General features: G+C 34.6%; 2 protein-coding genes and 1 long non-coding RNA gene across 7 annotated transcripts; 1 reads left to right on the forward strand and 2 right to left on the reverse strand.

Moving 5' to 3' along the window:
* Nucleotides 1-20,582: 20,582 nt before the first annotated feature.
* LOC149547077 (uncharacterized) lies at nt 20,583-46,788 on the forward strand. Of its 4 annotated transcripts, none has more exons than XR_016353826.1 (3): nt 20,583-20,952; nt 21,063-21,230; nt 46,401-46,788. It is a non-coding gene; the product is annotated as an uncharacterized LOC149547077 (long non-coding RNA). The 4 variants fall into 4 exon arrangements; XR_016353825.1 differs by having other exon boundaries at nt 20,583-20,903; XR_016353827.1 differs by lacking the exon at nt 46,401-46,788 and adding an exon at nt 43,793-44,380 and having other exon boundaries at nt 20,585-20,903.
* On the reverse strand, nt 23,350-25,586 carry LOC149547078 (uncharacterized). Of its 2 annotated transcripts, XR_016353824.1 has the most exons (4): nt 25,454-25,586; nt 25,085-25,357; nt 23,633-24,915; nt 23,350-23,465 (listed from the first exon to the last, which is right to left on the reverse strand). XR_016353824.1 is itself a non-coding variant. In XM_089791493.1 (3 exons), exons 2-3 carry the CDS (start codon nt 25,277-25,279, stop codon nt 24,379-24,381), a joined length of 732 nt encoding a protein of 243 aa, XP_089647619.1. In that variant the 5' UTR covers nt 25,280-25,357; nt 25,454-25,586; the 3' UTR covers nt 23,487-24,378. The 2 variants fall into 2 exon arrangements, 1 of the variants encoding a protein (XP_089647619.1); XM_089791493.1 differs by lacking the exon at nt 23,350-23,465 and having other exon boundaries at nt 23,487-24,915.
* Nucleotides 25,708-26,636, reverse strand: LOC149547079 (disease resistance protein L6-like). Its single transcript, XM_089791492.1, has 2 exons — nt 26,588-26,636; nt 25,708-26,486 (listed from the first exon to the last, which is right to left on the reverse strand). The coding sequence occupies exons 1-2, from the start codon at nt 26,628-26,630 to the stop codon at nt 25,708-25,710; spliced, it is 822 nt and encodes a 273-aa protein (XP_089647618.1). The 5' UTR covers nt 26,631-26,636.
* Nucleotides 46,789-72,089: the final 25,301 nt, after the last annotated feature.

Genomic DNA, 72,089 nt, shown 5'->3' on the forward strand with positions numbered 1-72,089 from the left:
GGGGATTAGCAAATTTTTGGAGCACTTTTAGCCCAAACGAACATCACCATTAGATCCGAAATGCCGTTTGCAGTCAAGATTCATATAAAGCTTGTTGTTTTTGGACATAGGGCAATTTTGGAGATTTTTTGAAGCCTCCAGGGTCTGCCGTACGGATCATACGAACGCAGGGTCAGAGAAATTTTTTTAAAAAATATATATATATTTCGGCGCTCCACTGGGCGGCCACCCAACGGCCACCGAAGCACCACCCAGCGGCCGCCGCCGCGCAGCTCGCCGGCCGTTGCCATCGGCAGCGCCACCGCAAAGCCGCTACGGCTCGGAGCCGCCTGCGGGCCACTCAGGCGCCGCTCCGGCAGCAACCTCCATCGGTGGTTTTTTCGGCGTCGCCTCTCCTCCCCGAGCAACTCTGCCTGTCTGCCACCCTCCGCTCGTTCGCCCTGTCAGCCGTCCAGTCTGCAGCAGTACCCAATCTGCGTGTGACACGTGGCATGGGCGCCATGTGGCACTTTGCCACGTGGCCCCTGCCACGTCATCTGTACTGCCACGTGGCATCCTTTTTTCTGCGATGGGCCAGGGGCTGTCAATTTTAATGTTGTGTTTTGCTGACGTCAGCATGACATCATCCTGCATCAACACCTTCTTGCACCTCTCCTAGGGTCATTTTGGACCTACCTTCAGTTTTTTTGCCATAACTTTTGCATACGGAGGTATTTTTCCGATCTGAAAGAAGCACCGAAAAGCTGGTTCTGAGATGGAGATACTATTATAGGTTTTTTTGAGTTTTGATGCAGTTTGGTTGCCTATTATGGTAGTCAAAATTGGATGTTCTATTTTGCACTCTGAGAGGCGTATCTTGAGCTTTCGATCTTCATTTTTGGACTTCTTTATATCGCTGGAAAGCTCTTTTTGTGCTCTTTCCAATGATGCTAGTTGTTGTTCTAGATTCTATTCTAGACACATCCTATTTAGTCTTTTGCATTTTAGCATTTTGGTGGATATTATGTTTGTTTCAGGTCCGAAGATCAATTTTGTTGCTTCAGTTGCTTCATTTTGGGCTTTACCTTCTGTTGTTTTAGCCTTATGTTTTTTCTGATCATTGTTGATATTCATTGTAAGCATCTTTATGCAACGCACTGAGATAAAGTGCCACTCTTGCGTTTCGGGATCCTTTTCATCATTGTGATTCGTTGTACTCACACTATTATATAAAGTGCCATGGGGGGGATAGTTGTTTGCCGCTTATAGGCCCTCTTTCTCTAATTCCTCATGCAGTGTTGATGACACATGCCTTTATTTGTGTTTGTACCTCACTCTCGATGTGTTTGGCTCCTGTGTTGTAGGAGATTTTTGGCCCATCTTTTCAGTTGCCTGTCACCTCACCTACCTTAAGGGGAGGTTATATTGTTGTTCTATGCTTCTTTGGTTGATGGTTCATGCCTTCTATTTCCATGGAGGTTCCTTTGGTTGATGGTTCGTGCCTTCTATTTCCATGGAGGTTCTACAGATCAGCATTTTGACAGAGTTTTGTGGTTCTTCATGCTTCAGTGATGCTGCTTCTTCATGATCATTCCTTGTTCCTGTTTTAGGGGACAATTTACCTAGAGGGAGACTTCTTCAGTTCTTCACTAGGTTCTTACCTCTTTTTGGGGGAGGGTTTTTCCCATGTGGTTTTCTCTCTTTCCCCACTTTCAGAGGTTGCATCTTCTTGCATTGTACTTGGGTACCTAACATGGCCTCGTTGCCGGGACCCATTTCTACATCCACCTAAGCTTCGCTTATGGGGGGGTGTTAGTGTAGTTTTTTATTTTTTCTATTTTTCTAGGTTTTTCCTACACTTTTAATAATCTCGCTTAGGTTAATAAAGCATGTCTTATTAGGTGAATGGTTGTGAGGTGTCACCTTCCTACATGTGAGCATCCATTAGCTATCTTGGGAAGATACTTTTCTATCTTTAGTCCAATAGATGGTTGCTCCTCATTGGTTGGTGTTGCCACCTCCTCCTTCTTCCTAGCCTATATAAGCATGCTACCTGGCTTGTATTTGTATCTCTTGTTTTTGCGTCCTCTTAATGCTATTTTGCTTCCAGCATTTGCATTACTCTCTTGGAGACTAACTCTATGATGCTATTTTGATTTTGTATCATTTGCATTCATAGTTTAGATATTTACTCTTTGCACTAGTTTTTTGGGTTATTAATCTTTTCAAATTCTAACAACTTCATATTGTGGACTGACTAATTATCTTAATACCTATTCATGCATTGACCTGCGACAACGACAAGAACTTTCTTGACTTCTTGTAGCAACATTTGTTTTCTGCACAAAATTAACATATCCCAACCAGATTCCTCCTTATTGAACTTGAAGCACATGGGAAACTTAATCACTTTCAAATGTAAAACTAAATCTCAAAGAAAATATAAATTGATTATCCATCAACAATAAATCATATTTAACTTCATACCATCATTTTGTATATGGGATTTAAAACATAAAAAAACCCTCCTTATCTCACATTTCAATTATGTGATTTCAATAGATCAGTGAATACATGAACATATTCACCCAATTCATAGATTGACTTTCATGTGGGTATAGAAAGGAATAAAAGAAACAAGGAGATAGAAGGAAAACAAAAATATATAATACACAACTCCTCTGCAATCCTAGAGAATGGATTACAAAGAGTCTAATAGACTCCCATCAATTTTTCTGACCCTCAAAACAACTTGTAATTCCATTCACATGTTTAGAAAATTGAACTTTATGTAATAGAGTACAAAAATCTGAAACCACAACTTAATTTCTCAATAAATCAATCAAATGTCATGTCATGTGATGATTATATTATTACTCTACCCTCAGAATGTGGGTTCTCAAATTTAGGAAAGAAAAGGGGAAAAATCGTAGCTCATAAAAAATCAAAAACTTTCTATTCCTCTTTGTATTCAATCCTTCATTACATTAAAAAATATGTCTTTTCAATACTTTCCTATCTCTGATATAGGAAGATGAAACATCATCAAAAAATCAAGAACAAAGAGACTTTTTTTTTCAAATCATGAGGAATCCAAAATTGTCGCCAACTTCCTGTAGCTATCCAATGCTTAGTTGGCTTAATTATTAAACACACAAAACTCTAACTTAAAGAAAACTAACTCAACTAAAGATCAAACACACATTGTCCTAAGAGGCTATACCTAGAGAGTTCATCAAATTACTACTCCATTTATGCCACCACACATAGGACTTTATTACAAACATTAAAATTGAAAGCACACATAAAACATTTCATTAACTTCCTATAGCATTTGTTGATATACCACTGTAGCAATATGTAGGGACTGTCAAAAACTAGGTGCCTTTACAATTTGGAATGGATCCAAAGATAGATTCCAAGATTTGATAAGATGGTTGAAGGATCATTGGCATAAATAGGTAAGTATTTCTATCTACTCAAATTTCATTTTGTATTTACATTGTCAAAGTTCTAAAATTAGAGATGAAATTATACCAATGCCACACTTATTGTTTAACCTAATTTCAACGAGCAAAATTTAGATAAACTCATAATGCCCATCATGGTTTGAATGCGAAAAATCCCCCTTGAACATTTTCAAAACCAAATATTACACAAAATTGGAATAACATTGGGTGATCTCATAGGTGTAGAATTCGAACCTACTTTATCTAGCCAAGTAGGCTTTCTCATCAACTCAAAATTAGGGACCTAGGAATCTATAACCAAAAAAACCATTACTAATAGATCAATATATACACTTTCTTTTATTAGACACAAACATAAAATTAGGAAGATTAACACTTTTCATTCTAATATAACCTTGGGACACATAAAAGGACAATAGATATAAAGATTGCATTTTAGAGTTCTCCTAGGTCATTTAATGACCCTACTCAAATCTTACCTCAAAATGTTGATTGGAGGCTGAAGGAATTTCATCAAACAACTCACATGCAAGGGTCATATGACTGATATAACATTTCAGTTTTCTACAATGACTATTTTCTTCAATTAGCATCAATGAGAATGCTTACAAATGACTCTAAATTGACTAAAAAATGTCCTAGCATGAATGTGCAACTTAATTTGACAATATTCAATGCATCTATAGGATCTAAGCATGAGAAATGAACACCTATAGCCAACTAGTATATTCACAAATAGTTTGTATGTATACTCAATCTGAGTGTGAATAATAATATGGAAATTCTTATTGACAACTTATCAACAACCAACAACCTATATCTCCAATTTGAAATACAAAGACTCAATACAATGCTCACTAAATGATTTCTACATGTGAAATATCCACCTACAACCAAGTGACTTTTTATCAAACACTTGGAATGCATCCATCTAGAATCTAGAAGACTATGAATAATGTTACTAATCCAAACTAAACTCCAGCACTTGTTTTATAAACCAAAATGCAAAACATTGCCAAGACGCAATTTACAACTTTTCTAAAGTTTGCTAATTTATGAGTACAAAATCAGACTTCAAACATATACAAATATGACATGTAAATGAGCTTCAAACAATGCAAAGAAACTTGGAATGAAGTTGCCTTGGATTGGGGATGAAGTAGCAAATGAGAACAAAGGAGAGTGCACCTTATGAGTGATGGAAGATTTCTCAGCCCTAGCCACCCTTGTTGGATATTTCAGACTTCAAAAATAATAGTAGTTGCAACCTCTAATTTTAATCACCAAACATCATTGTCCATCCTCTAGAAACTGATTGCTCCAATACCCATAAGCCAAAAAAAAAGTGTATGAATTTTAATGAATTCATTTGTGCTTCCCAGCCAAATTCACCCCTATTCTAGTAGACCTCAGAAAATAAATATAAAACAGCCTCTAAAGATCTCCTCCATCTCCAATAATAATCTCCATCTCTTTAAAAGTCAAGCACTACTAATCAAGACCAAGATCAATGGATGTTATGGCTGCAATAAGCTAAATTGTGGCTCCCTCAAGCTGATATATATGAATGTAATTTATTCTAGAATTGATAAAGATGCAGGTTCAACCTTGAATAAATTTTTTGATGAAGTCTCAATACACCAAAATGACTCCAGCTATGCACCAATTTATCTCTTCAAATTGATACCACCTAAAATTTGGCCAAAGGCCATAAAATTTGCTTTAAAGTACAAGTAGAAAGTCTAAAGAAACTTCCTCAACTTTGCAATAATTCAAGTGATATTTCACACCCTCAAAATTGCAAACCAATTGAGAGTTTTCATTCTCAAAGGCCAATTGTGACTATTGCAGAAACCCTAGGCTCCACAATGCACATCAACAACAAATTTGTATGATAGACAATGAGCCCTCAAGGCCTATTTATTGTTTTTCCTCAATAGGTCAGCCTCCTTCTAGAACTTTCTCAAGTCACCTTCTAGAAGGAATATTATAATATTATTTTATTATTTTAATATTGCACTTTATAATTATAAAATATAACCCAACTCCTAAAGTGTAATATAACATTATCACATAAAATAAGGTTTCCAAAATTAGAAACATCCGTGGTGATAATAGGAAAACCTTAATATGACCAAGAAATAAGCCAACCAAGCAATTGGGTAACTTCCTCATGATCCTCTTATCAAGTCCCATTAGCCTACAAGGATTAGGAATAGCCTAATTCCTTTGAACTCCATTGCTCATGAAAAAGGGGACATTATAGTCCGCCCTCCCTGAAATTGCTTGTCCCCAAGCAATCTCAACAACAAGTACTATTCTCCTCCACCTGGACCCCAAGTGAAGATTTGTGTAATGTTCCAATCATCACCAAATAGCTCTTGTAGCACAAGCACAACCTATTGAATCAACTCAACCTTAAAACTGCGATGATAAATCTGATGTGCCCATACTGTTGGAAAGCCACCTCCTATTTCTTCCTATTGTGCCACTTTGATACCTCCCATCTCCAAAATGTAGCAAGTCCCCAAGTCCTAAATCAAATGGTAATCATTATGAGAGAACAATGTAGAAGATCTACCAAACTTGGAATCACCATCTAAGATCAGAAGTAAGTCACCAACCAACAAGTAGATAGCTGCCCTATTGTATGAAATACGTAACCAATCCAAAGATGAGTTGGAGATGTCTTCATTACTCTCCAAGGACAACTCTTGGATGGTTGGCCCACTAAGAGTGTAATCACTAATATCAACATCCTCCTCAAAAGAATGATCAACCTCATCACAAAATGCATCCTTCCCTTGAGCAAAGAGTCTTCTAATGTTATCTACTCCTTTTTTTTTGGCCAAGTTGGAGAGATTGATTTTTTCTTTCATATCTTGAAGGTGTTGTCTTGCCTTAGCAGCCACTAACGTAGCTTGCTTGGCCTTCCTCATCCACTCATCATTCAACATTTCAGACCTTCTAATCTCTTCAATGCCAAAGTACACAAAATTAGTCCTCTTGATATCTTCATGTCCACTAATGAGTGTGGGGCTGCTATCAAAAGTTGATATCATATCACTTGCTTGTTCATGATCACAAGCTTCTTCTTCATAAGAATGATGATGCACCATGTTTCTATCCTCAAACAAATCTATGACGACATCATGCCATTGTAGAATGCCTTCTTCATCATGTTAATAAAAAATACTAGTGGCTACTCCACTAAGTAGAGGATCAAACTCCACATCCTCCTTAACATCTTGTGTCTCCAATAGACTTCCATATGAATGAACATTCATTGAACTACTATCATGAGAAGAAGAAGAAATGCTAAAGTCACCTATTGAAGCATCACAAGAAACAACTGATTTTCCTTCAAACACCATTTGTTCTTTTTCAACCTTGCAATCCTTGTGAAGTGTCTTGTGCCTAACATCTTCTTCCAAGCTGGTCTAATTTTTGTCCTCCCTAGATTTGGTTGTATGTTGGTCACCCACTACTACAAACTCCTCATAGAGGTTTCTAGATACATCACTTGTAGAGACCTCTTGTTCTGCCTTCCTTTCATTTTGTGTTGTAGACTTCTTAGGAATGGAAGTCATATAGCTTTCAATTTTGTCTATGGTTTCTAGTGAGAGAAATTCGACCATCTTTCTTTGACTTTGTATAAGCTTCTCCAATTCTCTCATCATGGCATTTAACTGCATCCTAGGAATAGCCATAATGTCTTTATTCTTCACCCAAAAAAATGGTAGGAGACTACTTTGATACCACTGTAATGACCCTACTCAAATTTGACCTCAAAATGCTAATTGGAGGCTGAAGGAATTTCATCAAACAACTCACATGCAAGGGTCATATGACTGATATAACATTTTAGTTTGCTACAATGACTCTTTTCTTCAATTAGCATCAATGAGAATGCTTACAAATGACTCTAAATTGACTAAACAATGTCCTAGCATGAATGTGCAACTTATTTTGACAATATCCAATGCATATATAGGATCTAAGCATGAGAAATGAACACCTATAGCCAACTGGTATATTCACAAATAGTTGGTATGCATACTCAATCAGAGTGTGAATAATAATATGAAAATGCTTATTGACAACTTATCAACAACCAGCAATCTATATCTCCAATTTACAATACAAAGACTTAACACAATGCTCATTAGATGATTTCTACATGTGAAATATCCACCTATAGCCAAGTGACTTTTTATCAAACACTTGGAATGCATCCATCTAGAATCTAGAAGACTATGAATAATGTTACTAATCCAAACTAAACTCCAACACTTGTTTTATGAACCAAAATGCAAAACATTGCCAATACTCTTGGTAATTTACAACTTTTCTGAAGTTTGCTAATTTCTAAGTACAAAATTAGTCTTCAAACATATACAAATATGACATGTAAATGAGCTCCAAACAATGCAAAGAAACCTGGAATGAAGTTGCCTTGGATTGGGGATGAAGTAGCAAACAAGAACAAAGGAGAGTGCACCTTATGAGTGATGGAAGATGTCTCAACCCTAGCCACCCCTACTAGATATTTCAAAATTCAAAAATAATAGCAGCTACAACCTCTAATTTTAATCACCAAACATCATTGTCCATCATCTAGAAATTGATTGCACCAATACCCATAAGCCAAAAACAAGTGTATGAATTTTAATGAATTTATTTGTGCTTCCCAACCAAATTTTCCCCTATTCTAGAAAACCTCAAAAAATAAATATAAATCAGCCTCTAAAGATCTCCTCCAGCTCCAATAATGATCTCCATCTCTTTAGAAGTCAAGCACTACTAATCAAGACCAAGATCAATGGATGTTATGGTTGCAATAAGCTAAATCGTGGCTCCCTCAAGCTGATATATATGACTGTAATTTATTCTAGAATTGATAAAGATGTAGGTTCAACCTTGAATAACAATTTTGACGAAGTCTCAATACACCAAAATGACTCTAGCAATGCACCAATTTATCTCTTCAAATCGATACCACCAAAAATTTGGCCAAAGGCCATAAAATTTGCTTTAAAATACAAGTAGAAAGTTTAAAGCAACTTCCTCAATTTTGCAATAATTCAAGTGATATTTAACACCCTCAAAATTGCATACCAATTGAGAGTTTTTGTTCTCAATGGCCAATTGTGACTACTGCAGAAACCCTAGGCTCGACAATGCACATCAACAACAAACAACATCATCAATAATAAATCTGGATGATAGACAATGAGCCCTTAATCCCTATTTATTCTTTTTCCTCAATAGGTCAGCCTCCTTCTAGAACTTTCTCAAGTCACCTTCTAGAAGGAATATTATAATATTATTTTATTATTTTAATATTGCACTTTATAATTATAAAATATAATCCAACTCCTAAAGTGAAATATAACATTATAACATAAAATAAGGTTTCCAAAATTAGAAACATCCATGGTGATAATAGGAAAACCTTCATATGACCAAGAAATGAGCCAACCAAGCAATTGGGTAACTACCTCACGATCCTCTTATCAAGTCCCATTAGCCTACAAGGATAAAAAATAGGCTATTTCCTTTGAACTCCATTGGTCACGAAAAAGGGGACATTACATAGACTAACAAGAATTTTACATTAGAGCTAGATTTCAGCTTTAAAAGCTATCATAGAACATCACATGAGCTTCTTTCCTTCAAAATGACATATAAGATCAACTTACTCTCAAATTTGAAGAACATTTGATATATGGGACACATTGGTCCAAAAAGATGATGAAAGATGCCCCTGAATAGCAAGTCCAGGAACTCATCCAACTATCAACAATTTAGCAAATCAATGATCCCTTTGTACCAAAAAGTGCATTACAGGACCACTCAGATACAATCATCACCAACACTAAAGAGCATAGTCCTCAAAAAGAAGAGTCTTCAATAGATAGCAGGAGAATAAATCTTGAAACCAGGATGAGTGAGACTGAAGTTCTAAATCAAATTAGTGAGAACAAGCAGTTAGCTGAACAAACCCAAACACCCAACTTCTTTTCTGATCATAAAAAATAATATCCTCCATTAAATATTCCACTAGCATCAGGAGAGCAATGGAGAAACATTACCATAAGGAAAAAAGACAAGAAAAGATCACTAAAGTTTTGATGAACTCTAGAGAATGGCAGAAATCCCTTTGAAGATATAGATATGGGCAAGTCACAAGGAAAGACCCACAAAGAGAATAAAGATAATATTCAAATTACAACAGAAGTAGAATCTCTACTGAACAAAATCAAGTCAATCGAATTAAAAAACCAAGGAAGTAAAGCTACAATATCATCAGAAGAACATAAACTAGACAATGAATTTAGCTGGGAAGAATTTGGAGCTCCAAATGATACATAGGAAGAACCAAAATGATGAATAAGATATGAACTAACAGCCTACAATCACTTCAATAGAGGACTTTGAAACCAAATTAGAAAACCATATCCTTCAAGAACTAGTAGAAGAAGAAGAAGAAGTAAGAGAAGAACTATCTCATTCAAAAAAGGAAAACATTAATGATAATATAAATAATCTAGGTCTCTTGATGGATCAACAGGGACTCAAAACATCAATTTGTGGTAAAAAGAAACTAAAGAGAGGGGTAGAAAGTTACTAATAGAACTAAGAAATGCAATAGGGCAAGATAAAACCCAAAAAGAGATAAAACAAAGTCTTGGACAATGGGAAGGGGAGTTGCCCTCCCACAGAGAAATTGGAATTACATCCTAGAATGCTAGAGGCCTCAATGCACCTAGCAAGAAGCACCTGATAAAGTGCAACCTCACCCTATTTGAATAAAAATTAGTCCTTATCCAGGAAATGAAACTTAATAAAGAAGAAGGCACAAAACTAGAAAAAAAAAACTAAGAAATTGGAAAGTAGAGTTTTCAGAATCAATTGGAGCATCAAGAGGTCCGGGGATAATATGGAATCCTAGGAAAATTAAATTTAGTAAAATCATCTCAAATAGAAATTGGATGGGAGGAAAAATCAACTGCTTCAAACATAATATCCAAGCAATAATCGTCAATGTCTATGGTCCAACAAACATAGCAGGCAAAAAAGAAGTATGGACAAATATCAACATATTCATGGATGATTTCCAAGAAGGGAACTTCATTTTAGGAGGAGACTTTAATGCTATCATCAACCCAAAAGAAAATTTTGGAGGCTCAAAATATATCTCCCAAGCAACATTAGAGTTCAGACAGTGGATGGAGAATAATAATCTTATGGATATCCAAACCAACAATGGAGTGTTTATATGGAACAATAGAAGAACAAGCTTTTGCAACATAGTTGAAAGACTAGATAGATTCTTATTTAAAGGGGACCTTGGTACATTATACTTGACCTTCCAAGCATGAATCCTTCCTTCTGTTGGATCATATCACTATCCGATTAGGCTTGAATTTTTGTACAATGAAGCCTTCTAAAAACCCCTTTAAATGTGAAAAATGTGGTTTTTAGATAATAATTTATGGAAAATGTAAAAACTTGGTGGAATGAATCTACATTCAAAGGATCCAAAATGTTCTTCTTCATATCAAAATTAAAAATATTAAAAGAAAATATATTGAAATGGAACAACAAACATTTCTGTAATATATTCGGAGAATAATAGATAATGAAAAAAGAACTTAAAAATCTCAACAAGAAAGTTATTAGAAATGGAATGGATAACAAAAAATATCTAAAAGAAAAGGAACTCTTAAGAATACAAGAGAATATACAAGCTAAGGAAGACATTTATTTAAATAAAAAATTGCGCAAAAATTGGCTATCAGAAGGAGATTGCAATACAATTTTTTTCAATATAGTACACTAAACAATCATAATATTAAAAAAATCTCTAAAAAAAAAATCCCCAAGGAAGCATTGAAGAGGACCCAAGAAAGTTGTATAAATCCTGGTCGACTTCTATAAAAATATCCTAAATAACTATGAAAGCTCCAAATAGAAAACACAAAATAATATGCTTAGCAACATACCCAAACTTATCACAAAAGAAGATAGAAAAATGTTAAACAAACCACTAACTAAAGAAGTAAAACTAGCCCTAGTTAAAATGTACTCAGACAATTCTCCAAGCCTAGGTAGATTCAAAGCATTCTTCCTTCAAAAGTGTTGGGACATAATAGGTGAAGACCTATGAAAGCATTAGAAGCCATGAGAAATGCAGGTACTTTATTAACCAAAATCAATCACACTTTTCTTACTCTTATCCCCAAAAAAGAAGATGCTATGGAGCCAAGTCAATTTAGACCCATAGCACTTTGCAATGATATATATATAAAATCTTATCCAAAGCCCTAGCCCTAAGGCTGAAACTAGTACTACCTAAACTTATATCAGAAAGAAAACAAGCTATGTTTCTCGTAGGTCAATCCTAGATGGTATCATTACCCTTAAAGAAACCATACACTCGACTACTGACAATAAAGAAGTCTGCATGCTCATGAAACTAGACATGCAAAAAACATATGACATGGTAGATTGGAGATTCTTATGTATAACCTTAGAAGCATTTTGATTTTCACATCAATGGGTTAACCTCATTTTAAACTGTATTTTGACTCCTAAGATTTCCGTTCTAATTAATGGCATTTTCAAAGGTTTTTTTTACCATATCTAGAGGTATAAGACAAGGAGATCCCATTTCCTCCTTTTTATTTATCATCATGGTAGAATTCTTTGTGAGAGTCATTAAAAAACCCCAAGAACAGGGTAGCATTATAGGCATGAAGGTAACATAAAATATCTCTAACATCACCCATCGACAATTCACAGACTAGCTCTACAACAAAAGCACAAAATTTCAAATGAATCATTTTAGAATATACCAAAGCCTCAAGCCAAAAAGTTAACGTTGCTAAATCAAAAATATTCTTTATCAACACTTCACCAATGATAGAAACCCATATTTGTGATATCATGGGATATAAGAAAGGTGACTTCCCATGTAAATACCTAGGTATTCATCTAGGAAAGAATACTAGGTACCCCATAGCACATGATCAGTTACTAGAAAAATGAGATCACCAAACTGCCAATTATAAAGGGAAATGGCTTACCAAGTGGGTAGAGCTACAAAGATTAAGGTTGCTCTCTCAGCTAAGACTCGAGAGTGAACTCAAAAAATTATTTTGGAGTAGCATAGATGAACACAAGAAACTAGCCCTAATTAAATGGGATAACCTTTGTAGACCTAAAAACCAGGGAGACCTTAGCTTCAAAAAACTTTATTGGAAAAATAAAGTATTTGGGGAAAACATAGTTTGGTGCATGTATTAGGAAAAATATAGCAAATGGGCTAGAATCTTGTATCGCAAATATTTTGGAGCATCAAATCCATACTTAATTTTCCAAGTCAAAGATCCCCCTTGTGGATCCAACACATGAAACTTCATGCTAAATTATCGACCACTAATCAACAAGAACTTAATTTGGGATATTAGACAAGGAGAAGAGGCTCTATTCTAGGAAGACTCATGGGATGGCCTTCCCTCCCCATATAGTTATAATCTATCACTTACAATTAAAAATAATCTTTCTCAACTTTGGGGGACAAAAGTAGCCAATTATAAAACTATTACAACCTCTAATGGAGAAACAATATTAGAATGGAGATCCTTAGCATACACTAGTTTACCTCCTTCTAAAATAGAAGAGTTCTCAAAATTTATAAATCATAGGTCAGCATGTTGTAAGGATAGACATAATAAATTGATTTGGGGTCCTTCCAAGGATGGGTGCTACAAATTTAAGCTAGGTTACGAGACTTCAATTCTTTCCTACATAGAAGAAGATACCTATATTCCTCTCAATCTATGTTGGGACCTAGCCTGTCTTCCAAAAGATTTTTTTTTTTTATGGGCAACCATATAAAATAGGATCTTCACTACTGATAGATTTACCAAATTAGGTTTCAAAGGGCCATCCAGATGTATCCTCTACAAATCCAACACAGAAGACTCTCCTCATTTACTCTATCAATGTTCATATTCTCTAAAATGTTGGGACTAGTTGAAACACAAACTTAACTAGTCTACTCCACTACACAACAACCTTGATCTCCATCTAAGAAGTTGGTCCACCTTCAATAAATGCAATGTTTATAGTAAATTGTGGGATATTACTTTGTCCCTCCTATTATGGGAAATATGGAAGGAAAGAAACAAAAGAATCTCCAACAACTTAGAATTGGATATACTCTCCTTCCTTAACAAAGTGGAAGCAAGTATACAAGAAATTATGAATAATTATCTGCATAAAGTAGCACAAGAAGATGAATCTTTTCCGGATTGGGATTAGGAAATGAAGAAAAAATGGACTAACTTAATCAACCCCCAATTCAATATTCTAAGAAAAAAACCAAGCACGCAAGGATTATAAATGGGAACCCCCACCAATAGGATGGACAAAACTAAATTTTGTCAAAGAATCAAAAGAAAATCCATGAATAGTAGGAATAGGATGCATCCTACATGTAGATAATGAAAACTAGATAATAAAAAGATCAAAACTCATCGGTAAATAAACTAATAATATAGTAGAGCTAGAAGCTCTCAAAAAAGGATTGAAGCTTAGCAAAGACCAAAAACATCAGAAAGCTCATTGTAGAAAGAGACTCACAAATCATTATCAATGCATTAAGGAAAAGACTACCCCAAACTGGTAGATCAATTCTAAACTAGAAAAAATACTCCCCTTATTGGACTTATTCAATGAAATCAGATTCCAACTCATTTTTTGAGAAGGCAACTTTGAAGTAGATTTATTAGCTAATAACATAGTGATGGGTTTAGACTCGACTATTATTCCCTAATAACTTCATCTTCCAATTTAGATTATATATTTTTCAACCCTCCACATTCTCCTATATTCTTCATTTATAATCTTTATTGTCACTTAGGCGTTAGTTTTCTCCTCTCTTGACTTTCCCTCTTAATTCTCCTATAGTTATCTATCTTTCTAATTCTTCCTAATCCCTTTATCCTGGTCATGTTAGGCTTTCCCTTAATGATTATTACCAATATGATTTAAAGGCTATTGATTCTTATTTTAACAAGGTATCATGTCCCTCACGACGATTAATGATGACATTCCTAATGGTGATGTCAACATTTTGGAGTATTCTAGAGCATTCTAGTTGCAATTTAAGAATGTGAGATCCACCCTCCCCCTCAACATCAAATAAATATTGTCAAAATGGAATCTGCAATCATTCTATTTCATACATGTGAAGTGTGAACTATAGTGTTCAGAGGCTCTATAAAACTAAAGTGATGGAGTCGGATACTCAACCCCGTCGATGACATGACTAGGATTTCCATCATTAGGGCCCTTGGTGAGAGTTTTTTTAACTTCAATTTTACCTGGCACACAAATAGTGACATTGTAGGCTCTTTTCTCTCTTGCCTAGCTCATGCCCATTTTGACCAATGGGATATTATTCGCCTTTGACATAACCTCTTTGATGCAACTTGGCTCGAAGGTTTAAAACAAGCTATTATGGACATTGACTCCCTTCCCAAAAGAATTTTTGTCATATCCCCTTGATAGTATGGTTTTTTCTATTGTCCCCATGCACCCTATTTTCCGCATTAGAGACCTAGGTCTTTTTAACAAGGTTTTGCCTAAGATGAAACCCAATATAGATGTCCTCCTCAAATGGAGAGGCATTATTGAGGAGTGCAATTTAGCTTGGCTACTAGCTATCTCTCCCTATTCGATTAATACATTGAGCTTGGTGTGAATTTTTTGACTTAGCAAGTTGGATTTTTCAATGCCAAATTTCAAAGGTCCAACTGAGAGAAAAGGGCCTTTTCTCTCTTCCCTAGTAGTTAGCATTTGGAATATGATAACTTGACAACCATATCATGGTGGTTCGAAAAACATAGGAGTTTTTTTCCTGAGGCAAGATTAGAACATCTATATTATGTTATTTTGTCCTTTTGGTCTATGATACATATGGAATTGTGAATAGTTGTCGAAGCCTCATTCGTTACTTCTTGATTTGTTATGCTATGGTTCTAGTATATTTTAGGAATCTAGCTTATGTTCTATGCAAGTTATAGTTCTTTATGGCTTTTTCTCCTTTCTTTGTTATAATATGTAGGGTTCAACCCATTTTGGTAGGATCTAGCCTGCTCATCAATTTTGTCCCTTTCAATGAACTTAGTACTCTGATTCTCCAATCCATACATATTTTACATTATTGAAATATTCTATGAAATAGAAATATCTCTAGTTCAATGGTATTTATTGTTTTTTGCTATGGTTTTTTCTAAATATTGGTAATCTTTAGTATCATAAATATACCCATTCTGAATTTACATCGAAATATTAATATTTTGGATTTAAGTTATAATTGTGCATCACTATCTATTAAGAGTTCACTCTAATTGATGCAATTCCATTGGCCAAGATTATTCACTTAATAAATTTTAGATCAATCTTGTCCTTTTATTCATTTTCTTAAAAGAGGACCATAACTACATTGACACATCTCAAATCCCTGAAAATTGACCTATCAACAATATTCCTTCTCCTCGTTTGTATCATTCTCTCCTTTCTTTCTTTTCTCATACTTGGTCATTATCTTGAACCTTTATCATTAATTATATTTTGCCTAAGTTTCATTAGACTACATCCACATAGCTTCTTACTACTTACGAATCAACATTAACCTTAAAATTATATTTAAAACATCCCCTATTTAGAAAATCCTTGTATCACTCATTGTCCCACTTGTTTCAGAACCCTATAAACAACCTAGGGTTCTCAATAGAATCACATTATAATAAACAATAATTGGTTAGGATAATAATCTATATCATATTATTAACTCAAATAACCCTTGACAAAAACATATTCATGTGGTAAAGAAACAACTATTTGACAAAAAGAAACCCACTACATAAACATATTAATGTTGCAAAGAAAGGTAATTTTTTAAGTATTTTTAACCTTGCTAACAATTTCAATGAGTTTGAAGTTTATGATAGAAAGTAGGAGGACACACAATATCCAACTCTATCAAATGATGACGTATTACTTTTGAATGTTATCACTAAAGTAGCATGTTGAAACATATAATTATTTTGTCATGTTTATGTAAAATAGGGTATGCACCTTTTAACATGTAAGTTTGTATGGGACGAAAGTCTTGAGCAAGATTGGAGGTTTTTTTGTCATTCTTTCCTATTAGTGCCCATTTGAACAGAGTAAAATACAATATATAACCCTTTTTGTTACATATATAATGAAATGGCTTCGAACTTTTACCCACACACACACACACATATACTTTTTATTGTTCATAGATTATTTTGCTAAAAAATAAATAGATTATTTAAATAATTAAGTTCATATGAAATGGCAATATTGTCAAATTTATAAAAAGTTGTGGATATACAAAGCAATTCACACATAAAAATGAAGTAAGACTACACACACACAAACACACACACACACACACACACACACACAAAGAGAGAGAGAGAGAGAGAGAGAGAGAGAGAGAGAGAGAGAGAGAGAGTTTCTTTTCTTACTTGTTCCAAAAGGATGACTTTTGCGTTATGAAATTTTGTTTTTTTTTGTGAAGAAGTTGAAGTCAAAATTATTGAAGGAAAATATATTCTATTTTCTCAAGAAGATGCTTAAGTTCATCAACATCATTCTTATAGAAATGGTGTTCTTCATGTATAACCTTATTGCAATATGCACAAGTAGGATTCTCCTTCTTAGATGATTCCCCTTAGAAGAAAATGCAGAATCTACTTTTTGAGGAGGGAAATATTGTGTTGTATCCTTTTGTGGCTTAGAATCTAATTCCATTTGTCTTGTTAGATCCTTTCTCATGACTAGCCATAAGCATATGATTTGGATTTTTTAATAATGCCCTTTGTGATCAACTTTGATTGTTGAAACATCAAAATCTTGAAGTTGAAGTGGACATTCTTGAAGGACAATTGATTCTATTTTCTCAAGAAGATAGTTAAATTCTTGAAGTCATTCTTATAGAAATGGTGTTCTTCTCCAATCTTATTGCAACATGCACAAGTAGGTTTCTCCTTCTTAGATGATCCCCTGTAGATTAAGAGGATGTAGAATGTTCTTTTTAAGGAGGGAAAGATTATATTGTTTCCTTTCATGGCTTAGGATCCAATTCCTTTTGTGTCTTGTTAGATCCATTCTCATAACTAGCCACCAAAGCATATGATTTGGATTTTTTAAAGAATACTCTTTATGATCAACTTTGATTGTCCAAACATCAAAATGTTTGTGAAAGAATAAAATGATGTAGTGTAGACACTCCTTGTTGTCAACAAATGAGTCTAAAACTTTGAGGAAAAAGTTGCGTACTAAAAAAAAAAGCATCCCCCACACATCCTTCTTCTTAATGCCACAATCTTTAAGGTGTAATTTTAGCTCATTTTCCTTACATAGTCTTAAATTGAAGAAAAGTTCTTTGGATCCAAGTTGAGAAGTTCACTATCAAGTGTATATTCCCTAATTTCGGTCATTTAACCATATAATTAAGTAAGTTTGTCCTAATCTTCCTTTACAGTCTTAAACTTTTCAATGCGAACGATAAGATTGGGTGATATGTATTTCCTTAATGTTTCAAGAGCCATAGAGCTTTGAATAAGCCATTAATTTTATATTACAATCAACCTCCTAGAATCAAAGGGTTTCATCAAGATTATAATTTAAGCATTTTTTCATTAATTTACTCAATGCATTAATTTCCCATGTTGCATAATTATGGTGAGTTAAAAGTAGAAATTTAGCATAACTCATAACATGTGTGTGTGTGTGTGTGTGTGTGTGTGTGTGTGTGTGTGTGTGCGTGTGTGCGTGTGTGCATGCGTGCGTGCGTGCGTGCGTGTGTGTGTGTGTGTGTGTGTGTGTGTGTGTGTGAGAGAGAGAGAGAGAGAGAGAGAGAGAGAGAGAGAGAGAGAGAGAGAGAGAGAGAGAGAGAGAGAGAGAGAGAGAGAGAGACCCACAATGATGATTTGGCACATTATACTTATCACATGTACAATTGTCACTTGAAAAATTAAATCAAAGTCAACTTCTAATTTTGATGTTTACGACTGCATTAATCATGCTATATCAATATCACATTGCTGGTGCTAAAGATCAAACTAAAATCCTATCATTACAATTATTAGAATCAGCCAAAAAAATAAGTTATGAAAGTGATGTTCTTCCTGTTGTGGCTACAAACTAATAACATATTAGAGAAGTAGACAAAATAAACTATGCACTTTAAAAAGAAGCACATAGAAAGGAGTTTGTATGACCTCAAACAAAGCCTCTGTAGTTGCAAAAATAGGGACTACTCAGCTACATTTTTAAAAAATGGCTATTTTTATATAAAAATTCCATCCATCAAAATTAAATATTAATTCTAACACTAAAAATAACATTAAATTTTACCCCAAATCAAAAAATAATGTAATAAAAAAGGAGCTTGGATCACCAAGTTAAGAGGTTTTGAAGTTCTCCTTCAAATTTGTGAATGTGATCTATGAAGGGTGTGGGGAAAATAATTCTCCCACATTCATTGCAAGGGAAACTATTTAATTATTTAGATACAGACCTTTATACTAATAAAAGGTAAACCTGTGTTATGTAAAAGCTACAAATTCACCTATTTTTACTCAATTCCCTACCCCATGGATATTGATATGTCCCATGGGAATTACTTGATAGAAATGATGTGACACATGCATTTGCTATTTGTGGCATACAAGCCAACACCTAGTGATTTTCTAATGTGGCAATCATGTAGTAAACCTAGTAGAGGTGATGACGCGACACTTGATGATGTGTCCTAAATTGTTGACATAGCATGCAATGGTTCTAGTGATTTTGAAGAAGCGACAATACATAATGATAGAAGTGTGGCACAATTTAAGTGTGGCACATGATAGGTACTTTATTGTGCAAGTATTATTTGTGTAGGCCAATTCCGTTGTAAAAGTACTCTATAGACTAATACTTGGATTAAAAAAAATTATTATGAAGATTTTCTTTTAAAAATAGCGTTGTGTAGAAAACCTTTTTAAACTTTGATTTTTGTATATAAACTATATTGAAATTTTGATATTTTTACAAATCATACTACCAAATAATAATTGTGTTCATACAGTAGGGAGGGGTAATTGTTTTGATGTTTTGAGTTGATTGCTCCAATTTGGATGATTTATTTATTTATTTATTATTATTATTATTTTATTTTAAGTAATGGTCATTTTCTATTAATAAATAATATACTAAGTTACAATTCACAAAAAAGGGTTGGGGGATACAAGATCACCTTGCGAAAGTTCACACGACCTCATTCAACAATTGATTCTAGGGGTTTTATGCATTCTAAGCATGATGCCATGTTTTGATTTGGCCCAAAGTACTCCAAAATTGTAGATCTCTCTTGGGACTTGAATCCACCTTCCACCTTCAAACAATTGTATTATTTGACCTTTAGTGTCAGATATGAGAAAAAAAGGGTAAATTTGATTGAAAATGATCTTATAGATCCGATAGAAGCCTCAAATTTGTCCCAACAAACTCCAACTTTGACTAGAAACAAAAAATCACAAAAGCCAAACCCCAACTTGCTCAAAAAGTATCTCTGATGGAAAACCAAAGTCACTCTAAAATCTCTAATACCATGTAATATATGGCTATGAAGATATCCAAAAAAGATCTAGAGACCAAGTGAAAATCACAATAACAAAAGAGATTGAGTATGACAAGAATAAAAAATGCAATATAATCAATACACTAGATGCAATAGAATCAATACAATGGAAGATATATAATTCATTTAAAATCTAGACAGGAAGGTTGAAAGTTATTAAAAAATGGTACACATGTTTTTTAAGTCTATAGACTCTTGTTAGTCTAATTAAGATATTTTGCCTTGATAGATTCTAGTTAAACTTATTTGGATAATTAAATAAGATTATTTAGAGTGTTTCCACTTTAAACGAACTTATCATGTTATCAATCTATCATATCCACCCATTGTAAATGTACTTTCCACCTTTGATGGGTGATCCATGTTTTATAGTGTTATCGCATTATTACCTATCCACATTTCATAACCACATTTCATAAGGTGAGAGATTTCATTATCCAATTCTATCATTTATACTCACCTTGGACATGTAACAAGGGCTCTCCTATGTACAAATGCCTTTTCTTGAAATGTGGCTTTTTCTTCTAATCAACAAAGGATTTGTAAACAGACATGCATTGCGAATCCAATCTAATAGATCGCGAGATCTGTCATTAAACCAGAAAATACAAGGCACCCTGGTGGGTTGCGTCTGACTCGCACAACATGGATGAGACTAAACAGTTTCAAACTCCCGTTATGCAACTTTGGAGTGGGAGAATACACTTTTAATGCTCTAGGTTCAAAGTTTTCACAACATTTTCCAGAAATGGGAGTCAGGAACATTTAGTAATATATATGGATTGGATTTATCCTATCCATCAATCATTTCTCTTATTTGAATTTTCAATATTGGATTTATCCTATGCGTTAATCATTTCTCATATTTGAATTTTCAGTATAACATTTTGAATGGAACCCAGAAGAAGGCAATATGGCAGTGCTTCCATGCGACAGTCCAAAATTTCTAAATTTCAATGCAGTCGAATTCACTTCTATTTAGAGATGGCCGCTCTGCATGTAGGACGCACTAAAGACTGTTTACTTACTCGGGCTTCCTGTGTAAGGTATGTGTTACATGCACCTCCCTATCCCTGTATATGTGGCCTCCAAAGGTATCTAGGTGCTACCAATGAAATTCATTACTAATCCATTTCCAAGAGTTGTTTGCCTTTTAAAATGTTGAAACATGATTGTGGAGGACTATCCATTTTACACTCCTTACTACTTACCAAATCCATTTAAAAGTTTTTACTCATCACTTTTTAATGTGGTCTATTACAGATGAAAATATTTCGGTCTATTACAGATGAAAATATTTCGGTCTATTTCATTTTACTTTTAAAATTTCTCAAATTTCAAATGCACTTCGTAGATGTGGATCTCATAACATGTAATTGTAATTCGAGCCATTAAACTTCCTTTTTCCTTGTCCTTATTGTATTCCGAGAATTCTGGTACATTTTAGAAACTTAATACTTCTGGAGTAATAGAGTGACCATACTCATGTAAGAGTTTTGAGTTGGTGATAAAGAGCGTTGGACACTATGTCATCTTTCTATCTCTTATGTAGAACTTGTCTTAGTCCCTTGCTTTTAATATCACATAACAATTCTTCCTCATCCTTACCACCCTTCAACAGCACCTCTACCATTTCCTTTCCCCTCCCAGTCACTATCTCCCCATCTTCACCAATCACAATTAGCTCCACATCTCTGTTGGCTTTATTCAAGAGAACTGATACTAATCTCCTTACTTTTAATGTTTTTTCATTATATCTTGTACTCCTCAGGTCATTATACAAATGTACAATACGCTGCCACAATTTATGTGCATCCAAGAATGACAGACTTGGAATATTAGATATTGCCTCTCTCTTCATTTCATAATTGGCCGCTTCTTGGGCATCCATCCATATATATATATACGTCTCCTCCCTACATACAGAACATTGCTCTTGATTTTCAATTTCATCAATGCAAAATTCAAACTAGGCACAAAGTCTAACATCTTCTCAAGGGAACCCGTGCACAAGAAAATTGTTTCTCCATGGTGAATAGCCTCTTTTATCTGTCATCACAGGAGCAATCATATTAATCTACTGTTGACATAAATAAATTCTTATTTTCAGACTAAGATAGGCTTTTGTTGAGATCAAAAGAACTCTGTAATTATATATGGAATTTGATTGAATGCACTTTACCTTCAATTGAGATGATTGCAGATTTTGAAAGACAAATTGCACACTAGCTTGGATCTTGAGTCCCTCCCACTCTAGGTTTCTGAGTTCATCTTCACGGCTTTGACAAAATGGATATGCCTCTAACCCCCACCTTTCAATCATAGGCAATGCATCTTTGCAGGAAATCATTCCCTTTGCATCTAGCACAACAAGTGCAGTTGCTGTATTAACCAAATGATGTAATGATTCTGGATTTATTAGCCATGGATTCGGAACCACTAGCCATGGAGAATTTGTAGCACATCTCTCATATTCAACCCAAGTTGGCCTTCCCCAATCCACTCTTGGGATACAAACAACTTCTGCTGGATAGTCATGTCTGTCTAAAATCTTTAGATACATATCTTTCAAAGCTGAAATCTGTATTTCAGACATGTTTATGGGTGTAATCAATAATAATAGCATTTTTCCGTGCAAGTCACTGATCTGCAACTGCAATTATCAGTGTAAAAGAACTTAGTACCAAAATTTGCTTTCAATTTACTATCGAATTCCAAGTTTTAATGAAAAATACCAGATAGAAGCTTTAAAAAGTTTAATACCCGTTGTTTGTTCTTAAGCAGAAGAAAATCTGTTTCTGTTGTCACCAACAATGCTCTCAATAATTCAATATTGCTCTCTCTCAGGATTCTGATTAAGAATTTAACCTCATTAAGTATATAGGAGATGTCTACCCATGCTGTGAAACATTTTATGCCATTTTCTTGGAAACCATCAGTGGTACAGAAGACATGCTGGCTATGAGTAGGATACAAAGAAAATAATTTATCCAAGAGTAAGGAACCCTGGGAGTTTTCAGGTGTGTAAGCCAGTATCCTGTCAATCAAATTAGTTGGTAATGAACTGAATGCCTTGCCGACATATATGAGTTTGAAGAGTTTACAATTGGATTCCAGCCTCTGGAGATTTTTTTCCAGTAATTCCCATACCACGGGTTCAGTGGAATGCAAACTAATGATTAAGATAAGGGCAGTCTCTGGCTGAAGAAAGTATGAACAGAATGCTTGTTGATGAGCGTCGATGAGAATTCTTTCTTCCCTGAAGAACTTTGATATTGTTGCTTTCAACAATAAAGAACAATAAGTTTCTTGCAATAAACAAACATGGTGTTTCTTTAAACCATCTGCATCTTTATAAAGAAACCATATGTTTTTCTTTGCATATATTACAGCTTTAAATCTCTGAATAAGTATTTACTATTAACTTTGAAATAAATCACAGCTATACCTGCAATTTTCCTGTTACCACTACCGCATGCCAGTCATCCTTTTCCCTATGCATTTCCATCCATCGTTTGATCAGCTTTTCACTTCCACTAATGTCTACACGCCAAAGGCTCTGAATTGCCACAACACTATCCATCCATTTCCCTTCTAACCTCTCACAATTTGTGAGTCCCAATCTTATTAAAGATGGTAAGGAATGGAAATCTTCAGAGAGATATTCCAATTGAGAGCATCCTGACAGATCTAGCTCTTCTAAACAAACAAGATTGCCAATTGCTCAGGAAGTATCAACAAACTAGTACATTGAGACAAGTCTAATTTTCTTAATGTTCTTAGGCAATGGAAGTCACTGCACAATTCCTCTAGCTTGTCGCATCTTGATAATCCCAACTCCTCCAGACAGCTAAGTCTACCAAAACCTTGAGGTAACTTTGATAAACTCCAGCAATTGAACATGTTCAATTTTCTTAACGCTACCGAGCAGTGGAAGTTATTACACATTTCTTGTAAGTTTTCACATCCTTGCAAGTCTAAATCTTCAAGGGAACTGAGTTTTCTGAGCTGACGGGGAAGCATTTTTAAACTAGAGCACCTTGCCAGTGAAATATTTTTAATCATTGTAAGTTCACAAATTTCTTCTGGTAGTTCTGTCAAACTTGAACACCCACTAAGTGATATGGACCCTGACAATGATGACAACTCTCCGATGCTATTGGGAAGACTTTTCAGATTTGCACATTTGCCTAATCATAAAGAAGTTAAGGATGTTAAATTCCCAATTCTTTCATGGAGCCCAAATAAACTGCTGCAATGTTCTAACCACAGGGATCTTAATGAGTAAAGCTTGTCAAAACTGCCTGGAAGCTGCTGCAAACTCCCACAGTATGTTAAGTCAAGCATAGTAAGAGCCTTCAATTTGCCAAACCCTTCTGGCAACTTCTTCAGGTTCCTACAATAACTCAAAACTAATTCCTGCAAAGACTGGAGCTTCTCCAACGAATCTGGCAGTTCTTTCAGATCTTGAGAAAAGGACAGGTTTAACTTTTCCAAAGAAAATAATTGACCAAAACTCTCAGGAATTTCTGTGAATTGGCATCTTGACAAATCTAACTGCTTTAATTTGCTAAGCTGCTGAAATGCTTTAGGCATTTTTGCCAATTTACAAAAATGCCACACACATATTCGTAGGTCCTTAAATGCTGCTACTGTAACTGGATTGATTTCAAGATTTTGATGGGTCATGCTTTGTTCTGATAGCTTAAGCACTTTGAGTTTTGATTTTATCTGAAACCAAAGAACAATATTAGCTCACATCCACTGAAATCTTCTTACTAAATCACAAATTGTTGTAGGATAGTCTAGCATTCAAATTTTAGCGAGAAAAATGTTGCATACCACGTGTTTATGATAAAAGTCGTCAAAGACAAAACATAGACAAAAAGTGATTACAGACCTGGGACAGATTCAACATCGTGTTGCCCTCAGAGTTATAATCCATGAATGTCAAACACTTTAATCTTGAAACATCAAATGGAATATTGGGTACTCTTCCCACCTGAAGAAACCTCAGCTTGTTAAATTGTTGACTGCATTTTCCTTTCACAAGTATTGAGTCTCCCATTGCAAATACTCGTAAAGACCCACACATTGTATCCAACTTTTCTGCTAATAGATGAAAAGGCTTCTTATTCCATTGCAACCAAACTCCTTTTATTTGGCGGAGAGCCTGTAGACATTAGGAGGCCACAACAACATAACTTTATATGAAACATCTTGCAACAACTGGCATAAATTTAATATGAATAGTAATAGGGTTTCATACCTGTTCATTGTTAAGGATTGCAGAAAAATCACCCACATTATTGAAACGGTTGTCTTTTGATTTATTACGACCAGCTGCAAGAAGGAGATCATGAATGCTTATCCTGTTTACTTTTCTTTTGACGTTATAACCCTCTTCGTGCTCAATTCTTTTGAGCAGCTTTCAAGCTCTTCCTCTCCTACAATGCATGCAACTTCTTCCCACTACCAACTATAGAAGAATGAGCATATGTCAAGAAAGGCCTCCTGAGCACTTCATTGAAGTTTCTCATATGCAAAGAGAATCCTTGATTCATCAAAATCCTCTTCCTTGTAGCCACTAAAAGCTTCTCCACTTTGGAGCCAATTAAGTAGTCTTTCATAAGCTTCATATTTGTTCTTTCGTTTATGGAGATATGCTCCTACTACTTCCAAAAACAGAGGACAGCAACTGCATTTCTTTGCTATCTCCTTGGCCTGAGGTCTTTCATTCAATATTGAATGAATGTCCTGTTCTCTATCTATCTTTTTGCATAACATTTGTAGGGCTGCATCAAGAGAAAGAGGTTCCATAGGATAAATTTTACAGGGTTTAATCCTGCAGTCCTCAATCACTCCCAATATATTTGTTTTTCTAGCTGTTAGAAGCATCCGTATTTTTTTGGGACCTGTTATCCCCTTAGGTAGAAGCTTCTCCAGATGGTCTCTCCTCAAGACATTGTCAATGTATAAGAAAACAGTTTCTTTTTCCATTATATCTTTTAAGCATTGCTGTCCACTTTTATAGACTCTTACCTTTTGATTCACACCAGTCAAATCCTGCACAATCTGGGATTGCAGTTCCTCTATTTTGGGATCTAAATCTAGGTTTTGGATGAGAGTAGCTTTGGAATGTTTCCAACCACGGAGTTTCTCTTTCAGAGATACATAAACTGCATCAGCTAAAGTCATCTTCCCAGCTCCTCCTATTCCATGTATAACAACTGCTACAACTGGCTTGTCATTTTCCCAATCAAGTAGTTCAATGACTTTAGTTACCTGTTGCTCTATTCTAACTGATTTCAAAGTTGACAAAATGAAATCAGAACTTACATATTAATATATTATCATCAGTTACTTTTAGCAAATAGCTGAACAGTACATTCAAGCAATTTACCTGCACTATTCAAGGAAGAAGCCTGTGGGTTGCTTCTTGCCATAGTACTGTGAATATCATCTAAAATACAAACACTAATCTGTTCATTTAATGTCTTGCATATCTCATCCACTTGAATGCTAAGTTCTTCAAGGTCTTGTTTGTCTCTTGAAGCCATGTACAATCTACATCAAGAATTTAACAAATGTGTTATGTATATTGCTTGCGGGTAGTCCAACTTTCTTAATATATTTCTGAGCATTTATGTTTCTTGGAAAACTAAGCAAGGGGTGAGTATTTACTATTTAGTTATCTTGTTATGGCTCTTTTCATGTAAACAATCTAGGGGCAATACTGCATGGCATCAACTATTTCAGTCACTCTCACATGTTTGGAGTAGGTCTAGACTCTACACAACTGACAAGTGCTCTACCAGGTATATGTACAAAAGGAAATGGACTTGAAACATTTCAAACTTGTCATTTTTCAAATCTGGATTCTAATCCACAGTTCTTCCAAATGCACAATTTATTCCAGTGTATTTATGACAATTCTATCTATAGATGATGGTATCAAAAATGCATAAATAAGTTTGATTTATAAACCAATAAATGAATCTCAACAAAAAAATTAATTTGATAGATTGTGAAAAAGACCTTGTATCTATCATTTGATGAGCTAAAGGGGCTTTGAGATGAAAATTCCATAAGGTGCAACACTTGGTGAAGGTTTTGCAAATGCGGCAGCAAGTTAAATGGGCTTGATCTTGGGAAAAACTTCATATTTAATAGTGCTTGAGTAGTAGTATTACTAGGATGGTGGCCTCATGGTAAGTCTCAATGCTTCACCCTTGCAAGCATCACTTGGATGCAATAAGTGCAATGTGTACCATTCGTTCTCACAAGGGATGGGTTTATGTGAACTGCTACGATGAAAGATGGATCAATGTGTTGGGCTCAAAAGCTATGTAATGGAGTTTAATAAACATCATAATTTGATTTAACAAAAAAATCTCCTACCTATCATTGAATGAGATGAAGGGGCTCTATAATGAATGATTCTTAAGGCACAACATGAGTTGAAGGTTTTTGCAAATGGGATAGAAAGTTACGTGGACTTGATTTTGGGAGAAAATTGATGGTTAAATTAACTTAAATACACTCAAGTCAAAGTTGTAGTGGCCTAGGTAACCTCCCAAGGAGTCCTATATTCTTAATTCATTCATACTCATGAGAGATGGGTTCATAAAATCACTCATGAAACATGGGCAATTCATTTGACTCAAAAAACTATGCAATTGAATACCAATAAAATTAATCAATAACTTGATACATTTGTGAGAAATACCTCATACTTGTCATTGGGTGACTTGAAAGAGCTCTATATGAATGTTTCATGAGGTACAATACTTTTAACAATTTGGCAAATATGGTGTTGTGTGGTTTTCACACCATCGCCCCATTAAAAATAGGGACCCCCTCTTTTCGTTTTAGCAAGTAGGAGTCTTTGTCTTAGGCAGTTTTGGTTGGCAACATTTTTTTCAACTCTCTAAGTCCAGGGTGAGTTTATGAAATTTTGGCTCATCATGAAGCAATTTTTGTCTCAGGTTTGTGTGAGCACTTTGGAGCCACTTTAGAGGAATTTTCGTATGCTAAGTCCAAGAGTAGAGTGGAACTTTTAGCTCGAGAGAGAAGGGGGTTGCATGTTTGAGAATTAGGAAAAAGTTTGTGAGGAAGCCATATTCGATACAAAATTCGCAACTTCGGAATTTTCCTTCCAATGGAAACTTCGCAACTTCGGAATTGTCCCTCCAATGGAAACTTTGCAACTTTGAAATTGTCCCTCCAATGGAAACTTCACAACTTCGGGATTTTCCCTCTAGTGGAAACTTTGCAACTTCAAAATTTTTCCCTTTGGTGGAAATTTTGCATCTTTGGAAATTCCCCTACCTCCCCATTTCTCCCAAAAATCTCAAGACTCCCCCTTTTGGAAAAATGAAGTGCAAATGCTTGAGGAAGCCTTTTGCAAGTGCTTGAGGAAGCCTTTATTCGGTGGCAAATTGAGCATTGCAATATTAGAACAATGAGGGGAAGAAATTGATAACTTTCTGAAGGATTTTCCTCTTGGAAAAATTTTGCATCTTCGGAAATTTCCCCACTCCGAGTCTCCCAAGTTTTACCATCCTCTAAGACATTAGTAGATTGATTTATGGCATTAGGGCAACACCATGAACAAGAGTAGAGCAAGGAATCACCAAGGAACATTTAAACAAGGACATTTTAAGAACATCGAGTCCTAGGAAAACTTCGCATCTTCAGGAATTTTCCTCCTCTCAGGATTTTCCCCAGCCAACTATTATCCTTTGTAAGTTACCAAAACCACCTACTCCTAAAAAAATTGAGGAGAGAGAAAGTGACAAGAATTAGAAATAACAATAATAATAACAAATGGTTTTGGATTGTGATTTGCCTCGACTTTGAAAAATTGTTGGTTGAAGTTGGGATAGAGTTTGTATATTGTTGATGTGATTTTATTTTCAGTTTTATCTCACAAGCTTAATGCTCTTCTCCTTTGTTTTGCAAGGTGAATTAGAGGAGGAAAAGAGCTGAATGGAAATTCATTCTTGGAACAACTTTGAAGATCAGAGTGTTGTTGTTGTTGCAAATTTGGCAATCCTAATTATGGTTTGTGGGAAGAAATCTTGGCCCTTGATCTTCAATCGATCTTGGCCCTTTATTGTAACTGAACTACCATCAAAGGCCAAGGCCTTGCCGTTTGTAATGTATTAGATTAGAGGGGCTCAAGAGATTAGCTTAAACATTGGAGGTAGTATAGACCTAGGAGAGTAGAGTAGGATAGCTAAGGGAAAGACTTGATCAAATTGTTGCTATGATGCTTGTCAAATTAATTGATAATTCATTGTTGGTTCTTCATGGTGGATTACTTGTTATTGCTTTGAAGTGTTGCATGGTTTCCTCAATTTTTCACTTGGAGTAGATTTCTTTTCATGTTGAAGTAGTTTACTTGAATGGAAGTTGTTGTAGATGTTTACTTGTTTGACTCTAACAAATCTGGACCTCTAACCTCTTGCCGATGGTAAGGGTGCTTTGCGTGGTAAGCCAATGAAAACTTCAATTGTTGTTCAATCTTTAGTTTGCATTCAAATGATGGGATTGGAGAGAGGATATTGATGTGGAAATCATTTGTGTATTCCTTAGAAGCTTGGACTAGGTGGGTGGAGTCACTGGTGAGATTACACCTAGTAGAGTCCAAGTCATCCATGATTCCTTGCTAGAGATAGAAGTAGTAGTAGAAGTTAAGTTGAAGTGGAGGATTGAAAAGTTGAACATTATTTTCATTGCACATTGCAGAGCCAAATCTTTAGAAGTGCAAGAGTTCATATCCATTGACTGAATAATGTAAGTCCCTTTGTCATAACCAACATATCACATCATAAAATTGGGTGAACTCCACAATTAAGAAAGAAACTTGAAGTCATTTCATGATCTTACTTTGCAAGCTTAGCATGAGAGATGACCTTATATCAAGAGAGGATTGAGTGTTTGTTTCTCCTTAAAACATGAAGTATTTGATTTTGCATGTTCTAGTGGAACAAAGCTCACATCAACATATGATACCAAGCTAGGTGGACATGATCTTAGGGGAAACTCCATGCTCAAGGCTTGAGTTGGAGTATAACTAGAATGGGGAACCTCCTAGGAAGTGTCAATGTTTCACCCTTCGAGCATTACCTAGATGCAATGAGTACTAAGTAGACTATTCATAGTCATGAGAGATAGATTGATGTGAACAACTCTTAATGAAACATAATCAATGAGTGCGAGTAAAAAAAAATGTACGTGAATAATGATAAAATTTTATAATTTGACACACTACAAAAAACACCTTGTCATCAACAAATGAGCTAATAGTGCTCCATTGTGAATTGATTTATAAGGCACATTTGCTGAAGGTTTTCCAAATGGGCTAGAAAGCTAAGCGAGCTTGTACCTTGGGGGAAACTCTATGGTTAAGCACACTCAAGTAGGAGTAATCCTAGGATAGGTGACTTCCCGGGAAGTTCCAATGTTTCACATTTATGAATATACTAAATGCAATGGATGATAACTGAACCATTCATGCTCATGAGAGATGATTTCTTCCAAAACACTACCCATGAAGTACGCATTCAATGAGTTTGGTTCAAAAACTATATAAGTGAATCATGATAAAACATTGTAATTTGATAGATTACAAAAAAAAAATACCTTCTACTTGTCATAGGTAAAAGCCATCTTACCCACAAATGCAAGCACTTGTATAGGTGCTTTTCCTGTTTGTTCCCAAGTAGTCATTTTGTAGTTGTGGTGTGATTTGTACATAAAGAATTCTACCTCCCTCAAAAAAGCTTATAACTTCATTTGTAACACAAGCAAAATTTACTGTATAGCGATAAATGTGCTAGGAAACATCAAATGTGCTTGGCATGATTAATTAATTTTTAAGTATAGATTTATATTGGAGACACAAAAGTAGAAATCAAGGAAAGAATGGTTCCACAAGTGGGGTACTATGAAGAGGAACAAGTGGCCCCTCGAAGATTTTGCCCTTGTATTTACAAGTTTTCGAGTGGTTTTTCTTGTTTTACTACTTTTTTTCATTGGTATCATCACCTTCTTACATGTCCTTGTTGTGATTGTTGCTAGCATGAATGCTGATGATATTCCTATGGGGGAGTATACTAGCATTGTTGTAGCAATGGAGAGACAACATAATTGTGTTCCATTCATGACTATGTTTGTCATCGATATCAACATACTGTGAAGATTGGCAGAGTAGTAGACATCAATTGAGGTCATATGGATCGAGTATTGAAGATGAGGTTAAGTGCGGTTGAGGACTTGTTCTGTTGTGTCTTGATGACGTGGTTAAGAGCACGTGTAGAAAGTCGAAGACTGGTAAGAGTTATTTGTGATTTATAGAAGATAGTTTGTAGACAGAGTTCCTAAGAAGTGGCTTCTGATGTTCGGATTATATCTCCTAACAGGGATAGAATCTGGATGAGTGAAGTTAGAGACAGAAGATAGTTTGATGATGATGTCAGCGAGTGTGCGAGTTTGAGGTGGCACGTGTAAGAAATTGTGAAGACCATGAGCTGACAATATTTTGTAATTGTGAAAAAGATGTATTGTAGTGTGTTATCTTATTGAGGTCCTATTGTAATTGTAATTGGGAAAGCCTCAAGGCCGACTCAATGAATTATTTTGAGGACATGGTATAAAGGAAAGTTATTTTCCTTGTGATGGAATGGGTATGAGTGTATGCAAATAATTTGTGAATGCAATAAGTGAAGTGGTAAATGCAAGTAAGCGATCAAAGGGATCATTGTGATGCAAGTTTGTAGATCCGGTATTGGGATTTGAGAAGTATTTGGTGCAAAAGAGGCATGGTATGACGACAGAGCAAGAGTTTGAGTTGTTGAGATTAGTTGCATTTCTATTATTCTGAAAGGAATAATACCGAGGCCAGTTTGACAGTGAGTTTGGTGGTCTTGCCCTTGAAGCTATTTGGACAATGGGTCCATTTGCCTTCTACAACTCTTAATAGGGTTGGAATCTTCTCACAGGGATTCAAAATCTCCTAACAGGGATTGATATGTATTGAATGTATTTCATTGGCTCCTAACAGAGTCCATCCTCTTACAACGAACTTATATATTGGTACATCATTTTGTTTGTATCATCCTTTTTTCTCTCTAATTGAGGATTTCCCTAGTAAACATATCTAGTGTTATTATGTATGTGTATCCTCTTATGGTTGCTATTTATATTGATCACATGTTAAGGTTTAATAAGGTTGATAAAAGTAATATTGATCTGATAACTTATTCACCCCTCCCCACCTCAGTTATCTTGGTGGACTTTACTTTCTAACTATTGGTATCAGAGCATCAGGTCCTTGAAGGAAAAACTTAACAAGTTTAGGAGATCAATGGCAGGTCATTTTAGATAGAAAGTCCTAAGTTCGATGTAGTTAACTATGACAGATGGAAAGAGAAGATGAAGACACATTTGCCATGCTTGGGTCCAAGATATTGGCTGATTAGTAAGAATGAGAAGACCATTGTGGAAGAAAACAAACTTGAAGAATGTAGTGAAGCTGAAAGAGATTTTTTCATATGTAATATGCTTCCTAGAGAAGCACTTTTGTCAGTTCTTCCTGAAAATGAGTATAGTCATGTAAAATCCTTGGTATCATCTCATGGAATTTGGAAAGCTTTGGAATCTACTTTTGAAGGTAATAAGCATGCTAAGAGAATTAGATTGCAAAATTGGATATGTTTATTTCTAGAGGTTAAAATGATGTAAGATGAATCTGTAAGAAGTTATATTGGCAAACAATCAAAGATTTTTGCAGGAATAAAATCTTGTAATGGAACTAAAGATGAAGATGAAATCATATGGAAGATCTTGAAGACTTTGACACCACATGCAAGCAGACATTGTAGATGATTGAGCAAGTGATACCTTGTACTAAGAAATTTTCTAGAGAGACTCTTCTTGGAAGATTGGAGGCAACATAAGTAAGTTTGAAACAATTTGGAGATTTACCTAGAGTGGAGACTACTTTTAGTGCATTAAGTGTTCGCCCTTCCTTATCAAGGAGTGCAAGCACTAGTGGAGATTATGCTAGCAGTAGTAGATCCAGATCTGAGGAAGATAGAAAGATTGAAGAAGGAATAGCCTTGCTTGTGAACAGAGAACCTAATGGTAAGAAAATATTTAAATGTTTGACTTGTAATGAATTTGGTCATTATGGTTTTAAGTGTCCTAAAAGAGTAAAGAAGTACAAAAAGAATTTCCAGTCTAGAAGACCTAGAGAATGCCTGTATGCAAATGATGATGATGAATTTGAGGAAAAGAGTGAGAGATGATGAGTTAGGATTTGTAGCTATAAAAGAAGAAAATCCTGAAAAGGAAGTCAGAGAAGAGAAAGCCCTAGTGTCACAAGTTGAGAAGAAATCTGATTGGATCATAGACAGTGCTTGTTCACATCACATGATTGGTGATATAAATAAATTTGTTAACTTCAACAACCATGATGAAGGAATTGTTAGAGTTGGTAACAATGTGACTTGTCATATGAAGCGAATAGGATCTATTACTCTTGATGGGAAAACTAATACAAATGATGTTTATTTTGTTGATGGATTAAAACATTACCTTTTGAGTGTTCGAAAGTTGGTTGATAAGGGATATCAATTATAGTTCATAGAGAAAACATGCATCATCAAGGACAAGAATGGTAAGATGATTGACACTGGTACAAGATCCAGAGGTAATGTTTTTCAGCTAAATCCTATAGAGATGACATGTTTGGTTGCTAAAGTTGATAACAGGTTGTTGTGGCATAGAAGGTTTTATCATATAAATTTTGACAATATTGTGAAAGAAAGTACTACATTTTATGTTAGGGATTTACCAAAAATTGTGAAGCCTACTAATGTTGTGTGCAAGGAATGTGATATGGCTAAGAAAAAGAAAAATTATTTTCCTAGCAAGAAGTTTTCTACAACAACAAAATTGGAGATTATTTACACAAATCTTAGTGACCCACAAAGAAAAAGAGGATTCTACGATGAAAGGTGACATTACTAGGATGATGTGGGTAGCATTCCTTAGAGAAAAGTCTGAAGCATTTGAGAAGTTTAAGTTGTTTAAGAATAGACTTGAAAATGAGTCTAGATTGAAGATTAAATGTTTAAGATCAGATAGAGGTGGAGAATTTACCTCGAATGAGTTTAATACTTTTTGTGAAATGAATTGTATTAAGAGGTAGCTATTAGACCCTAAGACTCCTGAGCATAATGGTATAGCTGAGAGGAGAAACAAGTCTATAACAGAAGCAACAAGAGCTATGCTGTTTGAGAATGATGTATTAAAGACATCTTGGAGAGAAGGTAATACAACAGTGTATACAGTGAATAGAGTGCAGATCAGAAAAGGTATAAATAAGACACCTTATAAATTGTGGTTTGGAAATGCACCATCAGTGAAGTATTTCAACATTTATGGAAGTAAATGTTATAACAAGAGAGATGATAACATTGCTAAGTTTGATGCAAGAAGCGATGAAAGTATGTTCCTTGGTTATTCATTGAAAAGAAAATATTATAGATGTTCTAATTAGAGAACTAAGACTATTGTTGAGAGCGCATATGTAAAAGTGGATGAAAAGTTTAGAGTTCAAGAGAGAATGCTCGATTATAATTTTGATGATGAAGAAGCTAATCTTAAGCCTATCCAAGAAAATTTTCAGACTTTTATGAGACTAACAATGATTTGCAGAATGATATTCAAGTTATGGAACAAAGAGAGGAACCAAGATCTGAACCTAGACCAAAAGTAATAGTTGAGACAATGACACCAACACCAAACAAGAATTCGACAAAGAATCATCTTGCTGATCAGACTATTGGAAGCAAAGACAAAGGAGTTATGACAAGAAACAAAGTACATGAATAACTATGGTTGATTTCTCAAGTTGAACCTAAGAGTGCAGATGAAACATGTAAGGATGATCATTGGATTCAAGCAATGAAGGAAGAACTAGATCAGAATGTGAAGAATGATACATGGGAATTGGTCCCTAGACCTAAGGATAAGAATTTTATAGGAACCAAATGGATTTTCAGAAACAAGATGAATGAACAAGGTGAGGTTGTGAGAAACAAAGCAAGATTTGTATGCAAAGGATATTCATAGCAAGAAGGTATAGACTATGACAAGACATTTGCACCTATTGCCAAAATTGAAGTAGTAAGGATGTTCTTGGCTTATGCAGCAAACAGGAAGTTCAAAGTGTATAAGATGGATGTGAAGTCAATATTTCTGAATGGAGAACTTGAAGAAGAAGTCTACATTGAACAGCCTGAAGGATTTCTTTTGACAGAAGAAAGAGATGTGGTATGCAAGCTGAAGAAAGCGTTGTATGGACTAAAGCAAGCGCCTAGAACCTGGTATGCAAGGTTGGATAAGTATTTGACAAAATTGAGATTTGCTAAAAGCACTGCAGATAGTAACTTATATAATTATATTTGACAGAAATTGAGAATGGTTTGTTGATTATTATAATATTTGTGGATGATATAATCTTTGAAGGTGATGATGAAGCAAGTGATGAATTTGCTAATGAAATGAAGAATGAATTTGAAATGAGCATGATTGGTAAGATAAAATATTTCTTGGGTTTACCAATTGTCCAGAACAGTGATGGTATTTTCCTATCACAAACTAAGTATTTGAAAGACTTATTAAAGAGATATGGCTTGGAAAGTTGTAAGCATGTTGGTACACCTATGATAATTGGTCATAAGTTATCTAGCAAAGATGAGACACCTACGGTTGAACAAAAGCAGTACAAATCCATGATTGGAGGTTTGCAATATTTGACTCACACAAGACCAAATATAGCAAATGCAATTGGCATAGTAGCAAGATTTCAAGCTGATCCTAAGGAATCACACTATGCAGTAGTAAAAGGATATTTAGATATATGAAGGGTACACCTTATTTTTCGTTATGGTATGATAAATGAAATGACTTTACTCTATGTGCATATACTGATGCGGATTGGGCAGGCAGTATGGATGGCAAAAAGAGTACAAGTGGTGGAACATTTTTCCTTGGAGGAAGATTGGTTTCTTGGCTAAGCAAGAAACAAGATTGTATTTCACAGAGTATAGCAAAAGCAGAGTATGTAGCAGCAGCAAACAATTTCAATCAGATCATGTGGATGAAACAAATGTTGAAGGATATCAGGATAGTGTTTTCAAAACCTGTTATCATACATTGTGATAACACAAGTACAGTGAGTATGTCTAAGAATGATGTATTAAATTCTAAGACAAAACACATATCCATTAAGTATCATGTTTTGAGAGAAAAAGTTGCAAAGAAAGAGATCAGATTGGAGTATGTTAATACAAAAGAGCAGATTACAGATATTTTTATGAAGCCTTTGCCTAAGGATACATTTGAATATTTGTGAGGTATGCTTGGAGTTATGCCCTTTCCTACTTTTGAGTAGACAATGGAGAGATTGCATCAGTCCATTGGTACAAAGCACTATTGTTTATCTGGATTGAATGCTGATGCTTCCTCTATGGGGGAGTATCTATGATTGAGCAGAGTCATGAAGGACTCTTGGTAGCTGGTATTTAGCAATGCCTTTGGACACTTGAGCTGGTTGAAGACATTAAGCAGCAGATTGACATAATGATGCCTTTGTCATTGATGTCAATGGGGGAGAAGTAGTGCATGAAGAACATCTCCTATGAATGGGGGGGGAAGTGAATGCATATGAGAGAATCTCTTGTGAATGTGGGAGAGTTACGAAGAAGAAAAGATTGATGTCAATAAGGGAAAGTACATAAGAGCATAAACAATTGAGAAGTTTATCAATGGGGGAGCAATAGTTGTTCCTAAGAGTTTCAGATTCATGAAGAGGATTTCAAAAGATCAAAGAAGCAGAGTTGGATTTGGTATTCTTGGAATTTAGATGTTTTTCATCTATGTTGCCGTCAATGCCAAAGGAGGAGATTGTTAGCATGAATGCTGATGATATTCCTATGGAGGAATAGTCTAGCATTGCTAGAGTAGTGGATTGATAAGTCTAGCATTGCTAGAGTAGTGGAGAGACAGTTAGCATGATTGTGTGTTGCATTCATGATTATGTTTATTATTGATGTCAACATACTGTGAAGATTGGCAGAGTAGCAGATAGAGATAGAGATCGTACAAATCGAGTATTGAAGATGAGGTTAAGCATGGTTGATGACATGTTCTATAGTGTGTCTTGATGACGTGGCTAAGAGCACGTGCAAAAAGTCAAAGACTGGTAAGAGTTATTTGTGATTATAGAAGATAGTTTGCAGATAAAGTTCCTGAGAAGTGGCTTCTGGTGTTCAGATTATATCCCCTAACAGGGATAGAATTTGGATGAGCGAAGTTAGACAGAGACAGAAGACAGTCTGATGATGATGTCAGTGAGTGCACAAAGTCCAAGGTCACACGTGTAAGAAATTAAAAAGACTATGAACCGACAATATTTTGTTATTGTAATTTTAATTGGGAAAGCCTCAAGGCCAACTTAATGAATTATTTTGAGGACATGGTATAAAGGAAAGTTATTTTCCTTGTGATGGAATGGGTATGAGTGTATACAAGTAATTTGTTAATGCGATAAGTTAAGTGATAAATGCAAGCGATCAAAGGGATCATTGTGATGCAAGTTTGCAAATCTGGTATTGAGATTTGAGAAGTATTTGGTGCAAAAGAGGCACGGTAAGAGGACAAAGCAAGAGTTTGAGTTGCTGAGATCAGTTGCATTTCTATTATTCTGATAGGAATAATATAGAGGCCAGTTGGACAATAAGTTCGGTGGTCTTGCCTCTGAAACTGTTTGGACAGTGTGTCCATCTACCTTCTACAACTCCTAACACAGTTGGAATCTCCTCATAGGAATTCAAAATCTCCTAACAGGGACTGATATGTACTAAATGTACTTCATTGGCTCCTAACAAAGTCCATCTTCTTACAAGGAACTTATATATTAGGATATCATTTTGTGGGTATCATCTCCACTGAGGTTTTACCTCTGATCAAGGGTTTCCCTAGTTAACATATATGGTTATGTATGTGTATCTTCTTATGGTTTTCTTTTATATTGATCATATGTTTAAGGTTTTATAAGGTTGACAAAAGCAATATTGTTTGCTTCTATCATTTCTTTGCATTGTGGTTCTGACTTTTTTTTATGCATTTTTTTGTTTCCCTCATGCACATGCATTCCTTTCTAAGAATTGTGCCATCTTGGGTTTGATTTGTTGTGATCGGAAATTGATTATTTGTTGTATGCTCTTCGAAAGTTATGCAATTGCTAATGATGAGAGGAAAAATGCAATTAATGCAAACGGTATTGTTGGTGGGGTGGAAAATGTTAATATTGAATCTACCAAACCATCGTATAAGGCAGTGGTTACTGAATCTACCCAACTTAAGTGTGTTTCAATGGAGAATTTGTTAGAAAAATGGTTGTGGGAGCAGTTAGAGGAGTGGATCCCATGCCAATGGACATCGAATGGGAGACAGAGGCCTCGTGGAAGCTACAGATTCCAAAGGAGAAGATAGTAAGATCCTCTTGCCCAGTGTGAAAACCCTTTCACTCTCTGTAAATGATGACATGGTAAAAGCTATTAAATTTGAGTAATCTCATTTACGGAACATTGCCATATTTTTTGTTTGCATGGATAATGAAATTTTTACCTACTAGAATATTTTTGGATGATTGGTTCAGCAATGTGTGGAGAAAAAAGCCTAGAATTGTTGTAAGCTTTAGTAGAATGATTTAGAAGGGTTTATTTTTCATGTTTATGAAATCTCATGACAAGCAAGTGTTAAAAAATGACTTCTTCAGTGTTGGCCAAACCCTATTTACGGCCTTTCCATGGTCACCCAATGACAATGTTGAGCAAGTGATTGCTCGTCCTTATCCAAATTGGGTCAAATTGAGAGGGGTCCAGCCTGAATTCTGACCCTCATCCTTAATATGCTTGAACCATTGGGCTATGCTCTTCAACTGAGGATTCAAGGGTCAGAATCTTGCATTTGAATGCTAGAATCCTCGTTGCTCTAGACTCTGAGATGTTTTTTTCTAAAAGGATTTATGTATACATTGAAGGAAAAATTTCAATTGGGAAATTGTCTTGCTTGGCAACCTAGGAGCTTGTTTGCATTGCAAGCTTAATAGTCATACAAGGTGGGATTGTTCATCCCTAAAGAATATCTAGAAGTCTTCAATGTCACATCTGTGGGAAATGACTCTATTAACCCTTTGAGGAAGGAAATTTCTGGTGAAAATATTAAGAACCCTTTGTCTAACGAAGGGAGAAATGAAGTTGCCTCCTCTAATGAAAAGAATATGCCTAGCAATGGTACTCTAGATAAACCAGAAGGAAAGTTTGTTACCTTGTCTAACCCTCTCTTCGAAGAGGATTTGGATGTGATACCCACAAATGGGTCTAATGTAAGTGTCTACCCTAACCCTTTTGGTTGTCATCCTCAATATCTCCCAATTCCTTGGGAGATTCAAAAAGATGATATGCTCACCAAAAAGAATGCACAACAAATTACACTTAAAAATATTAATGTAAAAGGAAAGAGATAAGGAGAAATGAACACAATTCTTTGGAGCAGAGAAATGTCCCATTTGAGATCATGAACTCTCCAGTAGAAAAGGTAAACTCATCTCATATTGTCCCCATTGAAGTTGATGGTAATGGTTTGTTGAAAAATGGAGAAGCCCAATTCACTAAAGTTGTTAGTAAGAGTTCAAAAAAGAAAAGAAAAGTCTTTGAAAGGCAGAAATTCAGAATAGTGCTAAATCCATTGAGCAAGCAAGTAAACATAAAAGCCTTGATATGCCCGAGTGTTTGAATAGACTTTATAAGAATGAAAAACCATCCATAAACAATTCATAATGATAAACATACATAGCTGGAATGTAAGGGGTCTTGAAATGCCTGACATAAAGTATATTGTTAGGAAATGGTGTAATATGCTTACCAATAAGGTAATTATATGTTTACAAGAGATTTACATAACTGGTTATCTTACCTTTAACACTCTAAAAAAATTATGGGAAAAAGCTACCTCTTTGTACTTTGATCATGATAGAGGAAAAGGTAGGGTAGCCACTTTGGTTGGCCTTGAGCAGTCTCATAAAATTGAGACTAAAGTTGTCTCCCCTTGCCAAAGAGCCCAATGGGTTGTATTCAATACAGATGATAAGAAGGTGGGGATTTGTAACATTTATGCTCTGAATGACTACAGGAAGAGAGCCTCTCTTTGGGATTGGTTGGTGATAAACCTTCCTGTTGCTAAATGGATTGTGGTGGGGGACTATAACATGATTGAGAGTAGTGGTGATAAATATGGAGGAGTCAAAAATATTTGGAAAGGTAATGGATTTTTCTTCTGGACTAAGTTCAAAAGAAGACTTAACCTTTGTGATCCTATGAAGAACAAAAAAAAAGAAAGAATTTGATAGCATTTGGTTCACATGGTGCAATAATCAAACCAGTAAGAAAAGGATATATTGCAGGCTTGATAGGATGTATGTGAATGCCTTTGTTTTTTGTCTTCTCTCATCGTCCTAGCCAATCTCCTATAAGAGTCCTACCTGCCAGCATTTCTGACGGCTCCCCTATCTCTGCTCGCATTGCCCTTCATGGCCTCTAAACCTTGTAATCTCAACACAGAAGAAAAACAATCTCTTCAAGCTCAATGTACCTTTCCTTAAAGGTCAAGAAAATCTTGAAGTAACTAAAACGGTAACCTGTCTTACTAAGTATTGCAACACTGCATGTACTCCAAGAGAGACCTAGGAACATTTGTTTGATGCTTGGAGATTTTTTTTCCAAATTATTGGTAAGAAGGAAGCCCAAGATAGGAAATATGAGGAATGGTATTATCAAATGAAGTTGAATGAGGCTGAAAGAGACTCACAGACTAAGGTAATGATAGAAGCCTTGAAGAAACTTGATACATACTAAGATTCAGCTTAGAAAGATTTAGAACTATGATTGCTCAGAGCAGAGAATTAGGGCAAAAATGACCTGGGTCAAAGATGGTGAGAAAGGAACCAAGTATTTCTTTAACATCATCAGGGCAAAACAGAATAAAGAGATGACTAGAGGCATTCAATCTCATAATGGATTCACCAGTGATAATAAAGAAATAATGAGTGCATCAAAGGATGGGGCTGATAATCATAGGGCTTTGGAACAATGTATAAAATTGATTCCCAAAAAGATATCTAAGGAGGATGAGAAGATGCTTAGTAAAAACATTAAACTTTTGAAGACGCTCTAGGCTCAATGGCAAATGGGAATTTCCCAGGTCTGGATGGTCTTCCCGTGGAGTTTTACAAGCAAAACAAGGACAGGATTAACCTTGAACTCTTGGAGATGTATCAAGATGCACTTGAGAAGGGATCTCTTGGTGAGGATATCAATAGAGGTATAATCAAACTACTTCCTAAAAGTGGAGAGGAGTCCCAAGTCAGAAATTGGAGACCTATTACTTTATTGAACCTTTTCTACATGATTATTGCAAAGCTTTTGGCCAGAAGGATAGCTAGCATTCTCAACAAGATTGTTTCAGTTACTCAGACAGGGTTCACTAAAGGCAGATACATCTTAGAAAATATTGTTTCTAGCTAGGAAGCAATACACTAGGCTAAGGCCGATAACCAGAATGTGGTAATGGTGTTACTTGATTTTGAAAAAGCATATGACATAGTGGAGTGGCCCTTTGTTTTTAATATGCTTCATGCATTTGGTTCCCCCCCCCCCTAAAGACTCCTCCACTGTTATTGAGGTCAATGGAGAAATCTCTGACCCCACCCCTCTTGGTAGGTCTATCAGATAATTGTGTCCTATTGCTCCAACACTTGTTGTGCTTGTTTCTGATGCGTTATGTTATGTTCTCAGAGCTTCAGATTTTGGCCCCCCTATGAAAGGTATTTCCTTACCTAACCAAGATGAATTAATCAATGAACAGTTTGCAGATGATACTCCTCTGTTTGTCAAGCTTTCTGAAGATAAATTTGATAATGTTCTGAACAGACTTCAATTTTTTTACCTAGCATCAGGTGCAAAAATCGCCCTTCATAAATCCACAGTGCTAGGTTGAAATGAAGAACCACCAGATTGGCTGCAAAGAAGAGAATGGTTATGGGTAGGACCCACAACCATTATTAAGTATTTGGGCATCCCTTTTGCAATTGACCCTTCCATCAAAGATATGTGGCAGTATCTGGAATGTCAAACTCATGTTGTCATTGGCTAGTAGAATTCAAGTAGTTCGAAAAGTGTTGGCTTCCCATACAATTTTTTATGCATCCTCTTGGTTGTTTGTCAAATATCAAAACGGGAAGCTTGATAAAATTCTGAGGGATTTCCTTTGGTCAGATGGCATGGGGCACAAAAAAGGCACAATGTAAACTGGGACTGGTGTTGCAAACCAGGAGAAAGGGGTGGCCTTGGGCTTAAGGACTTGAAAGCTCATGGGATCGCACTAGCCTCCAAATGGATATTCAAGACTCTCCATGGTAATGAAATTTGGAAAGCTCTTGTGCGAAATAGTCTACAACTGTCAGCCATTAGAAAGGGTAAGCAGTGGAAGGACACCCCCCTAGTTGATATTGTTTTGGTGATTTTGACATCAAGGTGTTTGGATCTAATGTGTTTTCTTCTTTGTGGAAAGCATGGTGTTGGGTAGGACATCTTCTCTGCTCTAAGTATGATGTTGGGAGCAATCCTACATATGATGTTGGATCTATTTGGTGGGGCATTTATCTTAACAAGAAACCTCTTGCTTTAACCCAATGTTGTTTTTCTTAGTATTGGAACTCTATAGAGATCCCTCACATTAGGGATATTATTTTTGACAACCAATTGGATTCATGGGAAGAAATCAGGGAGAAATTCAATACCTGCCCTTCTCAAAAGAAGATTTATAGTATATACTCTCATTTCAAAAGCTACAGGCAGGTTCTTTCCTGGTAAGATTATGAACACTGATCAGGTGAAATGGTCTGATGGTAAGATGCTATTAGATATTTCCACTAAACAAATGTACACTTTGCTGAAAGAAGATAATGGCACATTTAGCAGAATTAATCAAAACTGAGGCTGTAACTGGTCAGTCTCTAGGTGACACATTGTTTTTGAATTGTTTTGGCACTTCCCTCTTGAGCCCAAGAAAGTTTGTTTTCATTGGATCCTTTTGCTTAATAAGTTTGCTGTGGGTTCTGTTCTTTCTTCTGTTGGTATAGAAGCTGTAACTTGTTCCATTTGCAATTGTCCCGAAACCTTTGAACATCTTTTATTTGAATGCAAATTTACTAGTAATATTTGGTCTCTTTTTCTTGGTCAACCTGTTAGATGGAATTCATAATTCTAGACCAGATCTCTTGTAGCATGAACTCCTTACTAGTTTTGTGGATATTTTTAATTTCAAAATGAACAATTTTTGGTTTATTCTTACTGCTGAAATACTGTGGTTCATCTGGAAGCAGAGAAACAAAGAGATTTTTGGAAACAGGAGACGGGATCATACTGGGTTTAATCTTAAACTCACCCATTTTTACATAATGTCACAGGTCTCTGCTGTGCTTGAAGTACCTAAAGACAGATTCATGATCTTGGTAAGAGGAGGAGCCATGATTATATACAAAGAGGACATTCAATCAGCAAACTACTTCAATACCTACTCGGATATGCTGAATCCGGAAGAGCTGGAGAGTCTTAAGCAATTCACCAAGAACAAACACATTGATATCAATCAAGAGAACAAAAAGATCAGAGAACAATGGGAAAAAAGAGCACTATCCTGGGAAGATACACCCGGAAGTACACCTGCAGTAGGTCCTCCCATTGGAGCTTTTGAATGTGCCGAGGCAGAGTGCAGCAATAGCATAATTGATGCATGGGATTAATCAAGCTGGATAGTTTACTTACTTTTTTTTAATGCTCTCTTATATTTTTGATGGATCCTAGTGGATGTTATAGGTGATATGTTGAAAGCTATTGTATATATCTGTAGCCGTAGGTACAGTCTCAGGTGAGACATAAAACTGAATCAGTATCATCATATTTTTTGTGGTTGCTACCTTCTGATAAACTTTGGTCCTGGTAAATGTATGCAGTCCTCAAACTATCTTAATATGCAAGAAAAGGTAGATTTGATATTTTTTATCTGTACTAACAAGGGCAGAACGTGCAAGAAAAAGAAAATAGAAAATGAGTTTTTCTTTCAGCCAAATTTTGGAAGCCTTTACTAATTGGCAAGGGAAAGGACTTGTCTGGATTTACCTTCCAAGTGTTTTTCTTTTCTTTTGAAAACACCACAATATTGCTCCTTTAACTATCAACTGTAAAGATTCTTTAATCCTTGTCTGCATCTCATATTTTAGACAAGGAAGACACTGGAGTTGCATTATTACCTTGCATAAATTATTCATGGACTTGAGAAGCTTCAAGCGCTCCATTCTGTTAGATTCTATTGTTTCCAGTCTTTCTAAGACAGCAGCAACCAACAAGAACCCCACTCCAACCCAATGCATATTTCCAATGGCATTCAACACTGCTATAGCTGTCCCATGTTTATCTCCAAGAGACTTTTACATCTGATCCACAAAGCCATATTAACTTCACAGAGGTACTAAAGATCACAATTTCCCTTTCTTTTGGCTATTAAAATTAACTAGTAGAATTTAATTGTAAATGAAATCTAGTTCTAACCTATGTTTTGATCAAAATAGAAAATCTTTCCAATTAGAAAACACAATTCAGTTTTCTGCTAACTTAAATCATTTTGTGCTAGGAGGAATATGACCGGAAGTACATGTTCCTACAGAGGGGAATATCACCTGAAAAGAAATGATTTTGACATGCTTTGACACCACTTCGGATAATTTGAATGTATTTCCTGCGGAAGGAGGGCCAGCTGCACCATTATTTAGTCCCACATAAGATGGATTTCATTTACCCTACAACCAACGATCAAGCTTATTGATACAAAACCATCCTTGAATTAAGGAAACAAACATAGATATTCTTGTAAGGTACATATGTTTTCTACCTTAGTGTTGTATTGAGAAATAACGCTCTCAATCATGTGGACTAGTTCTTCTAGATTGAGATCTGGTGTATCCTCACGAGTATTAAGAAGTCTATCAATAATTTCAGAGGCGGTAGCAGAGGTTGAAGCAGTTGAAGCAACGGAAGAAATTAGTATTGAAAGATGAAACCCAAGTGGGGGTCGCCAGGAGACTAACAGTGAATTGTTGTACCAAGTGGCTGGAAAGAAATCATATCGTATTGTTTCTGAGCTATGACTGCTTTATAAAACAAGTATGATCTCAGAGAAGGCTTCACCAAAAGACTGCACCTTCTACTTGAGGGTATAGAATATGCCTCTTCAACCAAATGATAAAACCAAGCTCTTTTTCAAGAGACTTCGTAGCCTTTAAGTAGATGATTTGTAACTTAGCAGATACCACATATAGATATGGACTTGTAATCAAAATACAGATAAAACCTGAGAAGTGACCCCCATATCTCCTACCGAAAACATAATTTAGCTGTGACCTGTAATCATGTTGATTTCTTGACTCCAAAAGTGATGCAAATGTCAACTTTTGCACTCATTCAGAGTTGCAAACCGTTCAATAGGTGTGAGGCCAGTATCTTCCTATATATGGAAGTAATTGTGGAGGTAAACAACGCGTTCTCAACTGCCTCCTTTTGACAAACACATTAAGATTCTATTGCATGTAGTCAAGAAATTATTTGTATGTTATCATGCCGTGAGTTCCTGCCGAATGGCAGGATGCTTTTTCTCATTTTGCTTGAACCAATGGGTTTTAATTGGTTTGTACTTCATGCAGTAGGGCTCCATGTTTGAGTCCACTTTATAATTTATCCAGCACACTCTGTGAGTCCACAGCTGTGGGTTTAGTTCTTGTATTTATTAAGCAGACTGTATTATGGTAAGAATTTGATTGTGGTGTCCTCTGAATAGTTTGTATGGTTCTTTGGTGTACAATAATTGACCTTACTGTTTGCTAGAACTTGAATGCTTTGTTAGATTTTTTCTCAATAGTCTTGTCATATACAGAAGCTGAATCAAATTTCCACAAGAAAATCTTTGTAAGATCTTTCGTAATGTGGATCACATTTACAATTTTTATTGTTTGTTTGTGACAGCAAGCTTTGGAGAAAATGTGGTTTCCATTCATTTGCGTGTCCTTTACTTACTATCTTGGACGATGTTTATTGCTGTCAAGCCGACATTAGCATTCAATTTGCGTGTTGAATTTCTACGATCGGCACATTCTATTTATTCATTCTTCCTTGGGGCAGCAATGGTAAAAACCCAATCTTTGTTGTGACTTTTTAGTGGACTCATATTTCGATTGAGCACATTACCTGTGAGGTTTTTCAATCTTCAGGTATTGTATTATTTTCGCTTCACATTTTTATCCGCTTCCTGGCTATCTCATATTTCGTAGAACACTGAGTTCACTAACTCATTGTGTATTTTTCCCCTTACGTATTGAGCTGTTGGAGGGAGGAATTTAACCCTTTTGCTTTCCATGCTTTGTTTTGTGGCTTCTGCTTACACTATCAAAGACAATCATAAATCTTTGTCACCTGATTTTGGATAGAAGATATTAATAGTTCCTAACTAGAGGCGCGCTCTTGTAACTACATTTTGTTTTTGTTTATTTGCTTAGTTTTATGTCATGTTCATATAGAGACCTTAGAAGCCCACTTTACATTAATTTTAAATTTTTGTTTGCTAAATTACTCCCAATCAACAAAGAAATACAGGAAAAAGATAAGTAGAGATCATCTACATTGAATTTACTTAATTCAAAATAGTATAGAAGTGTAAATGCTGAAAAAACACTTAATCAATTCTTAGCGAAGTTACACAGCTATGCAACGAACTATTCGTTAATATAAAATAAAATTTCAATAAAATTCTAAAAGTTTGAAGTACAAAAATTGTTTCAAGTGTTCCTTTGGGTAAGATACGCTTTCTATTTTCATGTTTACGCATTTCGTCAACACAACACAACAAAAATTGACTATAAGAAATATTGTGTCAGAAATGAAGTGAACAAAATTAACTAAAAGCCACCAAATTAAGGCTAAATTTATATATATTTCTTAACTTAGTTTGTTTCCTCGATGTCAAGAAGACCCTCAATCTCAAAATTAATCGTCATTATTTAAGCTGTATATGAAGCAGTTGACCCACTTCTCAATTTGGATACCTTTTGTTTTCATGCAGAAGCAACTAGCAGAAGTAGTGTATGTCGATTCTGAAGTTTGTGATTATGCAAATAGAATCCCTTATTTATGTTTACTCTTGAGAGGAGGAGCTGAGAAATTAACATGTACGGGGTCTGCAAATTGCTTCTCTTGCTTTCAATATATGTTTGTGGATTTGCTATACGTTTGCTTTACTGTGTAACTTAATGTTGATTATAATTCTTCCCTCCATTAATAAGCACAAGTCATGATCACCTTCTCATTCCTAATGGTTTCTAGTTCATATTGGTGGAATACTCCTTACTCATCTCCTCATTTTTATTTCTTAAATCATAAGCTCTTTCACAATTCCTCCCACCAGTACCTCTTCCTTTCATTGTAACTTGAAATTTGGTGTTTAGTTTTTCTTTTACCTACAATATCGATTGACAAATATGTTCTATTTGAGTCAGTCTCATCTAATTTATCTATTAAATACTTGGCTACAATCCATTCATACAATGGGCTGTTTTCTCCTTCATGCTCTTTCACTTACATCTTTTAATAGTAACCTTGAAGAACACTTCTATGTACTCTTTCATATTCTCGATCGCTTCTTCAAACATTGCTTGTTGAAAAAACAAAAGTGAAAGAGAATACAAACGAACTATATCTTTATTTTTCTCACTATCTGATCTTGTCTTATTGTTTTTTCTTTTACCCTTCCATTACAGTCTAATTGTACTCCCCTCTAAATTTGTACATCTTTGACCGTCATAGAATGTTCTACCTCAAACTTAAATAATTATTCAATATTATTGATCCAAGGAAATAGTTCCTTTGCTTCAACATTTGTGAAAAATTTAGCAAATTCAATTGTCAAGCTTTTTGAAATTTTGGAGACAAACTCATTCTAGAAGTACTATTCTTCCTCTTAAGGGACATGACACCATAATGGAATTGATTTTCACAATTAAACCACAACCTTATTTATAATCTAAAAAAACAACAAACTTTCCACAAATTCTAATTTTGGTTGGTCAATCTTAATTTTGGTAAGCATAAAAATACCCTAATGACAATGTTATTTATCTTGTTTTATTTTAATACTAAAGTCATTTCGTTTGTACACTACTTGTAACATGTCCAAATGAAAGTACATAATATTACTATTTTAATTTTTATTATATAAAATTTATTAATTAATAATTAAATTATGTTTTATATTATTATCAAAATTAAAATTAGAAATTTAATGAAAATAAATATTTAATTTTTAAATCATAATTTTAAAAACAAATATCACTTATCTTTGTATTTTTTGACCTTTTTAAAATTTATTTCAATTATTACGTTTTTTTTACTTGAAACAAGATTTAATTTTTAATATTTGTATATTTACTTATAACATACAAATATAAACATTTTAATAATTATTTTATTTATTCATTTGAAATTAAAAGATTGATAAATATAAAATTATTATTAAACTCAATTATATAACAATTTTTTAAAATAAACATAATAATAATTTTTTAATATTTTATCAATTTAAAATGTTAATTGAATAAAAAATATTTACATATCTTAGATATATTTTATTTTATTTTAACTTTTGAAACTTGATTTTATTGATAATTTTATAAATTAAAATTTAGCATTAATATTTTTAATATTGTTTAATTTTATTTTGAGTATTTTATTTCAACTTTATTGTCTTAGTTTAAAGTCAAAATCTATAACTAAATAATATAATATCAAACTACTAATTTCACCTAATACTAACTCTAAATAAATATTTTTGTATTAACTTTTGTTATATTACTTTTATGTTCATTTCTCTAAATTCCTTGTACTATGTAAAGATTGTATACACTTACTTGTATATTGTTGTTTCCTTTTCTTCTCCAATTTCTATAGTTTTACACCTTTTCAAGCAATATAAGCTTTAGGCAAGTACCAAGATAAATAAAAGGAATTGTTTTTTTATTCTTCAATGAAAAAATATCTTTGACATTCTTTGAATTCAATAGTTTAATTTTGTAAGAAATGTTATTTCCCTTTTTTTTTTATGAATAGGCATTTCAAATCTCATTTTCAAGAATACAAACACCTCTAGTTTAGCTTTCCAACCCCTTTTGCAAATAGCCTTAGGACACTACCTTATTTTGAAAAAGATAAATTATCTATGAAATTGGAGGTCCCATGACAGCTCATCATATGTCAATGACAACTTACATTCCTCTTTGATAATAGTTATGATATAGTAGTTTCTCTTTTGAAGTTCCAATCTTTTTGTCATCATGCTTTATTTATGGGAGTACCTACAATTCTTCAATCCCCTTATTTTCATTTTTCATTATTCATTTTAACACTTATAAGAATAAACAATTCTCCTATTCAAATCTTTGAATCTATTTGAAGTTATTAATGTTAGTGTAATTTCAGTCCGATACAATGTATATACATATATATAAATGATAGGATCAAAGTGCATGTTCATTAATCGGTAAACTCAACATTAACAATACTGTAATTTGGAGGTTGGGTTCAGATGAAATACTTTAATGTCCATTTGTATAATCTATTGAAGTTGCCAATGCCTAGCAATCCAGTTATAATTATAATTTAATTTGAAATGGTTTTCATAATAATCATCATCAATGGTATTAAAAAAAAGAAAAAACTCATTGTCAGAGCTTGACAGGATCTATAATGGTAACATGATTCTCAAAAGCGTGGCATCATAGAATGCCACTATTGCAAGATGTCTACAATAAATTTATTCAAAGACTAAGAAAATTTTAGGAAATCTAATTGGTTGGGGTAGAGTCAACTTGACTTTCATTTCCATATTATCATTCTTAATCTTGATAGGGGAGCCTTGGAACAAGACATGGACATATCAAAGTATAAAAGCTTAAAAGAGTATGGAAAATGAAATATTGGAAGTTGAAGTGGTATTAGAGAAAGAAACACAACATTAGAGGTATTTCGAAGAAAGGGTGTTGTGTATGGAGAGAAAGATCAAATATCCCCTCCCATTGGGAGAAATCTTTAGATCATTTTGATTGAGTGGAAAATTATGGAAAATATAGACATTATCAACAACTATGTTTTAAGGTATTCAATTTTTCCTAAAACTGCACTTTCCTAACAACTCTTCATTGACTATGAAAAACATTTGTGGAAATTTGAAAAGCTTCAACCTGATCCCCTATTTCTATATACTTGAAGGAGAGTGGTATTTTTTAAGTTGGGCACTTTTACAAATTATCAGTTTGGTTCTAAAAACCTACATGTATCTAGATAAATTACTGAAGGAAGTTGAATATTATAGCAACTGAGTATGTAGCACTCAAGTTCCTAAGTTCTATGGGGGCTTTAGGGACTTTTATTATGATAATCTTGTGATTCTTTCCTAGAGTTGAAAGCTTGTTCTAATTACTTCTGATTAATGATATAAGTTCATTGTTTCTTGATTATTACATTTATTTACATATTGTAGTCAATAACTTAACTATATCCATGCATGTGATATAAGAGTTATTTGATTTATTATGCTCTTGTTCTTTTTCCTTAATCCCTAGAGATGATTCTTTGTAATGAAGAAAAGTAGAGTAGAAAGAAGTGTTGGAAAATGCAATTCAAACAATTGTTATATTGTCATTGATGTCAAACCTTACTAGCAGACATTTACTAACAATGTAGAGTGTCATATCGGTTGATTGATGAAGAGGATTTGATATGAAGAGATAACTAGATGAATTAGTGAAGTTGTTGTGGGAAGAGGAGTGAAGATGATGGAATAACAATGGGCATTTGATTAGTTAATTGTTACCACATTTTTTTACCTCTGCCAAGATTCAAAATTTGAAAATGCTGCCCTGCCCAACGTTACCCTCCCCGCTTTATTGTTATTTTTAATCGCCTTGGGAATATTGAAAAAATTAAATGTTCAAACCTTAGAGTATTCCCTTATTTCCTAAGGTTGTTTTTTGACTGCCCGCGACCTCTCCATCATTGGATCAAAGAGAATCAATGGTTAGGCGCTATGTTGCTATGGAGATTTCCAAAGCCTATCGCGATAGTGACATAGCGCCCTGTCAACATGTGGCACGGTGGGTCCAGTTCGCAAGGTAGAGGTTAAGGGGCAGGTCGAAAAAGTAATGCATCGCGGGAGGGCGCTATGGCGCTAACGAAAAATTGGCACTTCTCGCCATTAGCGACATAGCGCTCGGCTGGCCAAAGACGCGGTGGGACCGCAGGTGACGTGGAGGGGTGGTCGCATTGAAATGAAGTCTTGATTCATCGCCAGCTGGGTGGATCTTGACGTCAACAGTTTTGGACCCGCCATCTTTTAGATGTTTCGCACAGTTTTCTTCACCCTTGGATCGACGCAAATCAACGGCGGGCGCTATCTCGCCATGAGAAAATGCACGTGATTTTTTCATAGCGACATAGCGCCTTAGTGACACGTGGCAAGTTAGTGGGGTCAAGCAATATTAAGATGTGACAAGGTGGTGCTACGTCAGGCCAAGTGTGACAGGTGGATCGCAGGCCCAAGAAATTTCAATGGATGAATGTGCAGAGTACGACAAGTCTTCACGATCGTCAGATCAATGGAAATCTACGATGGGCGCTATCTCGCTATGGGAAGTTGCACACTGTTTGCCCATAGTGACATAGCGCCTAAGGGACACGTGTCCTCGTGGGCCTAGGGAGGAAGCGCAGTAAATATAACAGTTAAGGAGCTGACAGTTAATGTTGCGATCAGGTTTGGAGACATCACAGTTAACGTTAACAATTTAAAGGGTGGCACGGTTAGTTGAATAGAAGTTCACCACTGGGCGCTATGGCGCTATCATGAATTTTGAGTATTTCACCCATAGTGACATAGCGCCCAGTCAATAAAAGGAAGGTGGTCAACCGCAGAAAGACTTCCCAAGTGGCAAAACGAAAGGAGGTGATTGGCCCGTGTGGCCCAGTTGGCTTGTGGGACCTTGTTGACTCTTTGACCTGCTGATTCATGGACCAGAAATAGAAGAAGTCGAGTTTGTCGTGAAATTTGATCTTGTGATCAATGCTCAGCTACTCCAGAATGAGTGATAAACACAAAAGGGACATTCTATCATCATGGCGAATCCATCTACCTGATCAGAAGTTATTCATCGGCACCGTTTTGTCTTCTCAAGGCTCTTTTAGTGAGATATCAGATTGTGTTGTACCAAAGACCCATGCCTCGATCAAATTTTCAGTGGGCGAGGCTTAATGAAAGTTGTTGAGCAGTAATTGCAGAGGCAAAAATCCCAGTTATGCTGGAGCTATAAAGGCAAATTTTGTAAATTTTATCCAGGTCGACCTTTCTTTGACTTTTCTCTATTGTTGCTCTGCAATTCCAGTGTAAATTCCCCTGTGCCTCTGAACTGTATGATTCTTCACTTATCTCCTTCAGCCATTGGTATGAAAGTGCAAGAACTCTTTGCCTTCACCATTGTTTTGTGAAAATCTATAATCTGCATGACTGTATCTCTGCTGGCCTGTGAATGATATATAAGTGAACCTCTTTCCTTGTGTCATTCATCTTAGTTTTCTGATCTGCATGTGGTTATTAGATCAAAGCAAGTCTGGATGTGTATATCCTTAGTTTCATTCTGATTCAGTAGTGCATATATGGGCAGGGATTGGTCTGGACACTCTATTTTGGTGCATCACCTCTTTAGATTAGACTGGGTAGATTTTCTTTCATGCTCTCCTTCTCCCTTTTCCTCTCCAAGAGTAGTTAGGTGCACCTTGATAGTAAGAGGAAGCCGGCCTTCTCCGAAGACTCAACCTCACAGTTCAAGTCCCACAGCTTGGAGGTTGTTTCCATGTTTCACTAGGTTGTCCTCATGCATAGGCCTTGGACAAGGGTGCAAACCTAAGTGACAACATTAATCTTTGACAAGATAATGTGTTGTTTAATCATCATATGAAGTGAAGAAGACAATTGAGTTGAAGTATAGAAGAGTAGAATTGAAGCAAGTCAAGAGGCATAGCATTGTTGAGTGAGACTTTTACTAGGTTAATGAGTAGAAAATTAAGGAGCTTAAGAAATAATTGAGAAAATAGTATTAGCAGAGTGGTATTTATGGTCGAGCAAGATGAAGTAGTAATCGAGCATGGTGAAGATCGAGTGATGCAGTGTAAGCTGAGCAATGGACAAAACATTAAAGATTGAGTAATCTGGAGATGACCAAGAAAAAGAACACTATGGTGACTGAGTGTCAACAAAATGACACTTTGTGGAAGAATTGGGATTTGAGGCCAACATAGTTGAATTTTTGGATTGGTCAAAAAGCATGAATTGTTAAATTAAAGTATATCTTAATAAACATATGTGTGTGTGTGTGTACACAACATAGTTTTAAATATTGTTATCTAACTAAGCTATACTTTAACACTCCCTCTTAGATTAGGAGGATAAACATAATTTTTTTAAAAAAAATATCAATGAAATTATTTATGTATAACACAAAAGAATTCTTTGATCAGAAGACTTCCTATATAATATCATATAAGTATTAGCCAATTAGAACATTGGCATAGGACATTCACCAATTCCTACTTGACATTATGTGACATGAGTATTGGCCTATTAGAATATCAATCAAATGATATTCACCAAGTACTCTTGAGAAATGGCCTATCAAAACACCAACTGAATGATGCTCACCAAGTTCTCAATGTGGTATTAGCCTATCAGAATATCAAGGCAAGATATTTTGTAAGTACCAAAAATATATCTATACAAACAACTTGTAGATAGTCAATTTAATGACATCTAATTCCTAGTTATTGATCTATAAGATAAAGCCTTTTCATGAAACATTTACACAAAATGTATATCTTCATGATACAAGTTATTGTAAGATCGTCATCTTTCAATAACTTCTCCAAGTAAAAGTGAAAAACATTTGAAAGTCATCACTTTCAAATGATAAGCACAGGTTTAATATGTTCATAACATTAATAGTATAATAAATGTGAAATAATCAGTTATTCTGAGATATTTTCTCATAATCTACAACCATACCAAGTTCCTTACAAAAATGTTCCACTTTTGTCCTCCCAAGTGGTTTGGTAAAAGTGTCTACAATTTGATTCTCTGCACTAATATACTCCAACTCAATCACATTCTTCTCAACCATGTCTCAGATATAACGATATGGTATCCTAGTGTGTTTTGATCTATTATGGAACATTAGATTTAGAGATAGTTTGATACAACTCTGGTTATCACAACAGATAGTGGTTGGTGGTAGAGACTTCCCAAATAATCCAACTAGAAGTTTCCTTAACTATACTACTTCCTGGGCTCCCATAAATGCAACTATAAATTTAGCTTTCGTGGAACTCTAAGATACTGATGATTTTTTTCTACTTAACCATGATACCGTTGTTGATCCCAAGGTAAATCAACATCCTAATGTACTTTTCTGATCAATATAGTTTCCTACCAAGTCAAAGTTGGTATATCCACTTAGATTTAGTTCAGTGCATTAGTGTATTTTAGACCATATTCAACTGCACCCCAAAGATATTTGAGAATGTGTTTTGTTGCTACTAAATGAACTTGTATGGGTTCATATATGAACTAACTTAGTGCATTTAATGCATAGCATAAATTAGGTCTTGTATTTACTAAATACATCAGTGATTCAATAATTTTTTGATAGAAAGTAGGATCAACATTCTTAGACTCTTCAGTTGCTTCTTTTGTTTTGTGTAGATTTATTTCCATGGGTGTCTTCATTGGCCTTTTGTCCATAATTCCAAATATTTTAAGTATATCTAAGGTATACTTCCCTTGATTTAAGATGATCTCTTTTTCATGTTGTCATACTTATAGACCTAAGAAATAATGTAATAGTCCCAAATCTTTCATGTCAAATTCAGATGCAAGATCTTGTTTAGATTTGTTAATTAGGTTATCTTCTCCTTTAATCAAAAGGTCATCAACATATAAAACCAAAAATCAACATATTCCCTTGTAGTGTACTATGAAGTATAGATTAGGATTTACATTATTTTTGGAAAAACCAAGTTTAGTTAAGTGGTGTTCTATTCATTCATACCAAGCTCGGGGAGCTTGTTTTAGTCCTTGTAGAGATTTATTTAATTTACATATATGTGATTGTTTATTGTTTAAAGGAAATTTTGACATCCATTTGATGAATTTTCCATCCCTTGGATGCAGCAATGACTATGACAGTTTTGACTAAGGTATATCTAGCTATTGGGGAAAATGTTTCTTCATAGTCGATCCCTTCCTTTTGAGAAAACCCCCTTGCAACAAACCTAGCTTTGTATTTGTCAATACTTTTGTCTGCTACATGTTCAATCTTGAATAGCCATTTGGATGATATAATAGATTTTTTTTGGTCTAGGAGCAATATCCCAAACATCATTTTTTAGGATGAGGTTATGTTCTTCTGTCATGGCATCTTTCTAGTTTTGTTGTTTCATGGTTTCTATTACATTAGAAGGTTTTGACTTAGATATTTCACTCATCAATGAAATTATGTTAGGTCATTTTCTTTCTCTAATTAATTCAATAGGAGCTAAACTATTTTATATGATTAGTTTTTTGGCCCATATTGGTATTTTGTTTTCTTCAAAAGTATGGCATATATCCATGGGTTTGGTATAGTTATCTTCATCCATTGAGTTCTCCCTTACAAAATTAGAGCCTAAAACTTCTAGAGTTTCTTCACTATTTGACTCATTTTCATCTTTGGATCTTTTGTAGGTAGTATCTTCATCAAATATTACATCTCAACTTAATTCAATGTTTCTCTATCTAGGGATTTATATATGATAAACTTTAGAGATTTCACTATATCCTACAAAAATTCCTCTTTTTCCCAAAGGTTCTAGTTTTGTCCTTTTCTCCCTAGGAATGTGTATGTAGACATATCATCCAAATATTCTTAAGTGTTTAAGATAAGGTTTCTTTCCAAAAAAATCTTTTTCAAGGGTTTCAAGATCAAGATATGAGTGTGGACATCTATTTTGGATGAAAAATGCAGTATTTGAGGCTTCACCCCAAAGAAAAGTTTCAAGGTTTTGATCATGAAGCATAGCCTTGGTAGCTTTAACAATAGTTTTATTTGTTCTTTCTACTACTCCATTCTATTGGGGATTGTAAGGGACTGAACACTCCCTCTTAATACCAACATTTCTATAATAATTTAGAAAGACCTCAAAGATATATTCTTTACTATTATTAGTTATTAGAATTTTAATTTTCTTTCCAAACAAGTTTTCTACAAGATTTTGGTTAGATGTATAGAGATAACAACAAGATAGATAGGAAGAAATGATAAGAATGTCATGAAAGTTAGAAAATGTGAGCTAAGACTCTAATTTTGTAAATTTCTTATTTTGTTTAAGGCCACAACCTAGAAGACCTTATAGTTGAGCATGTTGTGGTTATTCTATATGTGAATTGAAATAATTATACCTAAAATATATTGCATTTGGCCTTGTGTACTATGTGGTTCATTTATAAATTGTGTAGCTTTCATCTGTAACTTTGAGGAGGGATAGAAGGTTGCAGGTTGAGTTTATTCCACGTAGTAGGATCCTACATGCCCTTCTCTATGTTACAAGAACTAATGATAACAACAATTTGTACTTAAAAAGTGAACCTTAGAATAAGATATTGCTAGCTGAAATTTTTGTTGATGATATCATATTTTGAGGTCAATACTTGATGTGCAAATCATTTGCTAATGAGATGAAGAAAGAATTTGAGATGTCAATGTTTGGAGAGATAAAATTCTTTTTTGGTTTGCAATTTTATCAAATGAAGAGAGGCATCTATATTACATAATCAAAGTATATCAAGGGGAGATTTAAGACCTTTGGAATGGAAGATTCAAGACTAGTTGGAACACCTATGATTACTAGACATAAATTTTCATAGAATGATGATTCTACAGAAGTAAATAAGACATTTTATAGATCAATGGTTGGAAAATTGTAATATGTTGTTCATAGTAGACTTAAAGTTGCATTAATTGTTTGTATTGGTTCAATATTTGATGCTAATCCTAGGGAAAATAACCTAATGGCTAAAAAGGATACTAAGATATCGAAAAGGAACATAAAACTCTAGTTTATCATATAAGAAGAGTGGCAATTTTGAGATGAAAATTTACACAAATGTTGATTGGGCTAGAAATGTTGATGATAGAAAGGGTACGAGTGGAGGTGCTTTCTTCTAGGAAGGAGATTGATTTCATGGAAAAGTAAGAAGAAAAATTATATTTCTCAATCCACAATAGAGGCTAAATATGTTGCTGCAACACTTAATTATTCAAACTTTGTGTGTATCAAACAATTGTTGAAATGTATGAAGGAAGAGTATACTTAACTTGTCATGATATATTGTGATAACACAAGTGATATGAAAATATATATAAATCTTGTGATGTACACAAATACAAAACACATTGCAATCAAGTATCATTACTTGAGAGAGCTAGTACAAGACAAAGAAGTTAGACTTGAGTATGTAAACACAAAGGAATGGATAGCTGATATATTCACTAAGGTATTACCTAAGAATTCTTATGTGTATCTAAGAGGTAAGATAGGGCTCATTCCCCTATGTAAATCAAACTAAGATGAGATGCAACACTATATCAATTGTTTTGATCAAAATATCTTACAAATTGATGTCAGAGGTCACACTTTAAGAGTTTCCTAATGTTGTGAAAAGAAACACAGAAGTATGAGTTGATGAGGTTACAAGAAGTCATGGTCAAAGATGACAGGGGGAGAGATAATTTTAAAGATCAATTAGTACAAAAAGTGAAAATGAGGATGATGTCTTTGGAATTTTTGTCAAAGAGGGAGAATATGGTTTCTATGTTACCATCCAATATCTAAAGATGTGTGTGTGAGAGAGAGAGAGATATTGTGCTAAGTTACCATCCAGTGATAGAGGGAGAAGATGAATGTCAAGAGAATAAAGTAGGAGATGTATGTCAAAGGGGGAGCCAATATAGTTATTATTCCTATTGGTGTCAGAAGCAAAGAGGAAGCATATTACTCATTCATATGATTACATGGATGAGAATCAGAATGAAACTAAGAAAATGAGAATAATGAAACTAAGGATTTTGATGAAGATATGTATCAAATCAAAGAGGGAGCTAACTCAATGAAAATCATGAGAACATTTTTTCCATTGTATGGTATCAAAAGGTGTTGTCATCAATGTCAAAGAGGGAGATTGTTGGAAACTATAATTGGAACAATTGTTATTTGTCATTGATGTCAAACCTTATTGGTAATACATTTACTAACAGTGTAGAGTGTCATATCTATTGATTGCTGAAGAGCATTTGGAAAGAAAGTTAACTAGATGAATCAATGAAGTTTTTGAGTAAAGAGGAGTAAGTATAATGGAATTAAAATGGGCACTTGACTAGTTATTATTTGACAAGATAGTGTATTGTTTGATTAGTGAATGAATAATGGAAGAGATGGGTAAAATAGTAAGCTTGACTGAGTATCATTTACATGGTCATTAGACAAGTTGAAGCAGAAGATTAAGGAACTTAAGATATAACTGAGAAAATAATGACTCGATCGATAGTTATGACTGAGCAAGATGAAGGTGAAATGGAGAAGCGATCGAGCATAGTGAAGACCAAGTGAGCTAGTGTAAGTAGAGCAAGACAAAATTAGTGGACACTGATCTATATATTGATGAACAAGATGAAGAATATAGCGATGAATGAGTGTCAACAAATAATAGTTTGAGGAATAATCTAGATTTGAGGCTGACATAGATGAATTTTTTGATTAGTCAAAATGCATGAATAATAAGGATTGATGAGATGGCTCATTTAATGAACTAATCGAGTTTGTTATGCAATCTAAGTCAAGGATTTAATGAGAAGTTTTGAGAAGTTTCAAGGAAGGAAGAAGGACAAAATGATGGACAAATTTATTAAATATCATCAAACCCTAAAATCTATGGTGATGTTTATGCATAAAAATATCAAAGATAACTATTTAAAGAGGCATGTGAGATGTTTTAGGTTGGTTGTTGGTTGTTTGATTAGTTGATTGGAATGTTTGTGAAGTAAAGTGAAGAATAGAATTGTAGAGGAAATGTGAAGAGATAGGTGAAGTGAGTTTTCTTAAAGGGTTGCCAAGAAGATCAATGATGGAGAATGTGATGAAGTCCAATTAGTGAGCTAGGATTGAGCCAAATAGAGATTTGAACATGACAAGTGAGTTATATTTTATCATATCAAATCTGGTTGTTACTTTCTAACCATTGTGGTATTAAAATCCTTTAATCAAGGGTGACCTAAAATTCATTTGTAAATTTTAATCAAGATGGCATTCTAATGGAATGTCTAAATACCTCTAACTGGACTAATCCTAATAAGATGATATAAATCCTTTAACATGATCATACCTAACAATGTACTGTGTAACCTTTAACAATGTTGGCTCATAACCAAGCTCACTTCAGAAGAGTGAAAATGTGGTAGCATGTTACTTGGTGTTTTTTTCAAAATTGGGTGTGCATGTTAAATCCTGGGTTTCATGCTATTATATGTTATATATATTTTTTATTTTTCATATACTAAATCGAGAGCTAAGTGATAAATGAATAAACTTAGTTATTGATAATTTTCTATATCGAGCGAGTGGATTTAGGAGTTTGAATAAGGTGTTTCAAGTTGTTAAATGTTGAATTGGTACATTTGGACCTAAGGATAACTAGTTCACCCCACCCCCCTCCCCACCCTCTTTGTTATTCTAATCATAATAACATCACTTGTAAAATGTCTTCATCTATATCATGAAGGTCCACTTCATATAGCTCATGTGTTGAATCTCCACTTGCTTTGTTTTTCTCTCCATTGCAACATGTCTCATATGATAAACTAACATGACAAGACATCAGAATTGAAATCCACACTTAAGGGCCCCCAAAAAATATGTCTTGAAAATGAAAATATTCAAAGTCTAAACAATATTTTTCTCCTTTCTCAATGTTTCTTCATTGTAATCCTCATCCAAAAATTCAAAGGCTTCATAAACAGGTTCCATGGACAATAATGAGTAAAGAGCAGATATTTTGCCTCATGTTGTTTGAAGTTGATTTTTAACATTCATGTCAACTGAAGTAATCATATAATATCCTTGAATAGTTTCCTTCGCCTTATTCATTGTTTCTTCTTCACAACATTCTTCACAAAAAAGGATGGCTTCAAAATCTAGATGCATGTAACCTTGAAAATATTTTCTTGAAAAATCAACATCTTTCTCTTAAAGATGATCTTCTCTTCCATTTGTAATCACTCTAGTTGGATCTCTCATGATTGGTCATCACAAAGCCCTAGAATGTTTTTTGATACTAGGTACTCTTTTTCTCCCATGGCTATGATTGTGTTTCGATTTTTCTATAAAATTATTTCAATCATGATACACATCCCTATCAAATTGAATTTTTTCATGATGCATTTCTTCTTGTTCCCCCATTTGATTGTCTTCATAAGAAGAACAAACACATTTTCCCATTTAGTGCACACATCCTCTAATAAGTCCATTTCCTTAGGAGAACTGATCATAGGTTAAAATTCATGCAAATGAAATGCCTTTAAAAGAGCATCATCATCAAAACCCTCATCTTCACATTTTTGAATCACCTGGTCATAACACATTTCTCCAAGGCCTATTTATTTTATAGTGTGAAATGCCATCACAATATTTTCTTCTAATTCTTTAAAATGAGTTGTTAAATTATGAATTTCCTTACTTGATCCCATCACATTATATCCTTCTATCACTTAAACTACCTCAGGAGAGAATAATTCATTAGATGTACATCTCTCATTTGATAATGGAAGGTTCGTAGGGATAATTGATTATTAGAAGATCCATTGTCTAAACTATCAAAAAAATTATAAGGAGTAATACTTTTCATGGAACCAACCAATCCTTTAAATGCCTTCCAAAATTTCCATACTAATACTTTCTTTATCAAAACGTGATAAAGTGGTTTCTCCCAAAGTCTCCTCTCTACAACCAATTCTTAGGTCATCCACATTATCAATGCCTTCGTGCAAAAGGTTCCTTCCAATGTTATGAGTAGCTTGTAACCTTTTTGATGGAAAGCTTTCTACTATCTCAAGATGATCAACTCTACTTATGTTTCCTTCATCTTTCACAAGATCATCATGAATCTCATCACTTAATAATGCATCATAAAGAGGAATAGATAAGTTCATATCTCAAACTTCAATAACCTTTTTTTCTTCTTTAACTACCAATGATGAATAAAAGGGAACACCTTCTCCATATAGTAAATCATCATATGAAGCATCAAAATACCAATTAGGAATTAAAGGGTTATGAAATTCATCTTGATCTGCATCTTCAATCATATGTTGCTTTCGTCTTGAGAAAAATTTGATATTTCTTTTCCAATGTCATTGGGATCAAGGCAATTGAATGCTTTCTCATGAGTTTTGGAAATTTTATGGTGATGTCTTGATACATTAGCAAGCCTTTATACTTCTATATATTCTATTTCTTGATCGCCTTCTTGATTTGACATATAGTCCCCATATTCTTTCATACACATAGATTTTGATGAGTCATTTCTAACATTTTGATCAAGATAATTTTTTTTATTAGTAGAATAATTCTCACATTGGTCTTATGTCTAAAGTTCTTGTTGTGTTTGTAATAAAGAAGGATGTATTTTGTCAAGATGAAGATGTGCATTGCTATAGAAGATTTTCAAGAACTTAACCTAATTGAAATCAATGGAAGTATTATTTTGTTGGGAAATAGGTGTAGGTGTTGGGCTACTTTCTTGACCACCATTATTCACATGAATTTTTTTTTTGAATGAAGTCTTCTTTATATTCGCATGTGGAGCTTCTTTATCGCAATGATCCTAGTTTTTGAAAGAAAAATTAATTATCTTTGCAATATTCTTCATCTATCCTTTGTAGAATTTGAAGTAAAGATGTATGAATCTTTCCTAGATCAAGTTGCAAGCCACCATAAAAACTCTTCAAAAATCCCACTTGTATGGGTTCATCAAGATATTGTTGCTTCTAGCATGCAAGGTACTCATCATCACTATTAGTATCAGTATCACTTTAAACTTTTCCTTTGTATCAAATCATGATTTTGAATGCAAACCTTCAAATAGAGTTTCTTATATTCAATCATTCAAATAGATTCCCCAACCTTCATTCCACGGAAGGTACCTTAATTTTTTTGAGGAGTATTGTAAACTAGCATTTTTTATGTCCCCAACTGAGTTGCCAAAAAACTATTGGTAAATAGATTTGTCACTATGGATGCTTTTTATAAAATGACCTTGTTCACCCAAGGAGTAGTGACACTTGCACCAACAATTAGAGAGGTTGCAACCGATTACTATCAAATCACAATACTCCTCTACATTTGAGTGGGGTAGCTCCCTCATTTAATGGGTGCATTTTTATTTTCCTATACTTTTTACCTAAAAGTATGAAAGGATGGAACATGAAACTAAATAACATTACTAACAGAAACCCAAAAGAAATACATACGAACACCAAATGGGATTCTGTAGTGGATAACCGATTATAAGGAGATTTCAAGAAGATAACTATAATGATGAAAAAACATCAATGATAGACCTTGATATATAGAAAAATATGTTATTTTGATATATTCATAACTAGATACCATGAAATGGATACATTTTTTTCAAATAAGAAGACTAACGTATTGCATCAAGATGAAAAATATCACTAACTCAACATACAAGAAGTGGGTGAATCAATAAGAAAATAACACATTCAAGACATATGATTACAAGAGTTCTTTATTATTTTCTTGAAAAATATGCAAATTCAAGAACATCCTATGCATAATGCAAATCTAAAAGTCTCTTTACAATTTTTTCCAATGTTTCCCCTGCATAAAGTTCTTTTGCCTTACCTTACAAAGTGTCTCATATTTATAGGCCTTATAAAATAACTACCTCTATTTTTGGGTTAACAACTAACTTATTTTTATTTGTTTTCGGAGAGGTTAATTTAACCTCAAGATTTTGCACAAAATTGGTCAAATATTTAACTTTTGACTAGAATGACCAAAGTTTCTACATACAAAGATAGAATTTTAAAGTGTATGACATCATATTGAGAAGAATATATTAGTCTTTCAAAAGTGGCAAATTATCTTCTTGTAACAAAAAATATTGTGATCTTTCTCAACTGCATCAAATGCCTATTATTCCACTCCTTTCAAATGATGTCTTCTCATCTCAACAAAGTTGTCCTTTTAAAATTTAGAATAATTTGTTCTTTGAACTATATAAAATATCACAAATATTTCTTTCAAATAGTAAACATTATTGCTAAAGCTATTTGCATTTTTCTCTTTATGACATATGTGAGACTTCTCTCCTCCACTTGTGATTCAATTCATTATCAAATCATGCTTTTCAATTATTAAACCATATCTCTTTGTGCATCCCATTTTAGCTTCCATATCCTTCATTCTCAAGTTAATGTGCATACGTAACTTACATATAGGAAACTTACAAATAAAATATTTGACAAGAGTTTCATCTTATATATGTCTTCATTAATGTTTTTACTTTGTGTTGCAAGTAGATTGTGAAGAGTTGGGGCATAGGGCACACCCAACTATCCAAACCACCTTGTAGAGTTAGCACAAAGGAAGAAAACAAAAAAAGAACAACACCAAGGAGAGATAAAACAAGAACTTTCATTGATTCATCAAATTATCAGCATATATACCTAGATGTAAATCCCCCCTAGCTAACTACTAGATACAAAATACAACTTCAAGATATATAATCCACCTTCAAATTCATAATCCCAGAACATCTACTACAAAATCTCTAAGTCCTCTCTCTAAACTAAACCAAATACCTCTATTTATACTTGCCAAAATGGCTTATAGAAGATTTTAGAACATTACATAGAAGAAAGGTTGACCTCAAAAAAATCAACACTCATCCCTGGACAAGATCCTATCATTAATTCATGATCTAAATTAAATACAAGAGTTAGCCCCAAGTAAGAACCAAACATAAACAACTTGGTCAAAGAATAACCCGAGCATCAACAACAAAAAGTTCACTCAGTGCATGAAAGTTCACTTGATCATCACTGAACAACTTGGTTAAAACTACAAGACTCGGTCACCATTGGAAGGCTCAACTAACACTAAGAAACTCAATTGATACTGCACATCTTTGTTAGAAAAGAAGAAACTTGGTTGACATAGAAAGCTTAGTTAACATAGAAATAGCTCGGCTAACACTGGAGAGCTCAATCTACATAGTTGGAGCTTGGTTAGACTGCCAAAATGAACAAAAGTGTTGGATTGCAAGGAAACCCAAGATGATCTTGCATCAGATAACCAGGGTTGAAAAAATGATTATCCCAAATCATTCAAGTATCACAACCTAAGTTGAATCTAACTTAGATTGAGAAATCCATATACCATCTTCAACTAGTCTATTCTTCCACTTCACCAAATACACATAGTAATCATTTCCTCCTATCCTCTTAGTAATTCTCCGATCCAATACATATTCAACTCCTTCAATTTGCTTCTTAGGGTAATCATCTAACACAAAAATTTCATCATTTGATTCATGATACTTATTCGAATCTGTAACATTGAATATAGGATATATATCCATGTCATTAGATAACTCAACTTCATAAGCATTTCCACTGCCAAACTTCCTCAAGATCTTACAAGGTCCAAAATCTTCATTTTTGTCTTACTATATGTTCTAGTTAGAAATCTACCTTTCTTCAAATGAACTATCACCTCGTAACCAACTTGAAAAACATGATGTTTTCTAGACTTATCAACATTCTCCTTATGCTTTTGATAAAGAGTGCTCGCCTTAATACCATAAACCCATAACAAAAACAAAGAAATAACAAAAAATGTGAGAATAAAATATGAACTTATTATCGTTGCAAAAGTGAAATTATAGAATTCATAAATACAATATGCTAACCCACATGGGCATCTTCATTAGAGTAATCTACAAGAATAAGCTGTGAACTACCACCCAAATTTGTTCTAGACAATGTTAAGTCCTTTCTTAGGCAATTTTATGTCACCCAGGAAGGTTCTAGACAATGAAACTTAATACCTTGGGTCAATAGACCCTAAAAATATATATAGATTTGGCCAAATACATATTTGACAATTATTTTAGAAATTTTGGGTGGTCCAACTTTAAAAGGCCATAACTCTCAAACTGTTGCTCTAATTGCCTATTATAACCACTTTTAAAAAATGCTAGCTCTTGATCTACAAGCTCAAAGTTGCATAAGTTCCCTTTCATCAACTTTTTAGACCTCATTTGGGCACTCTAAGACCTCCAACAGTGAGCCTAAAAATTTTCTCCTAAATTTTTATTGAAAATCCGCAATAACTTCTCTAATACTTAAGCTAGAGCAATGAGATTTTTATGGTAGGCTTATAACTCTAAATTGAACCTTTCTATAGAAAATGAGAATATTTTGAGCTCATATGACAAACTTACTAAAAATAGTAAGCTCCCATAAATAGTAACCACCCTGTCTACTAGTCCTTATTAAAATAGAAAGATTGAAATTAAAATATTTTTTTGGTGATGCAAGATTGCTCTTACACCCAAGATGTTCTTGCATAAGACACCTAGGGTAATTTGAGAAGTGACTTCATCATGTCTCAGGTGTTCAAAGGAAAACCAATATGATAACCTCCTCCCTTGCTAGCCATGATGAATAATCTACTAGCCTCCCTTTCCATTTGACCAGGTATTCTTCATAAGTTTATTCCTTGTAATTTTTCCAACATGGCTATCCAATATCTCGTCAATCTCCATTGTAGCCAAACTAGTTGTTGGAATACTCCACTATGCTTTTGCAACTTCATCTCCATTACCTCCTTCATATACTTTGTCAAATCTAAAATATTAAATACTAGTGAAATATTCAATTCAACAGACAACTCTAATCCATAAGCATTTCTAGAATCATGCCTTTTCACTATCTTGCACGGTCCAAACTTCTTCATCTTCATCTTATTATATGTACCCACTAGAAAATGCTCCTTTCTCAAATGATCCATGACTTCGTCTCCAATCTGAAATTCCTTATACCTCATTTTTGCATCTGCCTTAGCTTTATATTGTGTATTCATCTTTATGATGTGCTTCCTTACCTCCTCATTAATGTTCTTCAAATGTTTAGCAAATTTTTCTGCTTCAACTACTTATCCCTCCTTTATCCAACTACCACAATTCAGAAGCATTATTAGGACTACTCCCATATACAATTTGGAATGGTGATTTACTAGCATTCCTGTTGACAAAATTATTATATCAAAATTCTCCCTATGGTAAAACCATATCCTTTCCTTTTGGTTTGTCTCCAAACAAACATCTCAGTAAATTTCCCAAACTCCTATTCACCACTTCTGTTTGTCCATCAGTCTATGGATGGTGCAATGAACTAAACTTCAAACCTATCTTCAACTTCTTCCATAATGTATGCTAGAAAAAACCCAAAAAATTTGGTATTTCAATCTAAAACTATACTCTTTGGTAGACCATGTAGTCTCACCACTTCTCTAAAAAATAACTTTGCCACATGAACATCATCACTAATCTTCTTGCAAGGAATAAAATGTGTCATCTTTGAAAACTTGTCAAACACCACAAATATAGAATCATGCCCACCCTGCATCCTTGGTGATCCAAGAACAAAATCCATGTTGGCATCCTCCCATGAATTCTCTAGTATAGGTAATGGTTGATGCAACCTTGTATTATGCTTCACTCTTTTTGTCATCTATCATACTGTACAACTTTGTATAAACTTCTTCACATCTTGTTGTACCTATGGCCAATAATAATTCTCAACAACCAAAGCTATGGTTTTATCTCTGCCAAAATGTTTAGCCAATCCTCCACTATGCTTCTCCTTGATGAGTTTCTCTCTCATTGAACTTCTGGGAATGCATAATTGGCTTCCCTTGAAAAACATACTATCATGGATCATGAAATCCAACCACTTTGTCCTGTCAAGTGTAACAGGTTCTGCACAAGCCTTCCACTCTTCAACAAAATCAAGATCATTTGGATACAAAGTATTGAGTTCCTTGAATGCATCCACCTCTATCTTCATTTATGTCAGCAAAAGTTGTCTTCTACTAAGAGCATCTGTAACTCTATTAGACTTCCCGCTCCTATGTTTTAAAACAAATGTATAATTCTACAAAAAATCAACCCACTTCAAATGCCTTTGGTTCAATTTTTCTTGACTATTCAAATATTGCAAAGCTTGATGATCAGTATACAAAACAAACTCCTTAGGAAGAAGATAGTGTCTCCACTTCTTCAATGCTTCAACTAGAGCATAAAATTCTTAATCCTAAACTGAATATTTTCTTTTTGCATCATTCAAATTCTCACTAAAATAACAACAGGTCTAGCTTCTTAGCTCAAAATAGCTCCTATTACAGTACCACTAGCATCAAAGTCTACTTAAAATACCTTATTAAAGTTAGGAAGTGCTAAAATAGGTTGCTCAGTAACTTTCCATTTCAACAAATTAAAACTCTCAGCTTCTCCTACAACCCACTTAAATTTTTTCCTATCCCCTCTCATTGTTTTAGTCAAGGGTCCACAAATATTGCTAAAACCTCTTATGAACTTTTTGTAAAAACTAGCTAATCCATGAAAAGATCTTACCTTTGTCACACTCCTTGGAGTAGGCCATTCAAGGATAGCCTTCACTTTCTTTGGGTCCATTTTTAGACCTTCTGCTAAGACTATGAATCTCAGGTACACCAACTCCTTTACAAAGATGCACTTCTTTAGGTTTATCAACAACTTTTCTTCCCTCAACTTATCAAACACCTTGTGAATATGAATCAAATTCTCCTCCAATTTCTTACTAAAGATCAAAATATCATCTAGGTAAACAATGACAAACTTACCCAGAAACTCCTATAGTACCTCATTCATGACCCACATGAAAGCACTCGGTGCATTGGTTAGCCCAAAAGGCATGACTAACCACACATACAGTCCTTCTTTTGTCTTGAAAGTAGTCTTCCACTCATCATCTTCTCTGATACGAATTTGATGGTACCCACTCTCCATATCTATCTTTGTGAAATACTCAGCTCCACTCAAATAATCCATAATATCATCCATCCTTGGCAATGGAAATCTGCACTTGATTGTGATCTTATTGATAGTGCAAGAATCTATGCACTTCCTCCATTCTCCATTCTTCTTTGGTGCTAATACAACTGGTACAACACATGGACTCAGACTCTCTCGAATCAACCCCTTCTATAAAAACTCATGAACTTGTATGTTTAACTCTTCACTTTCTATTGGTGTCATTCTGTGCACTACCTTGTTTGGCAAATTGGCTTCTGGAACCAAATCCATCTGGTGACTAATTTTCCTCATTGGGGACAATCCATCAGGTACATTATCTGATACAATATTAGAAAACTCTCCTAACATATCTACAACTTCTACAATTACCTCCTCTACTTCTTCTTTATTATATTTTGGAATTATAGCAAAATACATATGCTCATGATTGATGCCTTTGAGAAACTCTTTTCCATCAACAAAACATATTTTGGTAGTACTACATACCTTTTCTTCTTTCTCTTTCAATGGCTTCAACTTATGCTTCACTCCATCCTTGGTCAAAGTGTAGGTATTTTCTCACCCATCATGTATAGCATGTCTATCAAACTGCCATGATGTACCCAACAACATATGACATATGTCCATAGATATGATATGATAAAGTACCTCATCCTAGTAGCTTCCAATCTTGAACTTCACTAAACATTTCTCATTGACAATGACCTTATGGTCATCTTGCACCCAAGAAATATGGTATGGATGTGGGTGTTTTCATCTCTTTAGATTCAACTTGGTGACCATTGTTGTTGACACCAGATTTTTAGTACTTCCACCATCAATGATTACATTACATCACAACACTTATCTTCACATCTGCACCTTATGTGAAACAAGCTCCTTCTTTGATTAGATTCATTCCAACCACTTAGCAAGACTCTTCTATTAACTAGGACTTCTCTTTCAAGATTTTTAGAATGTGATGATCTAACATCTTCATCAACATGTGCAACTCCGGCCTGGCCTTTAGTTCTTTGATCTATTCTTCCTTGGTACTAGGAATATTCAAATGCTCTATGCCCTTCTTCTCCATAGTGAAAAAATTTCCCACAGAAGCCTCCTCTTCCAGATCCATGTCCTTTGCCTCTTCCTCTCTAATCTCTATTATTCTAATCATGGAAATGATTGAAATTATTTCTCCTCTAGTTCTAACTACTACTTCCAGCCTCATCCTTGTTCTTCTAATCATCATTACGGCCTCCATAAGATCAACTGCCAGATCTTCCATTGCAACCTCTTCTATTGTTTTTGTTTTCAAAATTATTGCTCAGTTTCTCCTCAACTCTTAGGGAAAATTGGTATACCTCCTCAATACTATTCATTCAAAGAAAAATTAGCTCATCCTAAATACTTGGCCCACCCATTAAGATAATGGGCCACTTTCTCCTTATCAACTTTTTCATGGCTAGTTCTAATGAGAACTCGGTAGAAATCTTTAGTGTACTCTTGAACATATTTTCCCGCTTGCTTCAACCTTTACATATTCTTCAATAGTTCAAGCTCATAATCCATGAGAATGAATTGTCACTTCAGTTTAGCTATCATGTGATCCCATCTAGTGATTTTTTCCTTTTCCTTTCTATTTCACTCTAACTAAAGCTCCTGCCACTAGATCTTTACATGTCCCTTCAATTTCACCTTTGCAAACTTGACACTATCAAGATCATCAATATCTTCATACTCAAAGTACTCCTCTAGTTCATTGATCTAATTGATTAGCTCCTCTGGGTTAAGATTTCCTGAAAATGTGGGAACCTCAAATTTAGGTTTTTTTCTAATCTTGGAAATGGCCTTTAAAAGACCCTCTTCCTCTGGGTTTAGAACTACCTCTAGTTTGGCATTTTCTTTTTCTTCCTCATCCTTTCTTTCATCTCTTACAACAAGATTTATTCCTCTGGACATTTGTTCTTCCAATGCTTGCATTTGTCTTTGGAGGGCTCTAAAGTCCTCCAGTGTAACAATTACAACTCTTCCACCATGCTCTCTTCATGGAGGCATTTTTTCTTCAATGTGCCTCACAATCGATAATATATCTACATGCTCAACCAAAGCCACAGTCCTAGTGTGAACTACCTCATAGTCGGCAATCTATCCACACACTCAAGAACTCTAGCTTTGCCACTTGATAAAGGGTGCTCCCTTAATACCATAAACCCATAATAGAAACAAAGAAATAATAGAAAATGCGAGAACTAAACATGGACTTCTTGTTATCACCACAAATTGGAATTATAGAATTCATAAGTACAATATGCTAACCCACATGGGTGCCTTTATTATAGTAATATGCAAGACCAAGCTATGAACTATCGCCCAGAGCTATTCTAGATGATGTTTGGGTCTTTCTTAAATAGATAATTTTATGCCACCCAGAAAGTTTCTAGACAATGAAACTTAATACCTAGGACCTACAGACCCTAACAAAATATGTAGAGTCAGCCAAATACATCTTTGACAAATATTTTAGAAATTTCAAGTAGCCCAACTTTGAAAGACCATAACTCTCGAACCATTGCTCCAATTGCCTATTATACCACTTTTCAGAAATGCTAGCTCTTGATATACAAACTTGGAATTGTGTAAAATCCCTTTTATCAAGTTTTTAGACTTGATCCAGGCACTCTAAAGCCTCCAATGGTGAGCTTGAAGATTTTTTTCCTAAATTTTCCAATGAAAATCTGCAATAACTTCTCCGATACTTTAGCTAGAGCAATGATATTTTTATGGTAGGATTAAAACTCTAAAATGAACCTTCCTATAGAAGATGAGAACATTATGAGCTCATATGACAAACTTACTAAAAATAGTAAGCTCCTATAACCACCTTGAATTCTAGAACTTATTGAAATATGAAAGACAAAAAAAAAATCAGTGATGCAAGATTGCTCTTACACCTAGGATGCTCCTACATCAACTTTTGATTACTTTTTTCCAACATCAACTTCACTTCCTTATGAAAAGACTCCATAAAACTAGCAAATTCTTCCCCTACAACATCTCTCTTCTCTTGACCAGCAACATCCCTCAAATTGAATATTCCTCTAAGTTGCATTCTAGTAACAATCTCAAAAGGTGTTTTTTTTGTACTCCTATTCACATAATTGTTATATGCAAACTCAACTTGTACCTATACTAGCTCCCAATTATATGGTTTTTCACCAACTAATTATCTTAGCAAATTACCCAAACTTTTATTCAAAACCTTTATTTGTACATCTGTCTATGGATGGAATGTAGACCTAAACCTCAATTCATTACCCATATTCCTCATAAAGTCCTCCAAAAAAATCAATAAACTTAATATATCTGTTAGAATAATACTTCTTGTTAGTCCATGC

This window comes from Cupressus sempervirens, chromosome 7, assembly GCF_028749045.1.
Source record: "Cupressus sempervirens isolate cs-2001-9-10 chromosome 7, ASM2874904v1, whole genome shotgun sequence".
Taxonomy (NCBI): Eukaryota; Viridiplantae; Streptophyta; class Pinopsida; order Cupressales; family Cupressaceae; genus Cupressus; species Cupressus sempervirens.

Excerpts from the sequence above, each read along its gene's own strand:
- LOC149547078 (XM_089791493.1), bottom strand. The coding sequence starts at position 25,279 with ATGTGTGGGTCTTTACGAGTATTTGCAATGGGAGACTCAATACTTGTG. Across the intron at positions 24,916-25,084 it reads CGATGTTGAATCTGTCCCAG|ATAAAATCAAAACTCAAAGT; the intron begins GTCTGTAATCAC and ends CTTTGGTTTCAG.
- LOC149547079 (XM_089791492.1), bottom strand. The coding sequence starts at position 26,630 with ATGGCAAGAAGCAACCCACAGGCTTCTTCCTTGAATAGTGCAG. Across the intron at positions 26,487-26,587 it reads TTCTTCCTTGAATAGTGCAG|TTAGAATAGAGCAACAGGTA; the intron begins GTAAATTGCTTG and ends CTTTGAAATCAG.